The sequence below is a fragment of the Anabrus simplex genome, chromosome 1, assembly GCF_040414725.1.
Source record: "Anabrus simplex isolate iqAnaSimp1 chromosome 1, ASM4041472v1, whole genome shotgun sequence".
Taxonomy (NCBI): domain Eukaryota; kingdom Metazoa; phylum Arthropoda; class Insecta; order Orthoptera; family Tettigoniidae; genus Anabrus; species Anabrus simplex.
Genome location: NC_090265.1, coordinates 1,728,359,129 through 1,728,431,217, shown reverse-complemented (window position 1 = coordinate 1,728,431,217; position 72,089 = coordinate 1,728,359,129). Strand labels below are relative to the sequence as shown.

The 72,089-nt window shown below is 39.9% G+C and overlaps 2 long non-coding RNA genes across 2 annotated transcripts; both read left to right on the top strand.

The window, feature by feature from the left end:
- The first annotated feature begins 16,215 nt into the window (after positions 1–16,215).
- Positions 16,216–32,129, top strand: LOC137502678 (uncharacterized). The gene is made up of 3 exons (XR_011018825.1): positions 16,216–16,339; positions 18,252–18,358; positions 31,864–32,129. It is a non-coding gene; the product is annotated as an uncharacterized lncRNA (long non-coding RNA).
- A 17,661-nt stretch (positions 32,130–49,790) lies between these two features.
- On the top strand, positions 49,791–62,875 carry LOC137502676 (uncharacterized). The gene is made up of 3 exons (XR_011018824.1): positions 49,791–49,918; positions 51,776–51,882; positions 62,610–62,875. It is a non-coding gene; the product is annotated as an uncharacterized lncRNA (long non-coding RNA).
- The last annotated feature ends 9,214 nt before the right edge of the window (positions 62,876–72,089 follow it).

Here is a 72,089-nt window from a genome sequence, read left to right as displayed (position 1 = left end):
TAATCCCAAAGATGGGAAAGCCCGAGAGGTTGCTTACGGATCATGGATCCCAGTTCACCTCTGCCGTATTTAAGCGGGAGTTGGAACAGATGAATATACAACAAATCATGAGTTCCATAAGGCATCTTGAATCCAATACTTCAGAAAGGATGATGCGGGAAATAGGAAAGTTTTGTCGAATTTATTGTCCCCGACAACATTGGCGGTGGGTTGATGTCATACCAATCATTATGGAATGCATCAACTCCACAGTCCATGAATCAACCGACCAAATCCCCAGCCTTCTTCACTTTGATGAAAAACCTGATAGACCTTGGAAGGATATTATACCATGCCCTGAAGATCCAAGACCGTCAATGGAATTGCGTGTGAGGACCACATTGGAACACCTTCGAAAACAGGCTGAAAAGAGGTTAAGAAGCCAAAGAAATAGAAGATTTCACCGACCTCTTCGTGTAGGAAAACTAGTTTTAGTGAAGCGTCCCACCGTCTCTATCCTCCACGAAAGTATTATTACAAATTCGCAGAACTATAAATAGGGCCGTATAGGATCATAGAGAGTTTGTATAATATATCCTACAAAGTACAGTCGATGGATCGAACCGTGGAGGCAGACCATAATGCATCTAATTTAAAATTATACCATGTACCAGGGAAACATCCCATCGAAGAACGCGAAGATCCCATTGGTGGAGAACCAAGTGAAGATGAAGAGGCTGAAGAAGAAATTAATTTCATAGCTGATATTGAATATAACGAAGAATTTCCTGAAATTAATTCATTATGGGAAGGAGAACTACGCGACTTTAATGATGATGATATGTGTACGGACGATGATGAGTGCAGTGAATGTGCGGGAAAACGAGACCTCAAAATGCAAAATTATCTACCAATATTTTGCGCTCTAAACCTGGCTTATTGGTGACTTTGCACTGCATGGTATTCGTAAGAGTCTTCGCCAACACCAGAGCTCAAAAACGTCCGCCCGTTTCAGCGTCCATACATAAACAGTAGGAATATAATCACATTGACTTATCTGTACTTGGTAGCCATGCGAATTCCGTCTTTTAATTTCAGGAAAGGAATGTCCACTTTGACTGATTTTTGCTCCCAAGAGGAGAATATCCTCCACCTCAATTGTCGTCATAACTTTGGTCTTTTTAAGATTGAAATAGAGGCCCTTTTTACACTTAAACATTGAGGCGGAAAACTGAAAGCATTAGCCCTTCTGTTTCATACAGCGGGGTTGTGTTATCAGAATATCTCGCATTGTTTATATTTCTTCCTCCAATCTACACACACCGATGTACACTGGAGTATACTGTACTGGAGAAATTCATAACTTTTCGGATGTAACGCAATTGTGCAACATAAATTTATTTTGGCATAGTATATTTGCATCGGCGCTGTTTGAAAAACAAGATGATTCCAAGGCAAAGGCGAGAATATGTCACCAATTCTCCTAACAAGGTTGAAGAGGCCAAGATTATGCGTAAAACAAACAGTAACGAGCAGAGTGATAGGAGTCAACACTGGGGGGGGGGGATAGGACGGGTTTCCGTGGTAGGTACCAGAAAAAGAAAAGGATCATTATTCGACAATTCTGATAATGAAATATTAGACAATTGACTTTGTAATTACATACACAGATTATCATGGGATTTGAAATAAGTCCAAGAGATAACATAGATGAAGTCCAGTAATGCGTTTTTCCACTTTCATTAAAGACCACAGAGTTCGAAGAACCAAAAACACAGGAAGAAACTGCTACCCAAAATCTTCTCACAAACTTTAGAACGATTTACACATGCCATAGACTCATAATATTCCTTTTTAGGATAACAAGGATAAACTTTCCAAAAAGCAACATTTTAGCATGACAACCATAATTATTATTGGCCACAATTTAAAAAAAGAACTAACACCTGCAGGGTGTTTTACAAAACTCTAATAATGCAAGCAAAGGAGGGACGGGAGGGAAAGGAGGAAGATGAAAAATAACAAGGATGAAAGAAAAACAGGAATCCGACTGCGCAATACTTAGAGAGAGTTCTTTCACCGGCTACTGTGCTATTTAAAAGGTTTGAACATATCATGTCGACGGTGGTCACTCTTAATCCAAATTTTAGATTTTCATTTTCATTTTATGTCGTGAAAATTTTAAGTCCAAAGAATATTGAAACAGATTACGCACAAAATAAGGCCTTCAATAAGCAGAATGAATAAACAGACAAGTGCCTGAAAGGGCGAATTTAGTTCTTGCAAAATTAGTAGTGAAGTGTTTGCTCACCCAGTGTCCCTACGATACGATGTTTCCAGGTGGACGGAAAAGACTTGCGCTTGAATACAGCAAGCCGCACAAATACAGTGGCCACCTCCACACACACACACACACACACACACACACACACACACACACACACTGTATACAATTCGATGCCAGGCTGTTGAGACGAGCACGGCAGTGCATTATATATACGCCAAGAAAGGAAGCCCAGTAACTTCGAGAAGTTTTGGGTGACGTAGCAAATGACGTAGACCGTAGAATGTAAACACAGAATGGCAGTCAGTATGTAGTGAGACACGGGAAGGAAGAGACGGGCGAGCACCAAATATGATTAAACCATTAATACATAGATAATAATAACAGTAGAAAGCATATAGACCAGTAGAAATGTAGATATTGCAGAGTATATGGAGACGTAGATGCGACGATGTTTCGAGAAGCTTGTAGAACGTAGATCGAAGGTTATGGAAGGAGTACGTTACACGGATGTCATTCATGATTTCCGTAAAGCAGGCATGAGAGGCACCAGATGTAGGTATAGTTAGTGACTTGATAGACACTTGCCACCGTTTACCGAAACTGCTAAGTCAAAAGTGTAGCGGAATCGTCGTTACATTTATGTAACGTTCTGATAAAGATCAATTCTTGCGAAACGAAACCTTTCCTTGCGACATAAAATGGTCTTGGCAGGGGAGACACTGAGTAGCCTACATCAATAAACGTTTGGTGTCGGACCGACGAGGACTTTTAGCGCAAGCAAGGCACCAAAGGAGAGGATTATGAATTCTCGTGGGTGAGAAAGTGAACGATACGAATGAGGAGAAGCAACGTTCTGAGTTCTATAACAATTAGTGTTGCCCAAGATGAGATCTAGAAAGGTAATAAACCGGTAGTTGACCAGGTGAATTTTATAATTTGCTTTACGTCGCACCGACACAGATGGGATAGTGAAGGGCTAGGAGTTGGTAGGAAGCGGTCGTGGCCTGAATTAAGGTGCAGTCCCAATATCTTCCTGGTGTGAAAATGGAGAACCGTCATCGTGGTTACCAAGAGAGGTGTTCGAACCCACTATCTCCCGAACGCATAGCTCACAGCTGCATGACCCCAACCTCACGTCCAACTCACTCCGTGTCTAGCTAACTGTAACGTTAGTGTTTCTTACGCCTAAACTAGATGTAATCAAAGAAAATACATACAGGGCAGTAGACGTAATTTTGAGCCGTAAATCTCTTATTACAAGAAAGCAACGTCACCTCTGTACAGGCTACGAAGGCCCTTGGAGGAGTGGAAGGTAAAGGCTTCCACCATTGTTAACCTCGGCACGTGAGGAGGGTAGAGTGGTTAGCTCTACGCCCGACTGCCTTTGCCCCCAGGAATTAACCTGGTACTGATTTTTGGTGTAGGCTGAGTGAACCTCAGGGCCATATGACCTCCGGAAGTTTAAATCTCGTTGTTTAAATTTTACGACTTCCTGACGGGGATTATTACAAGAAAGAATAGGTCAATAGTGGTATTAGAATATTGATTATCTCTATATTTAAAACACAATACGCCAACAACTTCCACTGGATCGAATTTTTATGAAATATGATGTAGATGAAAGCAACGTACAGGTGTATGTGCCAGAACTATGTTTTTATTCTTTATTTTAACTATTATCAGTACTTTTTTTTTGCTTGTGGCTTTACGTGGTACCGACACAGATAGGTCATATAAAGACGATGGGATAGGAAAGTCCTAGGAGTTGGAAGGAAGCGGCCGTGGCCTTAATTAAGGCACAGCCCCAGCATTTGCCTGGTGTGAAAATGGGAAACCACTGAAAACAATCTTCAGGGATTCGAACACGCTATCTCCCAGATGCAACCTCACAGCCGCACGGTATTATTAGTACTACTACTACTGAATAGGGAGGTGGGCCTCCTATACTTTGACGCCGTCTTCCAGGCCAGGAGATTTGTATCGGACAAGGAGATATGTGGAAAAGGTGAGAGGTTTGGTGGCCGTGACCTATACTAGGAAGTGTCCTGGCATTCGCCTTAGTGCAGCAGAACTGAAAACAACAGAAAGCCATTCTCAGGACAGCCAACGGTGGGGAAGAACACTTCGTTTGCTGGGTTGGTCGGAGTGCAGAGCTGTCGGAGCAGCCATGGCCGAGACACACTCCACATCCATCTTATTATTATTCGTACTACTACTACTACTACTACTACGAGTACTACTAGAACGTTTTAATTCCGTCCCTGGTGGGGACGTTGGGCCTCCTAGATAGTAACGCCACCTCTCAGGCCAGGGAGATGTGATACCGTGAAGGTGACGGTGGGAACGTTGTGGCGTGACCTGTGTATACTAGGAACTGTCCTGACATTCGCCTTAGTGCGCGAGAACGAAAAACCACGGAAGACCATGCTCAGGACAGTCGACCAGCCTCTCTCCGTCTCCCGAATACAGAGGCGTAGAGCCACGGCATAACTACAGCCACCTTTCTTCTGCTCGGTTGGTCGGTTGGAATGCAGAGATGACAACACCACGGTTCTTTTTCTGGCTAACAACAGATGTCACTACTACAGTTATATTCTATCATGGTCTAGAATAACATGGAGAAGGGTAGGCGCTGTCTGACTGAAGGTAATTGAACGAACGTCCACTATGTTTTCAGCGGTCATATAAGCAAAAGGGCACGGTTCTTGATTAACGAGAAATGTTGACATACGCATGAAGGAATAAACGGTGCAAAAATAAATACATCCGAAAGATTAGAGAATTTTGAGACTCTAGAGCTGTATTTTCTGACAACTGCATGTGATCCAGTGCAAAGAGACTGGAGTTGTACGGATTATTGTGTCGCTCTAAATTGTAAGCGTCGCTCATCTAAAGGGGGTAGACTATTTAGATTTCCGAGAGATAAGAATAGAATGGCAAAATGGATGCAGAATTGCCGAAGTGATATGACGTAGCCAACAGAACACGAGTCTAACATACACTGCTATCAGAATATCAGAGGAAATGAGACAGAATTCGGGACGAGGCTCCCCATTACGCTCATTCTTCAGTGGGTCTGTTACTTATAATGAACAACAAACCGCCTTAATTGCTGCGGACTTTCGACAGTGCCTGGCAGTACTTCCTCATTGTCTCAAAGCAGCTGTTGTCCAGTCAATTTCGTAATATTCTAATCTGTGGCCCAAAATTAAGATGTAACTTCAGTGAATGGCTTCTAAAACTCGTCAAAGAAGAACTAGGCCAAGTACCATTATCGAGATTCAACACAACCAAATTTCAAACAATATTGTACGAGATTCCGTTAGTTCATCCTTCCACCCAAGTGAAGCTACAATTTTTCTGAAGTAGCAGTATTGTTTGCCCTAGGAAGGAACAATGTAAAGTCATCAACCAACACGTTATCAATTGTTTGATAGGAGGCCAAATAGCGTAAAGCTGATTTGTCCATCGAAAAGAGGTTGATGTACTAAGGTAAGGGTGTATTCTGCCCAACCTCTGCAGAGGTGTGCCTGAGCTGTAGTTTACGAACGATAGGGTGGCCAGTTCCTTTCCGCTCCTCCATTTCCTTACTCCCCACCAATAGCGCGTGGCAACCCATCCAAATCTTGACCACGCCCAATGTTGCTTAACTTCGGAGATCTCACGGGATCCGATGTTTCTACACGGCTACGGCCGTTTGCATTGATGTACTGAAGCTAGACAAACATATTTCTCGTGCAGAAAAACCGACGGGTTCAGCTTCAGGAAGAAAGTGTTTTATTCTAAGAATAGATTTAGTACTTGTTAATCCGGATAGACCATTCACGGGGTTCATTAGCTCAATGGCTTAGCTGCTAGCTTCCCACCCTGAAGGCTGTTTCGAATCCCGGTTGATCCTCAAAAATCACGTGGCCTCAGGAGTGGTATCTGACGTTAAACTCCACATAAAAACCAAAATGAGCCTAGGTAGCCCCAGCGACCCCAGAAATAGTTGGGACAATCTGGAGCAAGTTATTTACCAGAGCCCGTAGAGAAACGATAAATACGTTCTCTAAGGGAGGTTATTTCCTCTAAATTTAATCCTCTCTGTCACAATGAAGAAGTCAACAGCACAAACTTTAATGTTGGGATAAATGTCTCCATTTCGGTGATTTCTACTCTACGAGAGAATCGAATCACAGTAATAATCAACCAATTGTTCGCCTCCGCAGTGTAACGGTTAGTGGTATTAGCTGCCGTCCTCGAAGGCCCGGGTTGGATTCCCGGCACTGCCAGAGATTTAAATACCCTGTGGGTGGGGGCGATGAATTACACCCACGGTATCCCCTGCCTATCGTAAGAGGCGACTAATAGGGGCCCCAGGGTTCTGAACTATGGAGCGTGGGTTGGCGACCACGCGGCCCTTAGCTACTGTAAGTCCTGGCATTCCTTCCACTTACTTGTGTCAAGCTCCTCACTTTCATCTCCCCTATCCGACCTCCCTTGGTCAACTCTTGTTCTTTTCTGACCCCGACGCTATTAGGTTTTCGAGGGCTAGGGAGTCTTTCATTTTCACGCCCTTCGTGGCCCTTGTCTTCCTTTGGTCGATACCTTCATTTTTCGAAGTGTCGGACCCCTTCCACTTTTCTTCATCTCTGATTAGTGTTATATAGAATATGGTTGCCCAGTTGTACTTCCTCTTTAAGGAATAATCACCACCATCACCACCACCACCAGAGATTTAAGAATTCAGGAGCGCAGGGACGTGATCAAAAGTGGTACAAGCAGCTCACTTCCTCTGGAGCTGACAAGAGCTGCACCAACTCGGGACGAGGACATGATTTTTGTCCGGCTCCATGCCTGGTCTTTGGTCCTGAGATATCGGGTTAGAATCCCGACCGGGTTACAGATTTTAACCTTCATTGGTTAATTCTGATGGCTTGACGGCTGAGAGAGAGAGTGTGTGTGTGTGTGTGTGTGTGTGTGCATTATAATTCATCACTAGACTCAACTTTCCAGTCCCGTACAACTCTGGCCGGACACGCAGGATGCGTAGCAGCAACAGTTTCGAAAATGCGGCATTGACAGTTTCACCTTGTTACGATCTTTGCACTTGATAGTGTCTTTGCTTACTATCAACTTGCTGGAAATAGCGTTGTAATTGGGATTTGCTTTTAAGAAAGTGCCCTTGATCGGGACACTAGACAACAAGATATCAAAGTGCTCAGAACTGACAGTACACAAACGCGCAGAGTGCCGAGAAGCGTGCAACATGAGAACGTAACAGTTCAATACATCGTGTCCACATTACCGTAAACAGTGCAATTTAGAGCTCCATACATGTGCATAAACAGGTTAAAGGGCCGCTACCCAAGAGAATTGCCGTGGTAGGTACCAGTGAAAACAAGGGAAAGGAACTCGTGAAAGAGAATTTTAGGCAAACAAGTTTGAAAATAACAAATGTATTATACCAATCTCAAAGGGGTAACATTATATTTACATCAAAACAAATAGTACGAACCAGCATATGTCGTAATAAAAGCGTTAAGTTTGATTTTAAGACACGTAGGTGATATAAATCTTAATTACATCATCATAATAGAATCCCTAAACACCAATCACTACAATCTTTGGACACATGTTCCGACACTTCAGTTAGGGGAAAAAGAAAAAGAACGGGGGGGGGGCATAAATTCTGAAATCAGTTTTCTTTGCCTTATATTACACAATACGCTAGAAAAGAGGTACATCAAATGAAGTTTTCAGGCTTGTGCCAGTAGAATACAAAGTTGGTAGTGTCATACACTTGCAAGATAAGCTCACAAATTGATACAACGTTTACAATAAGACATTGTTATGTAACCTCATGCCAAACAATTCAAGGGATTCAGAATTTGAAATAAACCAATCTCCAGTTTCAGGGACTGATCGTTTTGGTAGATTAGAAAAAAAAAGAGGAATTCTAACAAATGATCCCAGAAGGGATTAAAACACGCACGCATGCGCAGAAGCGATAATAGAATAGAAGCTAACCGATGAACCTACAAATTAAATTAGCAGACCACATCTTTTGAGCAAGCACCATTTAGACGCAAATTAAACAGATAGACGGGATAAGAAAAGAAATAAAGATGGTAGAAGATAAAGGATAGAAAAAGGGAATAAGAAACAGAGGAATGGGATAGGGTAAGGATCAAGCCGCCAAGTCCCCAGCACTAACAGACGCGATGTAAAAGTTCATCTCAGAAGGTAGGAATGTTTATGGACTAGAATATTAGATCAGCTGTCCAGTACACCATTTTACACCACATTTTGGGAATATAAATGTCCAAAAGGCAGAACATTTGCGCTGCATGAATAGTCAGATGTGTCCTGAAGGGACCAAAGTTCAATTTTCGTTACGACGGCGAAGCCCAAGTACAGCAAGGTAGGGCACGTTAAATGATAGAAAGAAACAGTGTCTGCTCACCCTTGACAGAAGTCCAGCACGAAGTTTACAAGTAAAATGGACACGGCCCAGCCGTGTGGAGAGTTCCAGCTCCCACTGTCTTCAACAAGGTTATACCACAACTGACCTGCCGAATGAACGACACAAGGCCATATATATATATGCCAGCGGGGTAGATCGAGAACATACTATAGGCGTGACGTCAGAGTGGATGCGCCATAGAGGCGAGCAGTGACAGCAGTAGTACAAGCAGCCGGGAAGCCGACAGTTCGTAACAGCAGACGGAGAAAAGAACACCAGTTCGAAGGGGAGAATTTTTTTTTTTTTTTTTTACGTAAGGTAAGCACAAACAGCTCGCAACATATACTCCCACCACACGGGAAAAATCCGAAGGATTGGTGCGATGAACGATGAAGAAGGACGTCGAGCAAACGATGGATGGTGGAGCCAGCACAGATGAAAATGGTGAAGATGCAGCGAGGATCCCACGATGAACAGATGAAAGCAGCAACAGATGAAGGCAGATGAAACGTAGAGACGGAGATCCGACGAAGTCCGGACATGGCGCCATCTCCGGGGCCCGGCAGGATGCAACAGCAAAGGGAAAGAAAAAGAACGAAAGAATGAGTAACAAGAAAGAAGAAACAAGAAAAAGAGGAAATAAGGGGGGGGGGAAGGAGGAGGACAAAGGAAGATCCGGAATGTATCATAACAATAATACAATGATAAGTGGTCTGCAATCAAAATATTTACAATAAAAGACAAACTTGACCAATATATATATATATATAAAGAAAGTAACACAGATAACAAATATAATGAAAGGAGGTCAGGCGTGAAAAGATTAGACAGTGGGAGCTGGAGGGAGGGAGAGCAGAAACCAGAAAGAAAAAAAATGAGGAGAAAAAGGAGGACTGGACAGCAAACGATACCAAGGAAACAAGAAAAAAAGGGGATAGCAGGCCCGATCGCTACCCAACTCCCACCCTAGAAGGAAAAAAAAAGGGTGGGGAGGGGGCCTTAAGAATGGAACGGTTTTAACATAGAAAAATGAGCTTTTTTAATGTCCGTGGGGGTATGAAGAGATTGAAGCTGAGCAGTATTGGGGGATGGAAAGGAAAGAATACGAAAAGGGCCTAATCAAAGTGGGGAAAGTTTAGCAGAAACATTTTGTGAAGCGGAACTAAGAGGATGGTTTTTTAGAAGAACTTGGTCAAACATCTTAAATTTAGGTTGGGAGACCCGAGTTTTACAAGCTTTCCTATGTACTTCCCTCGCCTGAAGGAGCTGGTCATATGCCTTTTGCAATTGGGAATGGCTGAGGCGATGAGAAGGGGTGTCCAAGAGGGAGGGCAAATCCCACGTAAGAGACAAAGGGGTGTTCAATTCACGGCCGAGAAAAAGTTTAGCAGGGGAAAAACCCGTAGAGGAATTGATGGTAGAATTTAAAGCAAGCACAAAAGATGGAAGTTCAGTATCCCATAGCTTTTGATTATTGGAGTGAAAAATGGATAGGAAGGTTTTCAAATTCCTATGGTACCGTTCAACAGTATTGGCTTGAGGATGATATGGAGAAGTACAGATTTTTTGATACCTAATGAAAAACAAAAATTATAAAAGAATTTCGACGTGAAAATGGATGCATTGTCAGAAATAAGAAATTTAGGGAGGCCAGTAATTGGAAAAATATGGTTAGACAAAAGATTTATAACAATTTGAGAGGAAATATTTCGCAAAGGGCGAACAATGAGAAATTTTGAAAAACCATCTAATAAAGTAAAAATATAAGAATTTGATTAAGACGATTTGACAATAGGTCCGACAATGTCAACATAATATTTCTCACAGGTGTAGGTAGCGGGAGAGGCGGCAAAGGTGCCATAAGGAAGATGATTCAATGGCTTATGGCGTTGACAAGAGGCACAAGAACGCACCCATGAAAAAACATCCTTGCGCATTTGGGGCCAATAGAATTGGGAGGCAAGGCGTGCATAAGTCTTAGCTCTCCCAAAATGTCCCCCTACAGGAGAGTCATGAAAGTATTGATAAACCATGGAACGTAAACTGGAAGGAAGAACAAGGCGAGGAGTGGCCTTGGGAGTAGGCTTAAAAATGAGAAGTTGCTGCTGATGACGAAACGGGCCAGAAAAATTAGGGGAAACCAGGTCACGAGAAATTTGTTGGCAGTAAGGATCAAGCTGTTGATGTTGTAAACACGATTGAAAAGAAAGCGGAAAATTAGTTAACGAGGAAACAGAAAAAACAGAATTAACAGGAAGTGAATCAAGCTCAGAGGGTTGGAAATGCGGTTCTTCAAATAAACGAGATAAAGCATCGGCAACGGAGTTGTTATATCCAGAGACGAATTTAAGAGAAAACTTGAATCGTGAGAGGCGGAGTAACCAACGACCCGTACGACCAATTTTTGGGGCATTATGGAGGAGCCAAGAAAGAGCCTGATTGTCGGTACTAACAATGAATGGGCGGTGGTCAAGATAATCAGCAAAGTGTTCAATAGACAGGATGAGGGCAAGAGCCTCTTTTTCGTAGGTAGAATATTTACGTTCGGCAGGGGATAAAAGACGGCTAAAATATGCAATAGGGAGTGTGCAATCATTAATAGTTTGTTGGAGAACGGCGCCTATAGCAATATCAGATGCATCAGTGGACAATTCAAAGGTGACGTTAAAATCAGGAATCTGGAGAAGAGGTGCATGAGATAATTTAGTTTTTAAAAGGTCAAAGGCAATTTGTTGTTGAGAAGACCAAAGGAATTTAACACCTTTACGTTTAAGAGCATTCAAAGGTTCAGAAATAGCAGAAAAATTTGGGATGTATTTGGCATAGAAACCTACCATTCCCAAAAATGATCGTAAATGTTTTAAATTAGAGGGAGGCGGAATTCTAGTAATAGCAGAAACTCGTTCAGGGTCAACAGCAATACCATCAGAACTTAAAATATGACCCAGAAATTTAATGGAGGTTTGAGCGATCAAAACCTTAGACGGATTTACGGTTAAACCGACGTTGCGGAGACGTGTAAGGACTTCGCGAACGTGGGACAGATGAGATTCAAAATCGGGAGAAAAAATCAAAATATCATCAATAAAAGGGAAAAGATATTTGTACTTAATATCAGAGAATAGGGAGTCGACGAAGCGTTGCATAATTTGAGAACCTAAATTCAAACCGAAAGGGACTTTTTAAATTGGTAAAGGCCATTAGGGGTAATAAAAGCCGTATACCGGGAGCTAATGTCATCCAACGGGAGCTGGTTGTAGGCCGAATTAAGATCGAAAATCGAAAAAAATTTTGAACCGGAAAAATGTTGAAATGCAGAGTTTAATTTGGGCATAGGATACGCATCATAGACAATTTTCTCATTTAGCTTACGAAAATCAACAATAAATCTCGCGGAGCCATCAGGCTTATCAACCACAAAGGCGGGAGAGGCGTAATCGGAAGATGATGGAATAATAGTATTATCATTCAACATTTTCTGTATCAGCTGATTTAAAACCTTCATCCGAGGAGGACTAAGGAAATATGGAGAGGAGCGAACAGGGGTGGTATCATTAAGATCAATATGGGCAAAAAAATCCTTGACAGTACCGAGCTTAGGGGTGATGACGTCCGAAAAGTCAGTGAGCAAAGCTTGAACTTGATCGGAATGAATAGAATTAATTATAGGAAGGAGAGAATAGAAACGAGAAGGGTAGTCAAGAGTATGGATTAAGGGAACAGATTTATCAGAAAAGGGAAAAGAAACTTTAGAATGCGCGGAATCAAGAAGAAGACCAGTATAAGCAAAAAAGTCATACCCCAAAATGATAGGGAGAGATAAAGATTCAGCGATAAGGAAGGTAAACGGCCAGGAAAAATGCTGCATTTTAATATGCAAAGAAACGGTACCAATAATATTCAAAGGCTGATTAGAGACAGAAAGACAACGTGTAGAGGTAGGAAGATAATGTAAATGGGGATCTAGTTCGGTTAACAATTTATAGAATTGATAGCTGATAAGAGAAACAGCGGCACCTGAATCGAGAAGGGCGACAGAAGGAGAGTTATTGGCAGTAACTAAGACATGACAAGTGGGAGGTAAAAATGAAGCCAAATTTGAAGTGGATTGGGAAGATGCCGTTAATAAAGGAGTCAGATTTTCCCCATCAAAGCGTCTACTGCCTAGCGACGCGGGTGGAATGCGTTTCCCGAAAATGGAGTAGTACACTGACGCGCAAGGTGTCCGGGCAGTGTGCACCGATAACAAGTGATAGGAGGGCGGACAGCGGGTAGGGAAGGTGCGGGTAAAGCAGAATATGAAGAGGTAGAAGGAATGATCGGAGGAGGAACAGAAGAATAGAACGAACGATCTCCTAAAGAATTTATAGTGTGCTGATGGGCTAAATTATAAAGTTGCAGAAGGGAAACAGGAGGAGCTAAAAAGTTAAATAGCATGCGAAATGAGGGAGCCGCGTAAAACTGTATAATGGAAATTAATTCCTGGGTATTATGTGATATATTCAAAACATCGGTATAAGTTATGATAGAGTCAAGATAATCATGAGCAGGTTCATTAGGTAACTGGTGTCGTCTGATAAATTCATTACTCAATTTATAACGTACTTCCAGGGGTAGAAAATAATTATGAACAGCGTGCCTCAATTCGTACCAGTTGGAGAAGTTGGACATATTATCAAGCCAAAATGTGGAGAAAAAACCCGTGATTTTCGTGGAGAGAAGACCAATCAGTTGAGGGAAGGAAGCTACTTTAATATTTAAAAATTTACGGGCTGAAAATAACCAAATCGTAAGACTACGAGGATCTGTTGCCGATAACTGGGGGACTTGAAGTAAAGATTGTTTAATAATCTGAATATTGAGAGAACTATCCACCGAAGTGGTAGGAAGAACAGGGGAGGGAGGGTATGGAGGGGAGGGAGGGGACATACGGTATCGGAAGGGAAGAGGTTTACTCTCATCAGATGTTACATCAGGCGCATAATCAGTAGAAGACGGAGAGACTGAGGAAGAAGAAGAAAACGAAAGTAAATTGGGAACAGAAGGATTTGGAAGTGACAAATTTTGAGGAATTGGTGAAGATAGTAGAGAAAGGTCATCCCCTAAAGGGAAATTATCTGAAAAACAAGCCATGATACACAGAATAATAAAAGAAAAAGACTAAAGTAAAGGGTAATCTGCTACCATATGTTACGATCTTTGCACTTGATAGTGTATTTGCTTACTATCAACTTGCTGGAAATAGCGTTGTAATTGGGATTTGCTTTTAAGAAAGTGCCCTTGATCGGGACACTAGACAACAAGATATCAAAGTGCTCAGAACTGACAGTACACAAACGCGCAGAGTGCCGAGAAGCGTGCAACATGAGAACATAACAGTTCAATACATCGTGTCCACATTACCGTAAACAGTGCAATTTAGAGCTCCATACATGTGCATAAACAGGTTAAAGGGCCGCTACCCAAGAGAATTGCCGTGGTAGGTACCAGTGAAAACAAGGGAAAGGAACTCGTGAAAGAGAATTTTAGGCAAACAAGTTGGAAAATAACAAATGTATTATACCAATCTCAAAGGGGTAACATTATATTTACATCAAAACAAATAGTACGAACCAGCATATGTCGTAATAAAAGCGTTAAGTTTGATTTTAAGACACGTAGGTGATATAAATCTTAATTACATCATCATAATAGAATCCCTAAACACCAATCACTACAATCTTTGGACACATGTTCCGACACTTCAGTTAGGGGAAAAAGAAAAAGAACGGGGGGGGGGGGCATAAATTCTGAAATCAGTTTTCTTTGCCTTATATTACACAATACGCTAGAAAAGAGGTACATCAAATGAAGTTTTCAGGCTTGTGCCAGTAGAATACAAAGTTGGTAGTGTCATACACTTGCAAGATAAGCTCACAAATTGATACAACGTTTACAATAAGACATTGTTATGTAACCTCATGCCAAACAATTCAAGGGATTCAGAATTTGAAATAAACCAATCTCCAGTTTCAGGGACTGATCGTTTTGGTAGATTAGAAAAAAAAGAGGAATTCTAACAAATGATCCCAGAAGGGATTAAAACACGCACGCATGCGCAGAAGCGATAATAGAATAGAAGCTAACCGATGAACCTACAAATTAAATTAGCAGACCACATCTTTTGAGCAAGCACCATTTAGACGCAAATTAAACAGATAGACGGGATAAGAAAAGAAATAAAGATGGTAGAAGATAAAGGATAGAAAAAGGGAATAAGAAACAGAGGAATGGGATAGGGTAAGGATCAAGCCGCCAAGTCCCCAGCACTAACAGACGCGATGTAAAAGTTCATCTCAGAAGGTAGGAATGTTTATGGACTAGAATATTAGATCAGCTGTCCAGTACACCATTTTACACCACATTTTGGGAATATAAATGTCCAAAAGGCAGAACATTTGCGCTGCATGAATAGTCAGATGTGTCCTGAAGGGACCAAAGTTCAATTTTCGTTACGACGGCGAAGCCCAAGTACAGCAAGGTAGGGCACGTTAAATGATAGAAAGAAACAGTGTCTGCTCACCCTTGACAGAAGTCCAGCACGAAGTTTACAAGTAAAATGGACACGGCCCAGCCGTGTGGAGAGTTCCAGCTCCCACTGTCTTCAACAAGGTTATACCACAACTGACCTGCCGAATGAACGACACAAGGCCATATATATATATGCCAGCGGGGTAGATCGAGAACATACTATAGGCGTGACGTCAGAGTGGATGCGCCATAGAGGCGAGCAGTGACAGCAGTAGTACAAGCAGCCAGGAAGCCGACAGTTCGTAACAGCAGACGGAGAAAAGAACACCAGTTCGAAGGGGAGAATTTTTTTATTTTTTTTACGTAAGGTAAGCACAAACAGCTCGCAACAACCTTCCGGTGCAATTCTTGGTCTATCATGCAACTTCTGTAGGAGAAGGCAATGAAGGGTGCCGTGATCCTGTTCCTTTGCGCATGACTCATTCTGAGAGGTGGGTAACCTGGTGAACACCATGCCTTTATTGATGCTTGTTGTCTGGACCTCGGTCACAGGTGTCAATGAAATCTCCAGTAGTTTTCACCATTGTTTTTGTTTTCAAGCATTGACGAAGACGAAATGAGGGTAAAATAAGCCTGAGAGTATTACTGCTCGAAGATCTGTGGTGCGTTCGTTACCACCCATCAAAATGTGTTGGGCAGATTGAAGGGTGTTTAACCGATCTATCTTCAATAATCCTTTGTTTCAGATTTTGCTAATTTATGAGTAAATAAGCGAGTCATCGGAAATGTGACGTAAACGCCACATTTTTACAATAACTGATTGATTTACCGCTAGTAAAAGTCACCGACGCTATCTTCGTTTGTACGTGTAGCGAATGCCATCAATTTTATGTAACAACAATGGTAACAATATAATCTTATCTTTGTGAAATATAGCGAAATTAACTTATTTATTTTCCAACGCTACAGTGCAGCTATAAATGCAGTAAGAATTTTAAGTTTGACACGTAATACAACGTACGCAGCTTAGCAAGCCATACCTCTCGTCATGAGATACCTCCTTATTCTGCTCCTGCTGCTCATTGCATCGGCGATTGTTCATGTTCATGGGAAACGTAAGTCGTCACCGGCAATAAGGTTTCGTGGTAATTTCATTAGCGCTGAATGGAGTAGGGTTAGGCATATGTAACCGTTTTACGCCACACGAGGCATCAAAAGTACGCCGTTGATTTATACATCTATTACCACCTTCCTGTGAATCGTGTTGACAAAATTATTAGTAATATAAATCTAGATATATGAAGACTACATCAATATACACTATGTGATAATTTCTTAAATGAAAACAAATACTTAGCTATTTTTCTAGGATATCGAATAAATTTATCAAATCTTTACAACAATGACATTCCTCCAGTAATTGTAAACAGTTCTGTATTCAAGTATCAGGAATGTATTAAGAATTTTAGGTATTCTAATGGATAACACACTGTCCTGGACATTTCATGCCAAGCATTTGGTCAAGAAAGTGTCTGTTACATTGCATCAGTTTCGACGAAACTTGAGTTATTCTCCTTTTTCGTTAAGAAAGATGTTGATCCAAACTATGGGTTATCCTATTTTAGATTACGGCGCTGTAATTTACAGCGATATCTCAGAGAAATGTAATGCCAAACTCCGGCATATTCAGAATGCCTGTGTGCGATTTGTCTTCAATATTCGTGAAGACTGTCACATAACATCTTACTACAAAGGCGCAGACTGGTTAGAAACTTGGAGATAGACGACCATACTCAACTGATTGCTTACTGCTGAGAACTTTAAAATCGAATGCTCCCTCATATTTGACCAAGTCCTTTGTTCAAATGAGTCAAGTGCATGATCGGCACAATAGGTTTACAATAACAGCCTTCATGTTCCACAGCATCGTACTGTCAAGTGCAGTAAGTCGTTCATAATTATTTAATGATCTTTATATGAAATACAGCAAAGTAGTGTCGGAACTCAGAAAAAATGTGTTAAATACCGCTACCTTTCCACTCATTAAGCCATGAAAGTGAATTTTCACCAAATTAATTAAATAGTACGAAATATCATAATCTCCTAAATACATTTTAGATTCTCAGTTTTATTCTTAATTCATCCTCGGTATTAAAATTCTTAGCTTTCTCTTATTCCTCTCTTTCCTTGTTAGTATAGGTTATGTTTATGAAATGGTAAAAGTAATATTGTAATCTCTTAGCTGTTTAGTTTTTAATCTTCTTATATCCTGAGTAGGAAAATGTATCTTAGTTTTTGTGTATTAACTTTATTAGATTGTGTATATTAATTGATATATTTAAGTTTGATTGGCGTGAGTTACATTCAAAGGGACCTCTGGTCCTACTTGTAATTAACTTTAAATAAATACATTTCTATATCCCTATTTGTATAATCTGCTTGCTGTCATTTCTTGATGGATACAGTACTTTTGCCTCCATCTTTTGGCACAGGCCTGAGTAAAGTGTAGCTTCCACCGAAGTCCCAGTCAACATCCATGGCTGTGACAATATGGAAGTTGCTGGGGTATGGATGGTGCTGAGTAATGACATTCAGAGCACGACTAGTGCATCTGAGTGTTATGAACGGTGCTGCCCATAGTATCAGTCGATCTGCAATAGTAATTTCTGACCCAGTGAGGAAAGCAGTGGCAAACTACACCACTCCTCATCTTGCCTAGTACGCCTCATTTTGGTGCTGCCATTGGTTTTTGGGGTTTCCTTATAACCGCATAAACTTTGGTGGTGCTGTTTGAGGATCCAACCAGCCTTTGGGCTGATGACCTAACAGACAGACAGACAGACAGACAGACAGACAGACAGACAGACAGACAGACAGACAGACAGACAGACAGACAGACAGACAGACAGACAGACAGACAGACAGACATCTGTATAATATCTATTATACTACATAGATATATAGTATATCGTTACGTGTCTATATTTTGTAAATATTAACATGACACTTTGTTTTTACACCGAACAGGAGGAAGGAGACGCTACCGCATCTCCTCATAGTGACATCACAGAACAACTACGGGCTTTAATGGAACAAATACACTCTATGAAGGAAGGACATGAGGAACGATAAAGGTAACTAAATTTATGTCACGAGAAGCTAGATGGTAATGCCGATTCCTTGGCTAGGCAAAGCAAAACTTAATCAAAAGAAAGTAAATTTAAAACCAAATTCCAGTGATTGAATCTTAGGAGTATTCCTGGAGTATGTTGATGTCATCCGTTCAGTCGAATAATCCGACCATCGGCAATTCTATGAATTGGCACTCTCGAAGTAGTCCTGTTCCTCACTGCCTCCTTTAGCTGTTCCAGGGTGATGGTGTTGTTTGTTTTAATGGTGTCTGACCAACGAGTCATCTGGCGATCTGGTCTTCTTGTACCACTAATCATTTCTAGCATGATTACGTCTACCAATGAATCTGATCGCATAACATGCTAGTCTCAGCTTCATAATCATACCAACGAATCAGGCGGGTGTCTTCCGCATCGCGCTCCCAGGCCGTCTTCAGCGTGACATCACGCGGTATGAAGTCAGCACTCGTCCTCCTGCTGCCGAACTTTTCAGTTAGTTCTGCTTTGTGATTTAACCTGGTGTGAACCCGTGCAGTGAAAATTATGAGTGGAAACGTTAAAAGTCGTATTTATTGTGCTGTGGTGCAGTGTCGTAATTACTGATTTAATTGTGGCGGTGTTACGTATCACAGCTTTACAAAAATGACGAGTTAAAGCGTTTGTCGATTTCTCTCTGTAAGCGAACTGATAAATTTAGTCCGGAAAATTCTCGCGCAAATCCTGTTCATTTCCTTCCGAAGGATTACGAGCGATATATGAAAAATAAGCTCTTCGGTTTGCTCATTAAGAAAATTCTACGCCCAGGTGTTGTACCGTCTCAATTTGTTCTCAACTGGAATGGAGGTTTTACTACCAAAGGACCTAGTACAGGTATGCATTCTCTTACTTCCATATATGTCCTCCAATATAATTGTTAAGCTGTTTTGAAAACTTTGGCCTAATAATGTCCAAACACTGTTCTATGTACTGGCACTCCACAGGTCTCCACTGAATGAGATAGACGACATGAAGACAGAAGGCCATGTCTACTCTCACTAAATTATCCCCCAAGAAGAAAGTCGACCAGTCAACTATTACTGACACAGTTGGAAATAATAAGGATGAAGAAATAGAAAAACTTCAAAGACAAGTTGAAGAATTAAAAAGGAAGAATGCTGCTACTTTGGTGACGCTGAACGCTACAAGAAACGAGGTTAAAAATGTAGAGGTCCACAGTATGCCATATCAGTAAAAATACGACCGTTACTACCCAAAGTGGCACAAAATATTATTTCGAAAGAGGTAGAGAAAAGTACTATCAAACTCTTTTACAACAGGACAGATACGATGTCTCGTAACTGCGAACAAAACTGTGAAATGGTCCTCAGAAGACATTTGGAGAACTCTTTTGCAGTGAGGGCACTTTCTAAGAAGGATTATGCTTTCCTCAGAAATAGAAACACTCCTTTACCTGCTAGATCTACATTGCAGAAGTGGATACGAAAACTTAAATGCAGACCTCGTATTTTGAAGGAAGTGCTCCGCTTACTTAAGTATCGCGCAGTAAATTTTCATGGACTGAAAAAGTATGCTGTCTTGGGTTTTGGTGAGATGAATATTGGCCCTCGTATTTGTTCCAATAAGAACGTCCTTGTAGTCATGGTTCGAGGTTTGTTTCTCAATGGAAAAACCTGTGTATTATGACTTTGACAAGACGATGACAGCCGGACTTCTGCAGGACATTATTACAAATATAGAAGCTTGCCAACATTAATGTTGTTGCCGTAACATGCGATGTGGGATAGAAAAACGTTAAAGTTTGGAATGAGTGCATGTAAATATGGCCAACGCTTTCTTTTATAATCCCGTGCACAAATTAATAAAATTTTGGGATTTCTGTAATGTGCCTCACCTTTTAAAGATCTTGAGGAACCATTTCTTAAAGAAAGGTCATGTATTGCCCGACGGAACTGAAGTACATAGTGGTATGATACAATAATTTTTTGCACACCAAAGTCGGGACCTAACCCCAACGTTTTTTTCAATGATGTTCACCTGAACGTAACTGTACGATCTCGTAAAAATTTACGATTTGCTGCACAGTTTTCTCTGGGCGTACTCGTAAGGCAGTTAAATACTTCCTGCACAAAGACCATAAAATTGTGTTCTCCGTGCTGGTTAATGACGTATTCGATGTATTAAATTCTAGAAACTCCAATCACCATAAAACTTCAATCAGAATTGGCTACGGACTTAATTTTCACAGCCAAGAAAGTAACCTGAAATGATTTCTGGGCATTATCTCCAAAGTAAGGGTTGGCAAAAGGAACATTTTACTACCTTTTCAGAAGGTATTTATAATTTCATTTAATTTATTACTGTTCCAGAACCTGAAAAGGCAACGCATTTCTTACATACTAACATCGCGACTAAACCAGAATTTTTCGGAGAAATTTTTCTCTCGTGTGCGTGGGTTGGGAGCTTTTAGTAAAAACCCAACACCCCTTGAAATAAGAAATCGAATTAGTCTGCTCTTATTACTGGGAAATTCAAACTCAGTTCCTTTATCTGGAAGCACTTCGGATGGAGAAGCCTTCAATGGCCCATCAACAAGTCTTGTGGAACCCGAGTCCGAAGAAAATTTAATGGACTTTGTTACAAGCGAGCTGTGCATTTGCATTAATGACGAGTCTGCAGAGGCTTGAAATGTTTTTCGAGGAAGTCAAGGAAAGAGTGTTCATATCAATCGGTAGAAGGAGAGGATGTTACTGAAGATTCCGTAAAATACCTCGCGGATTTTGTTGCTTTCAAGTGTCGCTTGATTGTTGAATCTCTTCGTAGGTACCTCGAAAGAAAACTATTCACAGTAGCGAGAAACCTATTACTGGAGCTCGGTTATTTCAAATGAGTGGTAACAAAACATAGCGCATTTCTAAATTATATTAGGTGTGTTTCACGATCAGACTGCCTCTAGATGCAAAACTGTGCCAATAAGAAGGCCAAGCTTTGGGCTGGTTCATTAACTAATTAAGTCTCCAGACACCTAAGCTTTAATACTTAATCTAATCCCATAAAGATCTCGATATGATTGATTTTTCCTATGCCATTTGATCTAAATTTTTGCTTCATCAGGAAACAAATTAATCGTTTTGCGGTGAGTGGCAAAATTTTATTTCTTATCGTATGTCATGTATTTGATAGTTGACTTTAACCACAAAATATGTGACGATATTTAAAACATTTACACTCATCTTGCTTGTAAATCTATTGGAAGTACTGAAATCTTGAACTAACCGTTCCGTCGTTGGTCGACAGCCACAGCTGCTCCAATAGAGCAATATCGAATTCTTAGACCTTGGGGTCGTGGCGGGTATATTTCGGTCACGATACTGACCAAACGATGGGGTTCAGAAGAGAGCCTAACTACTGTACATTAAATGAGGAGCAAATAAGCGCTTACTAAATTTTATTAAACTGTCAATGCAAAAATATCTTTACAAAAATCATCCATCAAATAGTTTAATTATTTAAAATATTTAAACGCAGTCACATTGCAATGCGTGAATGTTATCTTCTGATTATTGTTTAAGCCTTTCTTCATAGGAAAGTAAAAATACCATAAAATTAGTGGACAGCGAAAACTAGAAAAACGAAAATTTAAAAACCTGAAAATCGGGCACCTTTTGATCCAAACGATAACTGACAATTAATCCACACGATCTGTAGAAAATCTGACCTTCAAGAAGTAGAATTTCAGATTTACATTTAATTATGGTTATCCACCAGTCTGATACCCTGCCGGATATGGGAACATCCGCTGAATGGACCCTTAATCTAAGCAAATTGACTATCAGTTGCTTTGGATAGGTTGCGAAATATTATTGGAAAGCATGGTGTTCACTACAAGTTAACAGCAAAGGTCATAATTAAAAATAAAATTCCACCATATATTGTCATCTCGTGACACCCATAAGTTACGGAATAATCCCGATGCTGAAACATGCATCTCCCGAACAGCTGCTCAGAAGGAACCAACAACAACTCGATCCGAGAGGATCTTACGTTACGTTGTTCCGAAGGAACAAAACTGCGTAATGCAGGAAACACTTATTCATTATGCATTTAGAAGAAATGCTAAGCAGTGAAGTTAATGAAAAGCGGTAAGTCACTTGAAAATATCCTTATAGAACCAACTTTCACGTTATAAACCTTTATGTTAAGTTTAATAGATTTACAAGTCCACACGATAAGATAAGTCAAAGGAAATCTTTCCATTCCCAAAATGTACTACTACCACTACAAATCTGTCTACATATGTTTGTCCCAATGAACTAAACTACAAGTTATTGGTAGACCAATATCTCACCTAATATAAAGTGAAAGAACGTTTCTTGGAAATGAAATACATCAAGAGCTGACGAATCGAAACCGCATTCGTAGCGCAAGTCCTAAATAAATCAGCTAAGTGTCAACGCACGGCACTATCAAGGTATATCGGACATCTGAACGATAAAATAATTAAGTCGAGAAATAAAATAAGAAACCAAAGTTCATTTTGAACCAGAACGTGCGTGGCAAACAGCAGTAATCAAACTCCGTTAGCTAAGTATCCACGCTGGACAACTCTCACATTCATGCCACTAGTGGTTCCATGCTATTACGTAAACACCTTCTGGCTAGTAAGGATTATGCCGAAACATGGCCTCAATAATACTTTGCTAACACTCTTCGCATTCACATTCACTACTGCAGACACTAACATCGTTCAAGTCAACTCGCAAAACACCTAACCTAGGACTTGACTATATACACACGACACCCTAATCCTGTCGTCGAGCCTACGTAGAGACTACACACCCTAACAATAAATTCTATAATACACGCAGCATCCTAAATCTATCGTTGAGCGGAAACTGGGATGTCCACTCATCCGTACATTCATATGATACGCGCAACATCCTAAATCTAACGTTGGATGTCTACACATCCTCTGCAATGTCAGGCGAAATCGTAACTTCAAACACAATCGCTGATATTTAACTTTCAACGTTGTCGGAACTCTGGCACAATGAAATGAAACTTGCCACAGAATGAACTCAAGTCTGAAAATATAACTAAGTCCATTCCTTCCAATAAAACGTGAAACACCGGGCGAGTTGGCCGTGCGTGTAGAGGCGCGCGGCTGTGAGCTTGCATCCGGGAGACATTAGGTTCGAATCCCACTATCGGCAGCCCTGAAAATGGTTTTCCGTGGTTTCCCATTTTCACACCAGGCAAATGCTGGGGCTGTACCTTAATTAAGGCTACGGCCGCTTCCTTCCAACTCCTAGGCCTTTCCTATCCCATCGTCGCCATAAGACCTATCTGTGTCGGTGCGGCGTAAAGCCCCTAGCAAAAAAAAAAAAAAAAAGACGCGAAACTGAAATTAACAACACGCGGCTACTTCAATCCATGACTGAAACACAACCTGAACACACGCAGTGAAGTTCGGAAAATAAAGTATAAATTCAACGCTCGTCTAACTTTACGTAAATATTGCCTAAACATTAATCACCACCATTACGGCATTCAGTGTAATCCAGGCATGATATATCCTAACGGCCTACCATTGTCAACATTCCAAACATTTCTTTCCACGAACGGTTCAGTGAAGCCAATTTTCCATCAATCTACGCAGCCACACTAAAATTTTAATAACGTCCAATATTCCATCCCACAATGATTCAATTAAGTGATAATTTCGTTTCGTAATAAAAAATATACTGATTTGAATTTTTTTACAATAATTAAATAACACCACAACCGTGTTTCAGAATGCCTTTTGTGCGTGAGGTCACTGATCATAAAATGCACTATGCTGGTTTTACATAGAATCGTCATTTGAACTTAACTGCCAAGAGCTACAATCTTCTACAGAAATTGTTTATCATGAGAAATTCTCGACTTGAAATCATAATAGGAGTTACAACGCGCTATCTTAGAATCTGACCACCCTTAAATCAGTCGGCTGTTCCGGATTGCTAACAGGACATCGTACACAGCCTGTCTCAGAAATATCGCCATCAACGAATGTAGCCTGTCTCAAAATCCTTCCCCATGGCCTATCATCACGGCTGCATCCATACTCATAAAATACAGGCTTTCTATGCCTTCAACGTCTTCATAACTATTCTCATAACATTTCATTTCCAACACAATAAATTTCTTCCTGTCCAACACTTTCAAATACGAATATTCCCATGACGAACAACGTTACGAGAACCTTTTAACTTACTTCATTCCATCCTTCCGGCCTCAAGAACAAAGATAACATACCGTGATTTTCCGTTTCACAAAATACACGGTGTTACAAATGTTTAAACTATCCAAAAAATAAATATAACATCAGTTATCAGACTTCACTGTATTTCGGTAAATACGCAAATCTCATTCGACACTACTGTTAAATACATGTTTTAACATAGAAAAATTTATACTGATGTATTTGTTATTATTATTATTATTATTATTATTATTATTATTATTATTATTATTATTATTATTATTATTACTATTATTATTCTGAACTCATATGATATTTGAATTTATCATCTTCACCACGACTTCCTAACTTTTATCAGCTTGAACAATATTTCTTCGATTTTTAGCACGATATTTAAATTTAGCATTTCTTAATTTTCTGAACGTGATTTTTACGGCACTGAAAAGTTTCGCACGCCGACAAGAACCGTTGCTTACGCTATAATACAAGGCCTTGAAATGCACTAATGAAAACGGGTGCCACCTTAGTTTACCGCTTAGCCACTAGGTTCGCGCTGTTGCCCCCTTGTGTTCGCATGGCCGTGTATGTCTATAAGTAAATTTTATCCTAAATAAAGAGAGCTGAATGTTGTAGGTGTCTACAGTGAATCTCGTGAATCTTTTCTCTTTCTCTGGATGCATTTGAATGTTCTTGATATATGACAGGAAATCATTTATTAACCAACTGAGGCGTTCATCTTCAATGCTGAAAAATGCCAGTTTGTTCTCATTCCTGGAATATGTCCCATACGAGGTGTTGCAGACATCATGGGCATCGAACCACTTCATAAAATGCTCCATGAAAGAAATTGTTTCTTTTAAACTGTTCCTGTCTTTAATGTTCTCGGGACAAACCACCTCCATACCCTTCAAACCAGCGATTGTTTCAGGGGAAAATACAATTTTGGCTCTTGCTACATTCATTTTCTCCAAATTTGTAGGGTAAACTACTTTTCTGGTTAGTTTTCTCACCGGCTTCATAATTGAAGATTTCTGGAGTTTGAAAAGAACTCTCAAATGATCGCCGGTCACGATAGTATTGTTTACAAAAAAAGTCTCGTGACAAATGTTGGGATCGCACGTTTTATATGACGTGACTGGGATCGAACCTTAGGAACAGAGGCCTAGTTTTATCAGCTGGATGTTGTATCTCATGCGTAATGCTTCCTCCACATAATGTTTCGAACATCGAAACATGTACCTGAGAATTGTCGGTCACAATTCTGATCACTCTGAAACCACACTCTTCAACAGCATTTAACGCATCCAAGGTTAATTTTGCAAGTTGTGAGCCCGTAATGGATGAAGTGAAATAGAAAGACACCGGTATTCTGTAATATGTAGAGAGTCCCTTGAACAAAATGCAGAGTAGTTTATTGGCCAACCTATCTTCGATTCCAAGAGCGTCAATGTCAATGTCATTCAGTCCAATAAACATATCTAATTTCCTGTCATACATAAGTTTCGGCTTTATGGACATTTCATCATTATAAGGGAACCAACCTTTTCGTTATCGTTCACTAACGACAGTTTTTCTACCAGTAATCGGGCTTTAGTTAGCGAAGTTATGCCGGTCTCCCCTTTTGAGTATCCAACATACGATTTCAACGTTCTTGGATGAGGAAGATGCAAAATATCGAGTGTTCTGAGAAGCCGATAACCAGTTGGCGACCTTGAAGATAATAGTACACAAATTTTAACTGTAGTCTCCTGGTATTTACATTTCTTTTTTCCAAAGCTCTGAAGTTGTTCTAACAAAAAGTTTGCTTTCATATTACCTCCCTCAGCTTCCTTCTGAATTTTAGAAACTCGACCTGCAAGATTTCCGGGATCCTTCTTTACCTTACTAAGTTCTGCTTCCAAGTCACGAATTTTTACGCGCAACTTCTTAATAATTGTCACGTGCTTTCTATTTCTTCTGATCTCCTTCCTTAATTTCCTGGTAATGTATTTTGGTACTGTTGATTTTAGGACGGGAGAAAACTGTGTACCTACTGTTGTGGTGCCTACATTTATCAGGTCAGACTCTACAGTATTATCAGGCACAGGAGAATCCGATTGTTCCACACATTTTCTCTTATTTCTTATATACTCATTTTCACTGTCCGTTTTTTCAAGCTGTCTTTTCTTAGGAGCTTTCCTACATTTTAAAGTGACTTGTTTGTGTTTGGGGAACTCTGTAAAAACTGAAGGGACTTTATTAGGCAGGAGCGTCTTTTTAGATGTACTTATACTAAAGTCTTCTTCTCTGAAGTGTTTACTGCACACCCTCGATTTTTCTGTAGGAACCCAGAGAGATTCCGGCTTGTCTCCTCTGCGAGATATAGCAACAAGCCACCGTTCTTTTAAAGCACTATTCACTGGAAACTTGCGAAATGAAATTCCACTACCTTTAATTTGTCGTGAATGACAATAAGGAACACAGCAATAAACCATTATTGAACCTGCGAGTGCTTATTATCACAAGAATACACACATTCACAATCAACTCAATACACACGTTTAAAGGCGCGAACCTGGTAAACAGGGGGCAAGGTAACGATCCTAGCGACCCGCCAATGAACTGCAGTGTGACCACTTCTATAGCGTTTTACGGGCTCTATTTCCAGGCCTTGTATTATAGCGTAGGCAACGCAAGAACAATAAACACTTCGCCTGAACATTTTAAAATACTTATTCGACACACGCATTGGAAAATTTTCGTGGGACAAATAAATTACATTTTATCTACAACATTAATACAAATTAGACAGACCTGTTGATGGAGTCATCTCGGAGTCCTGGTTAAATATTAGTCAGCTTGCCTAAGATTCAGTCGCACGTGACTGGAGAATACATTTTCTTCTTATAAACTACTTATTATTACAAAGATTTTACACTATTAATAAAAATACCACAAAGGATGCACTATTCTCGCCCTTTATAACGCGAACGTATCTTCTCTCTGCTGGACGACAGCAAACTGTTTGCGGGAGCTATCTTCTCACCCACCCAGTTAGGCCAGGTGTTCAAGAGATATCAAACTCGACCCTGTCTCTGGCTAGCTCCAAACTTTCTATGATAATATTACCAACACACAATAGAATAAATGAGACCAGCTAGGTATTTTTGTTAAATATCAAATGCCTTCACGGTTGCCGTCGGCGGAAGTTCAGGATTTTTATATCACTTTCAGGTAAATTAAGTCGAGTCATCCTCATGCATGTATAAAGCACGTTATTTTTGGAAACAAAATACCGCACTTTTCTCGGAGACAAGCAACGTGGGTTCCTCCGCTCAAACTTTCCGATCGAGGTGTGAATACTGATAGGGGGCCTATTTATATCTGAGATGACGCTGCCCTGGTCATGAAGTTTTGTGGTGCAATCCTCTAATTTCATAACCGCTGGACCAATCTTCCTGAAATGTATTCCAAAAATTCAAACAAAATTACAATTCACAATTTTGTTGTTTTTATATTTATCTTATTCTTGCAACGGGCGTAATTAATGAATAAATTTCTGACACGTAACTTCGCGCTCTTTCTAAGGATTTGTCCTTCGCACGTGTCGCTACTCTGCCAATACAGACGCTAACTTATCTCCAGGCTTAATTACATTCATTTTCACCCTGTGGTTTCTGTCTTAATTTAATATTTATTACTAATTTCAATTCTTTATTCCTGGATTAACTATGTTGCCAAAATCTCTCGTTGTGAAGTTTTTCTATAGATTGTTAAATTAGTCAGTCCTCGAAATCAGCCGAAGTGTCCCGGCATTTCACGAGCGGGTGGCTCGCTCGCCACGGTGAGTTCTGTCCCACGATCTTGGAGGGTGAGATAATATCGCAATAAAAATGGCTGCACCAAAATTTTTTTGTAGCTGCAATATTTATCTGTAATATTTTATCATCGTAGAATTATGGGTTCAGTACCGGTACTTATCGAATCTGACTGAACCTGATTATTGTTTGATGAAAGATTTGGAAGATGGTTCACAGGCGCGAGAATTGACTGGCTTGTTGTACTGCTACTGTGTAACCTACCCGCTATCGTTCACCCTGTGTGATGTCATTTCGCTCCAGAAAATGGGAGTTTCACCCGGAGTAGCCTACATAGCTTAGAAGTGTCCTTGGTATTCGTGACAATCTTCGCCAACACCCGAGCTCAAATGGGTCGATCTTCCCCTTGTCTGCCTGTTTCAACGTCCACACATCCATACGTGAACAGTAGGAATATAATTGCGTTGACTAATCTGTACTTGGTAGCCAAACTGATACATCTGCTCTTCCTTATCGGGGACATAGCATAACGATTCATTCAAGCGAAATCCGTCTTTTAATATCAGGACCGCAATCTGTACTTTGACTGATTTTGGCTCCCGAGAAGATGAAATCTTCCACACTCTCTGTCTCCTCCCAATTTAGCTTTAGACAAACTGTACCACGCTCATCCGTAGTCATAACATTGTTCTTTCCAATATTGCGATAGAGGCCCATTTTTCAATTTCATCTTTCAGGCGGGAAATTAAAAGCTTTAGATCTTCTTCTGTTTCCGCCAGCAGAGTTGTATCATCAACATATCTCAAATTCTTTATTATTCCTCCATACAATCTTCACACCAAGTACACTGGAGTATGCTGTAGTGTAGAAATTCATAGCTTCCAGGATTTCACTCATGATTCCAGTAAAGCAGGTAGGAGAGGCACCAGATGTAGATATAATGAGCGACTTGATAGACGCTTGCCATCGTTTACCGAAACTGCCAAGTCAAAAATATAGCGGAATCGTCGTCGTTACATTTGTACATTTGTACGACGCTCTTATAACGAGGTCCTTATGGAACATCGTCATGCGAAACGGAACCTTTCCATGCGACATAAAATGGTCTTGGCAAGGGACAGTCGTCCCTGTTGTGTACATCAATGAACGGTTGGTGTCTTCCCGACGAAGGCTTTTAGCGCAATCAAGGCACTGAAGGAGCGAATGATGAATACTCATTGGTGAAAAATGGAACGATATGTATGAGGAACAGCCAAGGTTGGCGTTCAGTAACAATTAATGTACCCTAATATAAGATCTAGAAAAGATATAACGGTAGCTGACTGACTACCTGACTTATAATTTGCTTTACGTTGCACCGACACAGATATGGCTACAGTGGAATAGTGAAGGGCTAGGAGTGGGTAAGAAGCAGCCGTGGCCTGAATTAACGTGCAGCCCCAATATGTTCCTGGTGTTAAAATGGAAATCCGTTATCAGGGCTACCGACAGAGGCGTTTGAACCCAACATATCACGAATACAAAGCTCACAGGTCCATGACCCCAACCTCACGTCCAACTCACTCCGTGCCTAGCTAACTGTAATGTTAGTATTTAACATCAAACCGTTAGAGGACTTACGTTTAAACTAGATTTATTCAAAGAAAATGTATGTCCATCCGACAAGGATACATCGTTGTGCCGTAAGATATTTATGATACTGAGGTATGTAATCATTGCTTCCTACTGTACAGGGTGAACGAAGCTAACGGCACGAGGTGAGTTGGGGCAGAATGTACGGCAGTCGAAAGGAACAGAACGGTACTGAATAGCTGGGTGACCGACCTTCACTCAGACTCTCTGCTGCTAAAATATTACCAAGGGGAAAATTATGATTCCTTACCGCTGTTTATATGATATGTCTCCAGGTTTTAAAGCGGAAACCTACAAAGAATAGTTCAGGTGCCATGAGTCTCAATGTAGATCATCAAAAGCAAATAAGTAATCATCATCAAATGCCGGTAAGCAAATCGATTCGAGGGTTTAGTTTCAGAGATGAAAATTTTTGAAGCAAAATTTGGCTCACAGTTTTTTAAATATAAAACTGAAAGCAACATTGAACAATGTGGGTGACTTTCTGGAAAATCACTGTGAACTGGAATCTCCTTTGCAATTTCTATTTGAACGATATTGTCTCATAATAGAGCGACGAATAATCCCTGAAGGTAAAGTGACACACCTTGTGCTAGGGAGACCTAGGATTCATTTAATAAGAGAATAAGTAGTAATTGGTCTCTAAGACGGGATACAGTTTGTAATTCCTTTTTCTTTGTATTCTCCCTTCGTAATACTTGAGATGCATTATCAGTAGACAACGTTGTCTCAGAAATAATTATGGTATCTCCATGAATAACAAATTCTATCCTGTTCCAACGAGCACGTTGTCTGGCCCTTCTAGAATGTTGAGTGGCATAGCTCATATCGTCTTCTAACTGTAATCATTTGAACTTCATCAATATCTTCCTTCGCATAAGAAATTATTTTTCTCTTACATTTTCAGTGGATGTTTCGAGAACAGTGCGAAACCTGTTTTCAAAGTCAGCTAAGTTACTTGGCAATGTTTCAATTTGCCCTGATTCAAAACATCTCTAACCACTGCCTTTCGTTTATTAAGATTGTTGTCTGGCTCCATCGCTAAATGGTTAGCATGCTGGAATTTGTTCCAAGAGGTCCCGGGTTAGATTCGCGGCCATATCAGGGAATTTATCTTTGATTAGTTAACTCCTATGGCTCGGAGGCATTATAATTCATCTTAGGTAAGGCCCTGTCTCCACAGACGTCAGTTCAAAAGACATCCATCATGTCTCTCCGGAGGCCAGACATCATTGTACTCTGCTACTTCGTATTGGTAATGACACTGAATTCTCTATAGTCTTGCACGATTGTTCGTAGAGGGTTTAAAGAGCCTTTGTGGTTAATTACAAATCGCTGCTCCTTGTGTGATTTTTCACTTGGTAATAACGTGTGGCAGAAATTTGACGTACCTTACTTGCACTGTTGAAGTGCTTGCAACAAGGAGCAAGGGAATTCATTAATGTTATTGTTAATTAATAACTTATTATAAATAATTTCCCAGAGTATAACATTTCCTAATTACTACAAATATCGTAAAACATCTTCCGTTTTATATTTTAACCTTGAAAATCACCATTGTAAATGTATTTCCAATCAGAGTTGTTCCGTAATGTTTCATTTAATTTAGTATTGGCTGATATATATTTATTTTGCTCTGATTACAACTGTACGCATGACTTTTAGATTGATGAATTCCTTCTCCTCTAGCTGACCTGATACTCAGCGCATATTCTGAGAAACTGTTGGCATCTGAAGACGCGCCCAGCAACAGTATCAGTGACACTGTACTTCAATCTATTACGGTCCTCTTAGTCAAAATATGATCATCTTTTAAATACGCGTTTTCATTTTTACAGGAAGTCAGCGAGGAAATATGATGCCATACTAAACGAAAGATGATTCTACGACTACAAGACGTCTTCCAACATGATTTATATTCAGAAAGACTACCCCATGCTGTGGACGGTGCAAACGTTCCAGCAGACATACAACTATGGACATTTGAGAAAAGACGGCATTGTAAATTATATACCTCTTACTACTGATTAAAACTTTTTGATAATTGATCAAAATTTACAACGATCAAATTAAAATGAATAAATAAATTTTTGCGAAAGGTCAACGTTTATATTACTTCTAATTGCAATAAGCGATGGATGCTTCATTTAATTATTTCGAGCGGCTGTACTTCGTATTTTTCTGTGAGATCCTTTCCAGGTAGTGGTTTGAACATAAAAAAATGAAGTGTCTCTGGAACTCTTCTACAAATGAAATGTTTAGTTTTTCCTTATTTATTAAAATATCATTACTGGTACACCATTCCTTCTTCCTGCCTTTTCCCCCAACATTATACTATCAGTACTAATGTTGAATAAGCTTATTTTTACGAGTGGATGTCCTTGTCCTTGCTTTTTGACAACCCAAACTCATAAAGGATTAGAATACTTCGGGCTCGGATAACTAATGCAGGCAGTTTGACAAGAGATTAAGTGTTGTCGAAGAGAGTTCTTGTAAAAAATTGAAATGCAGGGGTACGGTATTCCATTTTGAGATTGGGGAACTTCTATACGATTTTACACGAACATTCCACTTTTCTTGTGCAAAACTCAGGCTGCATAGCACAACAAGCTAAAACTAAGCAAAGTGAGCAATGGCTTCTGCAGAAAATGAAGGAAGCACTTTTTGTACCGGAAGACGAACAAGTGCAATACATTTTACCTTCCGACAGACCGTTCCTACCAACCTGGTAAGAAACTATCCGAAGGGCAGGGAAATGTTATTTATCAGGATGTCATTTTCTATAACTGGCAACGAAATGGCCATGAGATCTTCAAAATAGCAGATAAGAATCCTTAAACTTCTTATTTTCTTTCCACAAAACTCTCAAAATCTTCAGACATTATTTTTTAAACAATTTTATAATTGCTGTGTGGACTGCTGCGTCAGCAGCAAAAAGCCTCCGTTATATAGACGTAATTGTTTAGAAATGAAACTGGACTATGTCAGGGGAGTCTGGTGTTTGTGGTTATGAGTAGACCAAATTGTAAGGAGATAAAGGGATTATACGATAAGAGTGCGACGAAGTTACTGCCATTTGCAGAGGATATTGTGGTCTGGGGAACAATGAGCAGAGACCTTGATCAACACCTCTCATCAGCCTTACATTCAAACTTGTATGTCAACGTCATCGCCGTCCACCAAGGCACACCATTTGGAGTTTGGGAGCCTGTTGTATGGATTGACTGCTGCGAAGCCATCGAGTCGGACCGGCCACTGCAAGCAGACATAGGAGTGAGAGCAGGACGGAACATGCTAGAGGCCATTACATAGGAAAAGTGCTTACGCCTGTTCTCTTGCTCTCGTGCTTGCTGAAATTCTATACTTTCTGCTCCGGTAATATCAGGATTTAGGTCCCGTCTATCCAAGGCTTTCTTGCATTTCTCTTGTTCTTCTCGTTGATCTTGAAGTTCCTGCACATACCTTCTCTTCTCACGATCACGGTACTCATGTTCTCTGTAGCCAGGTCTCTGTACTTGACGATCGCTCAATTTCTCTCGCTGGCCGTAACGCTGATATGGACGACTTCGATTCCTATTTTCATGCCGATTATGATCTCTATTCTATTGTCTTCTTTGGTATGGTCTGGGATAATCATAATTCTGTCGATATTGATGATCCTCATAGAATTCTCGACCATTTCTTCCCTTTCTTTCCTCCTGCCTGCGTCTTGGAATAGCCCCAGAGGCCTGATATTTACTTTCTTGATTGCTAATTGATTTTGTAGCATCTAAGACGAATGCCCTGTGTTCTACGTTTTTCGCTTGCCTAGGCAGACTCAAATTTATTGTATTATCAAGCTGCCTTAAGATTCCCTCAGCTTCTTCCGGATTCTGTACCTTAGCTGTGATCATCATACGCTGAACGTCGGGAGGAAATTGCTTTACTATCGCCTGTACTAGCTCCTGCTGACACGGAGTGTTGTCTAATTCCTTTATTTTAACTAATTGGTGGAGGAAATAATCACTGTAGCGTGTATGCATAGTTGAATAGTATTTCCTTGAATATAATTCAAGTCTCAAATTTTGTTGCGCATCCGTTCCCCAGAAACGATTAAGAAAGGCCGTTTCGAAGTCCTCAAAATTATCGAATAAAATCGGAATCCAATGAACCACGTTTTTGTACTCCCTTCAAGGTATCTTTCTGCAATCCTCAACTTCTTTTCTTCGGGTATTTGCATTTCTTTGAAGTAAGCCCTGAGATCCCACAAGAACATTTTTGGAGTTAATGAACTACTCCCATTGAACTTCCGTGGTTGCTCATGTGTGATTTTGAGTACATTAATAAGACTAGCCGGTGTAACGACTGTTTGTCAGCCTTCAGCAGAGACTGGTTGACTAGCAGATTCTTGATTCATGAATGTTACACGGAAAGGATTAGTATCAGATAATTTAGGTTTCGTCCCGGTTTGATGTATCTGTTTCTTATCTCGGCCTGTTCCTCTGACACAAATTTAACTAATGTTGCCAGATTTTCGCTTTGCACTTGTAGTTTATGCAACTCACTACTCATAGCCTCTTTCACCTCTTTTCGTACGCCTTCCTCACTAAGGACAAGATCTATATCTAATCGTTCCCATTTATTATTCATGTTCGCTTGCCACTATACTATATCTTGTTTTATCCCAGCAAACTGTTATGTAACCGACTCTTGGTCTGCCACACGATTGGCTTCCACAGCTCTCAGTCCTTGGTCTAGCCTTTCCATGGTTTCCTGAACCTTTGTAGTGGCCACACTGAGATTATTGCGCGTCTCAGTCTCAATCACATTTACCCTATCCTCAACAGTAATAATTTTCTGGGACATCTTCTCACACTGTGCCTGTACTTCCTATTGGTTTCCTGTAAGCTATTGGTGAATGATATAGTTACAGCACCTATCTGCTTAATTAACTGCTTGTGCGCGACAGCTAAACTGTGTAATTCCTGCTCAGTCTGTGCCTTTTTACTTTCACAAAGTTTTAACAATTTTTCCTGGTTATCCAAAAATTCTTTCCTCAGTTCGCCCTGACTATGAGAGATTTTATCGTCAGGTGTTTCCAACATAACCCGCGTGTCTTCTAATTTTTCAGAAAATTCGTCTTTCAACGCAGTGCGTGTGTTTTCCAACTGTTCTGTTAAGTTTTCGGTTAAGTTCCTAGTGAGTTCGTCTTTGAGCACGGTCTGAGTGTTCTCTAATTTTTCCGAAAGATTTCCAGTTAAGTTTTTAGTGAGTTCCTCTCTGAGCACGGCCTGAGTATTTTCTAATTTTTCCGAAAGATTTTCAGTTAATTCTGCCTTAAGCACTGCTTGAGCGTTTTTCTAATCTATCCTGACCTTCCTTCACTTCACTCTGTACAGTTTTCAGTTTGGTATTTAGCAAGTAAATACCTGCCACCAATTGTTCCCATTGTTCTGGCGTCGCAACCATAGTATTCATAAAAAAGAGCTGCTCCTAAGACTAAGTGAACTTAGCTGCTAACATGCAACAACAACAACAACAACAACCCATTTTATCCGTAAAAAGAATAAATACAACTAACATTTATTTTATATAATATATAACACATACAGTGAAATTCTACCTTTTACACAGTGTTTATCTTTACCATATAATTGTGAAGGTTCTGAGTATCAGTCTGGTCATTCTAATTATCCTACACAGACTTACCATTCTAGTAACCTATATACGACATTCTGGCCCCACGTTGGGCGCCAGAAAAACTTTTATTTATATTACCTATGCACCCTTCATGAGCTTCTTCGGTGTTGACTAGGTGTCCATTATTGCCACGGCTGCCCCTAAAAATGTACTTGCCGAAGATGTGAGATCTCTGTCCCAGGCGCGATCAGTCCCCGTCGTCGCATAGGGATGCATAGGGATAGTTCATTAAGGATAGTCTACTAACTATATAAATCATGACACAGACTGATTTTTATAAAATTTGTGTATAACATTTTATTAATTAAAATGAAGAAAAATGAAGAAAATAATCAATTAAATATTAATCAATGTGATGTAAATTTTGAACTGATATCTTAGTGTTACATTATTACAATATCCAAAAGGGTAATTTTTTCAAAATAAATGCGTTACCACATCACTGATAAATTTTTGGAATAATTAATTCGATAATTATCAAATTTATATACATGGTTAACTACCAGATTTGTTCCTAAAAATCCATAAATGCCTGTGTAAATGTATACACCAACAGGGTAATAGTGTTCATGTAAAATGTAGTAATAGGTGGACCACAATAATAATAAGAAGAAGAATAAAATAATAATAATAATAATAATAAATTTATCTAAATGAAGTTACAGTGGCTAACTAAAACCAATCGTCAGAAGCACTAATAATCATCCATCAAACTCAATAAAAGACGAAAATAAAGTATTACAGAAGTTACGTAAATAAATAAATAGGTTACTATTTTAATTAATTAAATGGTAATTATATTTATAAAATGCATAATTAATTGCTTTGAAAGATTGATAACATGCCTCCTCATTATATTATTTTGGAAAGTCTTAGTGATGACATATAATAATAATAATAATAATAATAATAATAATAATAATAATAATAACATAATGATCATCGTTCTAACAAAATTAGCACTGGTGTCCACCATAACTCGTTACCACTGTGTATATGCAATCTATAACTCAGAACATTCACTTTGCACTAATTTATACCATTGGTGATTACTCTTTACTCTCATTAACAGAACTTATGGAATTTCTTTGTTTAAAATAATATTTTCCATTACATGTTACAATTCAAAAGAAATAAACTTGCTCACTGTGTAAAGAAAGAGACATCAACTGCCTAAAACTTGTTTTTCCAAAATAATAATAATCATAAAATGTATTATCAAATAGTTACTGAACCCCATGCTCCTTTATAGAATACATAAATGTTAATTAAAAATCTTACAGTTCAGTAACATATAATATTTTTGGGCGTTGTTGTTGTTGTTGCTTTAGAATCTAAAGCGTTTCTTTATATTGTGCGCGAGTCTTACCATACCTTATTCTACATTACACTAAAGAGAATATACTCTCTCACTTAAGAAAATAGCTCCTAAGTTATCCTACTATTTACACCAAACGAAATACACAGCCAAAGATAATAGCCTAACACGTAAACTAGCATTAATTATATACAAAATGTACATTAAAGATCAATATCCACCATAGATTCTTCCAAGAAAATATCATATGATCTCAAGCTAACACCATTATTTCATATAATTGTTGGTCTATTTCAGCGTCCAAATAATATTAATTCGCTGAAATAACCATTAACCACGACCATAACCAATTATTCTCGTGGCTTACTCAAGATAACGCACAATGACAGTATGAAATACAGTTCATGTCGTTATAAGGATCGTAGCACAAACAAAAATAATAATAATCATAATAATAATAATAATCATAATAATAATAATAATGATAATAATAATAATAATAATACGTAGTGTCCCGCAAAAAGCAGTTCCTGAAAGTGAGCAATACCAAGCACTCATAATAAATTTATTGGGTGTGCACCATGCGCCAACACAAAGTTTCAGTGGCAATCAAACGTATTCCATAAATTCTTCGTCAATAATCGATGTTGTGTCACAATTAACCCGTAATAGCGTCATTAGGTCCCTTCAAGTACGTAATATATTTTTGACTGGCTCAACATCATATCTACTTTTCAATATTAAATCACTTCGGCTCCATAATTCCGGCATTCACTACATCTCAGCTGCCTCGCTGATTTCTTTTATTTCCAGTCAACCTGCTAATATATACATATAAATCTCTCATTTTTTCCTTTCAGAATAACGTCATGTATCACATAGTTCGGTTACATATGGACCTTACAAAATCTCAGAATGTTATCGTCACTCAACATCGCAGTTATTTACTCAACAACAAATTAATCTAATGAATATAAGTTATATATTAATGTTAATCACCCAATTATTTATTACGGTACTCGCTAAAAAAATGTAAGAAAAGAAATCACGACCACCAACATCTTTACAGAAATTATGATAGTGACTCCCATAGATTATAATTATAGCATTAGTTACATTATCACCCTCATACCTCAGTATATTGTTCTGTACACAAAATAATATTAATAATAATAATAATAATAATTCAGAGGCGACAATCGTTTAAATATTTTAAAATAAACATGCTTACGACACCACACCAAGCTGAAATTGTGCTTCATACACTCGTAAAGATCATTACCAATAATCTGAAATGTCGACATCTTGATATTAATAATAATAATAATAATAATAATAATAATAATAATAATAATAATAATAATAATAATAATAATATCTAAGCATTGCGACAAAAATATCGTGAATAAATTGACTGTGCCGTCTGGTCTACTAAATCTACAACTCGCGCACCTTACATCTAGATTACATTAAAGAAATGCTTTAGATTCTATAAAATAACATGATAATAGTACTCATATTAGCAACCAATCGTCACCCGTCTGAGGAAGCAGTCATGGGGAATTAGTGATCCATATTACTATAATTTAGTTTCTTCATCTTTCTTGAAGTATCCATATTGCTTACTTGCTACTTACAACTAGCACTAACACACTTCCACACGATTTTTTATGGTATCACTGATACAAAATATTAAAACACTAATCACCTAATATGTACATACCCTACGCCCTGCTCAAATGCGAAAGCTAGTTAATACGGTCTGTCGTCTTAGACGTCCCTTTTAGTTTCCTTCACACGCAGTGAAATACTTGGTGTTGTCAGCTCTCCCCCTGAGTCTTGACAAAAGGAACAGTTAAACGCGAGGGTTCGCTTTCAGCCTTGACACAGAACTGGGTAGTGAAAGTACATTCTTCCCCAGAGAGCCGTCCGCCAGCTGACTGATCTGAACAGAAACAAGAAAAATGTTTCCAAAACTTAAGTAATCTCCTTGCCTGTTAGAACGTCTGATTCCCTTCACTGGTTAACATACTAAACTCGTATCATAAACATTGCAGTTATTAAGTAACTTAAAATCTTATGTCGGTAATATATAAATTTGATTTTATAGAGTATGTTTATCCATTATTTAGTTCGCTTATACTATTACAAAGCACTTTCATATGCAACTGGCGTTTCTAAGACTCAACTTCGCATGAATATATTAGCACATACACTTAGTTCACTGCGAAGATTCACAAGTACGGAGCAGTGCCCGACACGCGTCTTAGCACGACGACTCTCTCGAAGATGACTGAAGGTTGAAGATAGGGGCTTTGAGGTGGTAGAATCACTTCTCGGCGGAAGAACACGTGCTTTTGACACACAAAAATCCCCGGCGGAGCGCGTTTCTTAGTAAAGTGTTGAAGGAATGTAAGGCACTTATTCTATTTATTCCATAAAATGCATGTCAATGTGTTGGTGTAGCGTGATTGCAAAATTGTTCGCAACCTTTTGTATTATACTGATAGCGTAGGTTGGACTACTTCTTCTTACGCGCTGTCAAATCAACTTCATGATGACGGGGATTACACATCTTTGTTGCTACCCAGAGATTCAGAGCGCAATTATTATTTCCCATTTCCATTAATACATTAGTTTGGTCCAAAAATTACCTGCACATTACTAATATCCTGCTGTTGTAATATCCATATTAATTATTAGCCTTGATTGCAGATGAATTTAATGTTCTATCCCGATAACTTTGAAATTATTTTAATAGAGCAACCTGATTGGATCCCATATTTTCGCTGTTCACTTTTATGGACGATTCCATTCCCAATTAAGGGGATTCTGGTAGTAATGTTCGTCATTTTCTATCTCATTCTCCAATGGGATTTTCCACTACTACTGCGTAGTTACAGCTCTGACTCAACAGACCGGGTGTGGATTGTTTACCTTTTAGAGATAGCGTTTTCTTCCAGAAGAGAAAAGAAGCGTGGGCTCATGCTGATTCTTTGTTCATATACACTGGCCTCCTGAGTATTCCATAATTTTATAAATTTAATAATATACATGACTATTTCCATCCAATATTAAATATAATTAATTGATTTCCCCAATCAGGCTCATATGATGGGTGCAGTACAGATATACTGTTATGTATCGTTATGTGTCTATACTTTGTTAATAACCGAGCTCGATAGCTGCAGTCGCTTGCGTGTGGTCAGTATCCACTAATCGGAAGATAGTGGGTTCGAGCCCCACTGTCGGGAGCCCTGGAGATGATTTTCCATGTTTTCATAGTTTCACAACAGGCAAATGCTTTAATTGAGGCCACGGCCGCTTCCTTCCACTTCGTAGGCCTTTCCTATCCCATCGTCGCCATATCTGTGTCGGTGCGACGTAAAGCAAATAGCAAAAAAACAACTTTGTTGATATTAACTGAAATTTGGTTTTACACCGGATAGGAGGAAGCGGACGTTATTACTACTCTTCGTTATGACACCATAGAAGAGCTACAGGCTTTAACAGTGGAAATGTGGCCTATGAAGGAAGAAAAGCTGGAACGATCTAGGTAACTAAATGTATGTCACGCAAATCTAGATGGTAATACTGGTTTCTTGGCTAGGCAAAAAATAATGAACAGCTTAATCAAGGAAAAGTAAAATTAATCAAAAGTCTGGGCTCTGAAAACAGGGGCTATTGAATCGAAGGAGTATTCCTGGAGTATGTCGATGTCATCCGTTCAGTCGAATCCGACCATCGGCGATTCTATGAATTGCTCTCCAAGTTGTCCTGTTCCACACTGCCTCCTTTAGTTGGTGGTGTGTGTTTTAATGGTGTTTAAACAACGAGTCTCTGGCGACCTGGTCTTCGTGTATCGCTGATCATTCCTAGAATGATTGCTTTTTCCAACGAATCTGTTCGCATAACGTGGCCAATGTATGCTAGTCTCAGCCTCATAATCATACCAAGAAATGACATAAGTGGCTTGATGCGCTCTAAAACTGCCTTATTGGTGACTTTGCACTGCCTGGTATACGTAAGAGTCTTTGCCAACATCAGAGCTCAAAAACGTCGATCTTCTCCTTGTCTGCCCGTTTCAGCGTCCATACATAAACAGTAGGAATATAATCACATTGACTTTTCTGTACTTGGTAGTCAAACTGATACCTCTGCTCGTAAAGATCGGAGACATAGTCATCATAGCGATTCGTCCAGGCGAATTCCGTCTTTTAATTTCAGGAGAGCAATGTCCACTTTGACTGATTTTTACTCCCAAGAGGAGGATATCCTTCACCTCAATTGTAGTCATAACTTTGGTCTTTTTAAGATTGAAGTAGAGGACCTTTTTACACTTAAACATTGAGGCGGAAAATTGAAAGCATTAGCTCTTCTGTTTCATTCAGCAGGGTTGTATTATCAGCATATCTCGAATTGTTTATATTTCTTCCTCCAATCTACACACCGATGTACACTGGAGTATACTGTAGTGGAGAAATTCACAACTTTTCGGATGTAACGCAATTGTGCAACATAAAATTATTTTGGCATAGTATATTAGCATCGGTCCGCCTCTGTGGTGTAGTGGTTAGCGTGATTAGCTGCCACCCCCGGAGGCCTGGGTTCGAATCCCGGCTCTGCCACGAAATTTGAAAAGTGGTACGAGGGCTGGAACGGGGTCCACTCAGCCTCGGGAGGTCAACTGAGTAGAGCTGCGTTCGATTCCCTCCTCAGCCATCCTGGAAGTGGTTTTCAGTGGTTTCCCACTTCTCCTCCAGGCGAATGCCGGGATGGCACCTAACTTAAGCCACGGCCGTTTCCTTCCCTCTTCCTTGCCTATCCCTTCCAATCTTCCCAACCCTCCGCAAGGCCCCTGTTCAGCATAGCAGGTGAGGCCGCCCGGGCGACGTACGGGTCATACTCCCCAGTTGTATCCCCCGACCCGAAGTCTGAAGCTCCAGGACATTGGCGTTGGGGCGGTAGAGGTGGGATCCCTCGCTAAGTCCGAGGGAAAAACCGAATCTGGAGGGTAAACAGATGATGATGATGATGATGATATTAGCATCGGCGCTGTTTGAAAAACAAGATGATTCCAAGGCAAAGGCGAGAATATGTCACCAATTCTCCCAACAAGGTTGAAGAGGCCAAGATTCTGCGTAAAGCAAACAGTAACGAGCAGAGTGGTAGGAAGCAACACTGGGGAGGGGGTGGGGTTAATGGGAGGTTTCCGTGATAGGTACCAGAAATGAAAAAAGGACCATCAGTCGACAATTCGAATAATGGAATATATCAGACAGTTCACTTTGTAATTACATACAAACATTATCATGGGATTTGAAAAATGTCCAAGAGACAACATAGATGAAGTCCAGTAATACGCATTCCCACTCTCATTAAAGACCACAGAGTTCGAACAACCAAAACAAAGGAAGAAACTGCTACCCAAAATCTTCTCACAAACCTTAGAACGATTTACACATACCGTAGACTCAAAACATTCCTTTTTGGGATAACAAGGATAAACTTTTCAAAAAGCAACATTTTAGCATGACAACCATAATTATTATTGGCCACGATTTAAAAAAAAACTAACACTTCCAGGGTGTTACACAAAACTCTAATAACGCAAGCAAAGGAGGGACGTGGGGGAAAGGAGGAAGATGAAAAATAACAAGGATGAAAGAAAAACAGGAATCCGACTGCGCAATATTTAGAGAGAGTTCTTTCACCGGCTACTGTGCTATTTAAAGGTTTGAACATATCATGTCGACGATGGTCACTCTTAGTCCAAATTTTAGATTTTCATCTTCATTTCATGTCGTGAAAATTTCAAGTCCATAGAACATCGAAACAGATTAGGCACAAAATAAGGCTTCAATAATCAGAATGAATAAACAGACAAGTGCCTGAAAGGGCGAATTTAGTTCTTGCAAAATTAGAAGTGAAGTGTTTGCTCACCCAGTGTCCCGACGATACGATGTTTCCAGGTGGACGGAAAAGACTTCCGCTTGAATACAGCAAGCCGCACAAAGACTGTGGCCTCCACACACACACACACACACACACACACACACACACACACACACACACTCTCTCTCTCTCTCTCTCTCTCTCTCTGTATACAATTCGATGCCAGGCTAGTGAGACGAGCACGGCAGTGCATTATATATACGCCTAGAAAGGAAGCCCAGTAATTTCGAGAAGTTTTGGGTGACGTAGCAGATGACGTAGACCGTAGAATGTAAACACGGAATGGCAGTCAGTATGTAGTGAGACACGGGAAGGAAGAGACGGGTGAACACCAAATATTATTAAACCATTACGGTAATACATGGATAATAATAACAGTAGAAAACATATAATCCAGTAGACATGTAGATATTGCAGAGTATATGGAGACGTAGATGCGACGATATTTCGAGAAGCTTGTAGAACGTAGATCGAAGGGTTATGGCAGGAGTACGTTACACGGATTTCATTCATGATTTCCGTAAAGCAGGTAGGAGAGGCACCAGATGTAGATATAGTTAGTGACTTGATAGACACTTGCCACCGTTTACCGAAACTGCTGTCAAAAATGTGGCGGAATCGCCGTTGCATTTGTGCAACGTCCTGATAAAGATCAATTTATGGAACATCGTCTTGCGAATCGAAACCTTTCCTTGCGACATAAAATAGTCTTGGCAGGGGAGACACCTAGTAGCCTACATCAATAAACGTTTGGTGTCGGCCCGGCGAGGACTTTAGCGCAAGCAAGGCAACAAAGGAGAGAAAGATGAATTCTCGTGGGTGAGAAAGGGAACGATACGAATGAGTAGAAGCAACGTTCTGAGTTCTATAACAATTAGTGTTGCCTAAGATGAGATCTAGAAAGGCAATAAACCGGTAGCTGACCAGGTGACTTTTATAATTTGCTTTACGTCGCACCGACACTGATAGGTCTTGTGGCTACAATGGGATAGTGAAGGGCTAGGAGTTGGTAGGAAGCGGTCGTGGCCTGAATTAAGGTGGAGTACCAATATCTTCTTGGTGTGAAAATGGGAAACCGTCATCGTGGTTACCGAGAGAGGTGTTCGAACCCACTATCTCTCGAACGCAAAGCTCACAGCTGCTCGACCCCAACCTCACGTCCAACTCACTCCGTGTCTAGCTAACTGTAACGTCAGTGTTTCTTACGCTTAAACCAGATTTAATCAAAGAAAATACATACAGGGCAGTAGACGTAATTTGGAGCCGAAAAATCTCTTACTACAAGATAGCAAAGTCACCTCCGTACAGGCTATGAAGGCCCTTGGAGGAGTGGAAGGTAAAGGATTCCACCATTGTTAACCTCGGCACGTGATGGGGTAGACTGGTTAGCTCTACGCCCGACCACCTTTGCCCCAGGAATTAATCTGGTACTCATTTTTGGTGAAAGCTGAGTGAACCTCAGGGCCATATGCATCTCCGGAAGTGGAAATCTCGTTGTTTAAATTTTACCACTTCCTGACGGGGATTATCACAAGAAAGAATAGGTTAATAGTGGTATTAGAATATTGATTATCTCTATATTTAAAACACAATCAGCCAACAACTTCCACTGGATCGAACTTTTATGAAATATGATGTAGATGAAAGCAACGTACATGTGTATGTGCCAGAACTATGTTTTTATTCTTTATTTTAACTATTATTAGTACTTTTTTTTTGCTTGTGGCTTTACGTCGCACCGACACAGATAGGTTTATGGCGACGATGGGATAGGCAAGTCCTAGGAGTTGGAAGGAAGCGCCCGTGGCCTTAATTAAGGCACAGCCCCAGCATTTGCCTGGTGTGAAAGTGGGAAACCATGGAAAACAAACTTCAGGGATTCGAACCCAAACCCACTATCTCCCAGATGCAACCTCACAGCCGCACGGTATTATTAGTACTACTACTACTACTGAATAGGGAGGTGGGCCTCCTATACTTTGACGCCGTCTTCCAGGCCAGGAGATTTGTATCGGACAAGGAGATGTGTGGAAAAGGTGAGAGGTTTGGTGGCCGTGGCCTATACTAGGAAGTGCCCTGGCATTCGCCTTAGTGCAGGAGAACGGAAAACAACTGAAAGCCATTCTCAGGACAGCCGACGGTGGGGAAGAACACTTCGTTTGCTGGGTTGGTCGGAGTGCAGAGCTGTCGGAGCAGCCATGGCCGAGACCCACTCCACATCCATCTTATTATTATTCGTACTACTACTACTAATACTACGAGTACTACTAGAACGATTTAATTCCGTCCCTGGTGGGGACGTTGGGCCTCCTAGATAGTAACGCCACCCCTCAGGCCAGGGAGATGTGCTACCGTGAAGGTGACGGTGGGAAGGTTGTGGCGTGACCAGTGTATACCAGGAACTGTCCCGACATTCGCCTTAGTGCGCGAGAACGAAAAACCACGGAAGACCATGCTCAGGACAGTCGACCAGCCTCTCTCCGTCTCCCGAATACAGAGGCGTAGAGCCACGGCAGAACTGCAGCCACCTTCCCTCTGCTCGGTTGGTCGGCTGGAATGCAGAGATGACAACACCACGGTTCTTTTTCTGGCTAACAACAGATGTCACAACTACAGTTATATTCTATCATGGTCTAGAATAACATGGAGAAGGGCAGGCGCTGTCTTGCTGTAGGTAATTGAACGAACGTCCACTATGTTTTCAGTGGTCATATAAGCAAGATTAACGAGAAATGTTCACATACGCATTATAGAATAAACGGTGCAAAAATAAATACATCCGATAGATTAGAGAATTTTGAGACTCTAGAGCTGTATTTTCTGACACCTGCATGTTATCCAGTGCAAAGAGACTGAAGTTGTTAGGATTATTGTGTCGCTCTAAATTGTAAGCGTCGCTCATCTAAAGGGGGTAGACTATTTAGATTTCCGAGAGATAAGAATAGAATGGCAAAATGGATGCAGAATTGCCGAAGTGATATGACGTAGCCAACAGAAAATTCACAGATACGAGTCTAACGTACACTACTATCAGAATATCAGAGGAAATGAGACAGACTTCGGGAAGAGGCTCCCCATTACGCTCATTCTTCAGTGGGTCTGTTACTTATAGTGAACAACAAACCGCCTTAACTGGTGCGGACTTTCGACAGTGCCTGGCAGCACTTCCTCACTGTCTCAGAGCAGCTGTTGTCCAGTCAATTTCGAAATATTCTGATCTGTGGCCCAAAATTAAGATGTAACTTCAGTGAATGGCTTCTAAAACTCGTCAAAGAAGAACTAGGCCAAGTGCCATTATCGAGATACAACAAAACTAATTTTCAAACAATATTGTACGAGATTCCGTTAGTTCCTCTTTCCACCCAAGTGAAACTACAATATTTCTGAAGTAGCAGTATTGTTTGGCCTAGGAAGGAACAACGTAAAGTCATCAACCAACACGTTGTCAATTGTTTGATAGGAGACCAAATAGCGTAAAGCTGATTTGTCCATCGAAAAGAGGTTGATGTACTAAGGTAAGGGTAAGGGTGTATTCTGCCCAAGGGCAGGTCCGAACCTCTGCTGAGGTGTGCCTGAGCTAGAGTTTACAAACGATAGGGTGGCCAATTCTTTCCCGCTCCTCCATTCCCTTACCCCCCACCAACAGCGCGTGGCAACCCATCGAAATCTTGACCACGCCCAATGTTGTTTACCTTCGGAGATCTCACGGGATCCGGTGTTTCTACACGGCTACGGCCGTTCGCATTGATGTACTGAAGCTAGACAAACATATTTCTTGTGCAGAAAAACCGACGGGTTCAGCTTCAGGAAGAAAGTGTTTTATTCTAAGAATAGATTTAGTACTTGTTAATCCGGATAGACCATTCACGGGGTTCATTAGCTCAATGGCTTAAATGCTAGCTTCCCACCCTGAAGGCTAAGTTTCGAATCCCGGCTGATCCTCAAAATTCACGTGGCTTCAGGAGTGGTATCTGACGTTAAACTCCACATAAAAACCAAAATGAGCCTAGGTAGCCCCAGCGACCCCAGAAATAGCTGGGATAACCTGGAGCAAGTTATTTACCAGAGCCCGTAGAGAAACGATACAATACGTTCTCTAAGGGAGGCTATTTCCTCTAAATCTAATCTTCTCTTTCACAATGAAGAACTCACCAGGACAAACTTTAATTTTGGGATAAATGTCTCCATTTCGGTGTATTCAACTCTACGAGCGAATCGAATCACATTAATAATCACCCAATTGTTCGACTCCGTAGTGTAACTGTTAGTGGTATTAGCTGCCGTCCTCGAAGGCCCGGGATTGATTCCCGGCGCTGCCGGAGATTGAAATACCCTGTGGGTGGGGGCAGTGAATTACACCCACGGTATCCCCTGCCTGTCGTAAGAGGCGACTAATAGGTGCCCCAGGGGTCTGAACTATGGAGCGTGGGTTGGCGACAACGGGGCCCTTAGCTATGTCCTGGCATTCCTTCCACTTACTTGTGCCAAGCTCCTCATTTTCATCTATCCTACCCGACCTCCCTTAGTCAACTCTTGTTCTTTTCCGACCCCGACGCTATTAGTTTTTCGAGGGCTAGGGAGTCTTTCATTTTCACGCCCTTCGTGGCCCTTGTCTTCCTGTGGCCGATATCTTCATTTTTCGAAGTGTCGGGCCCCTTTCATTTTTTCTCTCTGATTAGTGTTATATAGAGGATGGTTGCCCAGTTTTATTTATTTATTTATTTATTCCTGACTTACATTTGTGGCGAAGTTAGGGCTCACGGCCTTCTCTGACACTTAACCACTATAAACAGAATTTAAAAATGTAAACATAAAAGTAAGACATAGAAATTCTAAAATGAAATAATACTACAGACAGATAATTCTAAGACTACCGGTAAGTTAGGCCTACATATCAGTACAGCAATTAATGTGAAATTACTAATAATAATAACAATATTAATAATAATAATAATAATAATAATAATAATAATAATAATAATAATAATAAATGAAGAAAACCCATTCACACAACATACACACAATGACTCACACAACTCAGTTTTATGTTACCAGGAAAAACTTTCTGCTGGCAGATTTGAATTTATGAGAGGAAGTAAGGTGCCGAATGTCCATTGGGAGTGTATTCCAGAGTCTCGATGCGGTAACTAAAAAGGAATGATTGTAGGAATTCGTTCGACTTAGTGGAATTTCAAGTAAGGAACCAGAACGGGTACTAATTTCATGGAATCAGGAAAGGAAACGAAAATTAGAATAGAGGTAAGTAGGAGTGTTCGTCGAGAGCACTTGGTAAACAAGTGTCATTAGGTGATAATTCCTTCGTTCATTTATGCGTAGCCATTCCAATGTTTTGAAATATGGTGTAACATGAGTGTCATGTCGCAGTTGGAAGGCATATCGTATGCATGAGTTTTGTGCTCGCTGAAGTCTCAAAGCTTGTTCAGCATTTAGATTGACTAGTACTGTATCGCAGTAGTCTAAAATTGGGAAGAGTAGTGCTTGGATTAATTTTAAGTTTTTGAGGAAAATAATTTTTGTGACGTTTCAGGGGATATAGAGCTGCATGAACCTTTCTACATACATTTGTCACGTGTTCATTCCAGGTCAGATTCTCATTGATGGAGATTCCAAGATTAGTTACATTTTTAAGGTACGGTACAGCAATGTCATTGATTATGATTGGAGGAGGATTGATATTGCTTACTACATGTAATAATTTAGAGTTTCCTATGATAATACTTTGTGTTTTACGAGGATTTAGGAGTAAGTGGTTGTTTTTAGCATAGGTGGTGAGCCTTTCAATATCCGAATTAATGTGCTGAACTTCCTCTTAAAACAATAATCACCACCGCCACCACCACCAGAGATTTAAGAACGCAGGAGCGCAGGGACGTGATCAAAAATGCCACAAGCAGCTCATCTCCATTGGACGTGCACCTGACAAGAGCTGCACCAACTCGGGACGAGGACATGATTTTGTCCGGCTCCATGCCTGGTCTTTGGTCCGGAGTTCCCGGGTTAGAATCCCGACCGTGTTACAAATTTTAACCTTCATTATTTAATTCTGATGGCTAGAAGGCTGGGTGTGTGTGTGTGTGTGTGTGTGTGTGTGTGTGTGCATTATAATTCATCACTAGACTCACATTTCCAGTCCTGTACAACTCTGACCGGACACGCAGGATGCGTAGCAGCAACAGTTTCGAAAATGCGACGTTGACACTTTCACATTCCCTTGCGAATTCTTGATCTATCACGCAACTTCTATAGGAAAAGGCAATGAAGATTGCCGTGATCCTGTTCCTTTGGGCATGACTCATTCTGGGAAGTGGGGAACCCGGTGAACACCATGCCTTTATTGACGCTTGTTGTCTGGACCTCGGTCACACGTGTCAATGAAATCTCCAGTAGTTTTCACCATTGTTTTTGTTTTCAAGCAGTGACGTAGACGAAATGAGCGTAAAATAAGCCTAGGAGTATTACTGCTCGAAGATCTGTGGTGCGTTCGTTACCACCCAACCAAAATGTGTTCGGCAGATCGAAGGGTATAAGGGTGTTTAACCGATCAATAATCCATTGTTTCAGATTTTACTAATTTATGAGTAAATAGGCGAGTCATCGGAAATGTGACGTAAAGACCACATTTTTACAATAACTGATTGATTTACCGCTAGTAAAAGTCACCGTCGCTATCTTCATTTGTACGTGTAGCGAATGCCATCAATTTTATGTAACAACAATGGTAACAATATAATCTTATCTTTGTGAAATATAGCGATTTTTTTTCCAACGCTACAGTGCAGCTATAAATGCAGTAAGAATTTTAAGTTTGACACGTAATACAACATACGCAGCTTAGCAAGCCATACCTCTCGTCATGAGATACTTCCCCATTCTGCTCCTGCTTCTCATTGCATCGGCGATTGTCCATGTCCATGGGAAAGGTAAGTCGGCACCTGCAATAATGTTTCGTGGTAATTTCATTAGCGCTGAATGGAGAAGAGTTAGGCATAACTAAGCGTTTTACGCATCGTGTTGACGAAATTATTAGTAAAATAAATCTAGATATATGAAGACTTCATCAATATACACTATGTGATAATTTATTCTTAAATGAAAACAAATCCTTAGCTATTTTTTTAGGATATCGAATAAATTTATCAAATCTTTACAACAATGACATTCCTCCAGTAATTGTAAACGGTTCTGTATTCAAGTATCAGGAATATGTTAAGTATTTTAGGTATTCTAATGGATAACACACTGTCCTGGACATTTCATGCCAAGCATTTGGTCAAGAAAGTGTCTGTTACATTGCACCAGTTTCGACGAAACTTGAGGTATCCTCCTTTTTCGGTAAGAAAGATGTTGATCCAAACTATGGAATATCATATTTTAGATTACGGTGCTGTAATTTACAGCGATATCTCAGAGAAATATAATGCCAAACTCCAGCATATTCAGAATGCCTGTGTGCGATTAGTCTTCAATATTCGTGAAGACTGTCACATAACATCTTATTACAAAGGTGCAGAGTGGATAGAAACTCAGAGATAGACGACCATACTCAACTGATTGCTTACTGCTGAGTAATATCAAGTGCTCCCTCATATTTGACCAAGTCCTTTGTTCAGATGAGTCAAGTGTATGATCGGCACAATAGGTTTACAATAACAGCCTTCATGTTCCACAGCATCGTACTGTCAAGTGCAGTAAGTCGTTCATTGCCACTGCCTCATAATTATGTAATGATCTTTATATGAAATACAGCAAAGTAGTGTCTGAACTCAGAAAAAAATGTGTTAAATACCGCTACCTTTCCACTCATTAAGCCATGAAAGTGAATTTTCACCAAATTAATTAAATAGTACGAAATATCATAATCTCCAGAATACATTTTAGAATCTCAGTTTTATTCTTAATTCATCCTCGGTATTAAAATTCTTAGCTTTCTCTTATGCCTCCCTTTCCTTGTTAGTATGGGTAATGTTTATGAAATGGTAAAAGTAATATTGTAATCTCTTAGATGTCTAGTTTTTAATCGTATATCCTCAGTGGGAAAATGTATCTTAGTTTTTGTGTATTAACTTTATTAGATTGTGTATTTTAATTTATATATTTAAGTTTGATTGGCCGTGAGTTACATTCAAAGTGACCTCTGGTCCTACTTTTAATTAACTTTAAATAAATATATTTCTATTTCCATATCTGTATAGTCTGCCTGCGGTCATTTCTTGATGGATACAGTACTTTTGCCTCCAACACTTGGCACAGGCCAGAGGAAAGTGTAGCTTCCACCGAATTCCCAGTCAACATCCATGGCTGTGACAATATGGAAGCTGCTGGGGTATGGGTGTTGCTGAGTAATGACATTCAGAGCAAGACTAGTGCATCTGAGTGTTATGAAAGATGCTGCTCATAGGATCTGTCGAGCTGCAATAGTACTTTCTGACTCAGTGAGGAAAGCAGTGGCAAACTACCTCACTCTTCATCTTGCCTAGTACGCCTCATTTTGGTGGTGCCATTGGTTATTGGGGTTTCCTTATAACCACATAACCTTTGGTGGTGCTATTTGAGGATCCAACCATCCTTTGGGCTGATGACCAGACAGACAGACAGACAGACAGACAGACAGACAGACAGACAGACAGACAGACAGACAGACAGACAGACAGACAGACAGACAGACAGACAGACAGACATCTGTATAATATCTATTATACTATATAGATATACAGTATATCGTTACGTGTCTATATTTTGTAAATATTAACATGACACATTGTTTTTACACCGAACAGGAGGAAGGAGACACCACCGCATCTCCTCATAGTGACATCGCAGAACAACTACAGGGTTTAATGGAACAAATACAGCCTATGAAGGAAGGACATGAGGAACGATAAAGGTAACTAAATTTATGTCACGAGAAGCTAGATGGTAATGCCGATTCCTTGGCTAGGCAAAACAAAACTTAAGTAAATTTAAAATCAAATTTAAAATAAAATTTCAATGCTCTAGAAACCGGGGCTATTGAATCATAGGAGTATTCCTGTAGTATGATAATGTCATCCGTTCAGTCGAATAATCCGACCATCGGCGATTCTATGAATTGGCACTCTCCAAGTAGTCCCGTTCCACACTGCTTCCTTTAGCTGCTCTAGGGTTATGGTGTTGTTTGTTTTAATGGTGTCTCACCAACGAGTCTTCTGGCGATCTGGTCTTCTTGTACCACAGATCATTTCTAGCATGATTACGTCTTCCAATGAATCTGATCGCATAACATGCTAGTCTCAGCTTCATAATCATACCAACCAATCAGGCGGGTGTCTTCTGGCATCGCGCTCAATTGTTTCTCTTCCAGGCCGTCTTCTGCGTGACATCACGCGGTATGAAGTCAGCGCTCGTCCTCCTGCTGACGAAACACGTCAGTTAGTTCTGCTTTGTGATTTAACCTGGTGTGAACCCGTGCAGTGAAAATGATGAGTGGAAATGTTAAAAGTCGTATTTATTGTGCTGTGGTGCAGTGTCGTAATTACTGATTTAATTGTGGCGGTGTTGCGTATCACAGGTTTCCAAAAAAACGAGTTAAAGCGTTTGTCGCTTTCTCTCTGTAAGCGAAATGATAAGTTTAATCCGGACAATTCTCGCGTATATTCTGTTCATTTCCTCCCGAAGGATTACGAGCGATATATGAAAAAGTAAGCTTTTCGGTTTGCTCATCAAGAAAATTCTGCGCCCAGGTGTTGTACCGTCTCAGTTTATTCTCAACTGGAATGGAGGTTTTACTGCCAAAGGACCTAGTAAAATTGAAACTACGTCACAGGTATGCATTTTTTTACTTCCATATATGTCCTCCAATCTAACTGATAAGCTGTTTTGTAAATTTTGACCTAATTATGTCCAAACCACTGTTCTATGCACTGGCACTCCACAGGTCTCCACTGAATGAGATAGACGGCGCGAAGACAGAAGGCCACGTCTACTCTCACTACATTATCCCCTAAGAGAAAAGTCGACCAGTCAACTATTACTGACACAACTTGAGATAATAAGGATGAAGAAATAGAAAAACTTCAAAAATAAGTTGAAGAATTAAAAAGGAAGCATGCTGCTACTTTGGTGACGCTGAAAGCTTCAAGAAACGCGGTTAAAAATGTAGAGGTCTACAGTATCCCATATCAGTAAAAATACGACCGTTACCACCCAAAGTGATACAAAATATTATTTCGAAAGTGGTAGAGAAAAGTGCTGTGAAGCTCTTTTACAACTGTACAGATACGATGTCTTGTAACAGCGAAGAAAACTGTGAAATGGTCCTCAGAAGACATTTGGAGAACTCTTTTGCACTGAGGGCACTTTCTAAGAAGGATTATGCGTACCTCAGAATAAGGAACACTCCTTTACGTGCTAGATCTACATTGCAGAAGTGGATACGAAAACGGAAATGCAGACCTGGTATTTTGAAGAAAGTGATCCGTTTGCTGAAGTATCGCGCAGTACATTTTCATGGACTGAAAAAGTATGCTGTCTTGGGTTTTGGTGAGATGAATATTGGCCCTCGTATTTGTTCCAACAAGAACGTCCTTGTAGTCATGGTTCGAGGTTTGTTTTTCAATGGAAAAACCTGTGTATTATGACTTTGACAAGACGATGACAGCCGAACTTCTGCAGGACATTATTACAAATATTGAAGCTTGCCAACATTAATGTTGTTGCCGTAATATGCGATATGGAAGAGAAAAACGTGAAAGTTTGGAAAGAACTGAATGTAAATATGGCCAACGCTTTCTTTTATAATCCCGTGCACAAATTAATAAAATTGTGGGTTTTCTGTAATGTGCCTCTTCTTTTAAAGATCTTGAGGAACCATTTCTTAAAGAAAGGTCATGTGTTGCCCGACGGAACTGAAGTACATAGTGCTATGATACAATAATTTTTTGCACACCAATGTGGGGAACTAACCCCAACGTATCTTTTCAATGACGTTCACCTGAACGTAACTGTACGATCTCGTGAAAATGTACGATTTGCTGCACAGCTTTCTCTGGACGTACTCGTAAGGCAGTTAAATACTTCCTGCACAAAGACCATAAAATTGTGTTCTTCGAGCTGGTTAGTGACGTATTGGATGTATTAAATTCTAGAAACTCCAATCACCATAAAACTTCAATCAGAAGTGGCTACGGACTTTATCTTCACAGCCAAGAAAGTATTTAACGTTAAGAATTTCATATTTAGGTTCCGTATTGAAACAAGATTTACATCAAAGAAAGGACAATAAGTTCCACCTTTTCAATACAATATAACGTGTGAAAGTTTTACATTACAGTTAAAACATCACAACTTTTGTACATTCGGTACCGGTTTCGACAGATTACCTGTCATCATCAGCCGAGAATAATTAAACAAAGACCAGTATAGATCACGATTCTTATGGTGTGATTACAATGGTGGATTAAAAATATACATTATATGATTAAAATATAGTATATATATATACAAATTAAAGGTAAGTAAAATGGGAATGGTCATTATTCTATGAGGCGTACACCTTAATATTTCTAATTAAAAGGTTTATTTGTTAAAATAAATTTTGTTCTTGTAATATATAATTAGGGCCTATAGTGAAATTTGATTGTAGGCTTAATTTTAACTTTTTGACCAGTCAATTCATTGAAGTTATGTAGCCATGTTTGACACATTAAAAAGGTAAACAAACATTTAGTCGAATGGTGTTCCACATAAAATATGTACAAGTTAGCTAAGTATCCACGCTGGACATCTCTTACATTCATTCCATTAGTGGTTCCGTGCTGTTATGTAAACACCTTCCGGCTAGTAAGGATTATGCCGAAATATGGCCTCAATAATACTCTGCTAACATTCTTCGCATTTATAATCACTACTGCAGACACTAACATCGTTCATGTCAATTCGCAAAACACCTAACCTACGACTTGACTATATACAGACGGCACCCTAATCCTGTCGTCGAGCCTACGTAGTGACTACACACCCTAACAATAAATTCTATAATATAGCAGTATCATAAATCTATTGTTGAACGGAAACTGGGATGTCTACTAATTCGTATATTCATATGACACGCACAACATCCTAAATCTAACGTTGGATGTCTATACAGTCTTTACAATGTCAGGCGAAATCGTAACTTCAAACACAATCGCTGATATTTAAATTTCAACCTTGTCGAAACTCTAGCACAATGAAATGAAACTTGCTACAGAATGAACTCAAGTCTGAAAACATAACTATGACAATTCCTTCCTATAAAAACGTGAAACTGAAATCAACAACGCGCGGCTACTTTAATCTATGACTCAAACACAACCTCAACACACGCAGTGAAGTTCGGAAAATAAAGAATAAGTTCAACGCTCGTCTAACTTTACGTAAATATTGCCAAAACTGTAATCACCACCATTACGACATTCAGTGTAATCCAGGCATGAGATTTCCTAACGGCCTACCATTCTCAACATTCCAAACATTCCTATCCACGAAATGTTCAGTGAAGCGAATTTTCCATGGATCTACACAGCCAAATTTTAATAACGTCCAATATTCCATCCCACAATGTTTTCAATTAAATGATAATTTCTTTTCGTAATAAAAGAAATATACTGAATGGAATTTTGTTACAATAATTAAATAACACCACAGCCGTGTTTCAGAACGCCCTTTGTTCGTGAGGTCACTTATCATAAAATGCACTATGCTGGTTTTACATAGAATCGTCATTTGAACTTAACTGTCAAGAGCTACATTCTTCTACAGAAATTGTTTATCATGGGAAAATTTCGACTTGAAATCATAATAGGAGTTACAACGCACTCACTTAGAATCTGACCACCATTAAATCAGTCAGAGGTTCCGGACATCGTATCCAGCCTGTCTCAGAGATATCACATTTTTAACATACAGCCTGCCTCAAAAATTCTCCGCCATCTACAAATACAGCCTGTCTCAAAATCCTTCTCCATAGCCTATCATCACGGCTGCATCTATATTCATAAAACACAGGCTTCCTATGCCTTCAGAGTCTTCATAACTATTCTCATAAAATTTCATTTCCAACACAATCAATTTCTTCCTGTCTAACACTTTCAAGTACGAATATTCCCATGACGAACAACGTTACGAGAACCTTTTAACTTACTTCATGCCATCCTTCCGGCCTCAAGAAAAAAGTTAACATACCGTACCGTCATTTTCTGTATCACAAAATACACGGTGTTACAAATATTTAAACTTCCCAAAAAATAAATATAACATTATCAGACTTCACTGGATTTCGGTAAATACGCAAATCTCGTTCGACACTACTGTTAAATACATGTTTTAACATAGAAAAATGTATACTGATGTAATTGTTATTATTATTATTCTGAACTCATATGATATTTGAATTTATCATGTTTACCACGATTATATTACCGTTATCATTATTCCTAACTTTTATCAGCTTTAACAATATTTCTTCCATTTTTAGCACGATATTTATACTTCGCATTTTTAAAGTTTCTTAACGTGATTTTTACCGCACTGAAAAGTTTCGCACGACGACAACAACAATAAACACTTCGCCTGAACATTTTAAAATACTTATTCAACACACGCATAGGAAAATTTTCGTGGGACAAATAAATTACATTTTATCTACAACATTAATACAAAATAGATAGACCTGTTGATGGAGTCATCTTGGAGTCCTGGTTACATATTAGCCAGCTTGCCTCAGATTCAGCCGCACATGACTGGAGAATACATTTTCTTCTTATAACCTACGTCTTATTACCAAGATTTTACACTCTTTATTAATAAAAATACCACAAATGATGCACTATTCTCGCCCTTTATCACGCGAACGTATGTTAAACTGTTTGCGGGAGCTATCTTCTCACCCACAGAGTTAGGCCAAGTGTTCAAGAGATATCAAACTCGACCCTGTCTCTGGCTAGTCTCCAAACTTCCTTTGATAATTTCCAACACACCATGGAATAAATGAAACCAGCTACGTATTTTAGTTAAATATCTATGCCTTCACGGTTTTCGTCGGCGGATGTTCAGGAAATTTTATATCATTTTCAATTAAATTAAGTCGAGTCATCCTCATGAATATACAACACATGTTATTCTGAAGGAAACAAAATACCGCACTTTTCTCGGAGACAAGCAACGTGGGTTCCTCCGCTCAAATTTTCAGACAGAGTGTGTGTATACTGATAGGGGGTCTATTTATAAGATCTGAGATGACGCTGCCCTGGTCATGAAGTCTTGCGGTGCAATCTTCTAATTTCATAACCGCTGGACCAATCTTCCTGAAATTTATTCCAAAAATTCAAACAAAATTACAATTCACAATGGTGTTGTTTTTATATTTATCCCATTCTTGCAACGGGCGTAATTAATGAATTAATATCTGACACGTAACTTCGCGCGCTTTCTAAGGATTTGTCCTTCGCACGCGTCGCTAATCTGCCAACGCATACGCTAAATTCTCTCCAGGCTTAATTACATTCATTTTCACCCTGTGGATTCTGTCTTCATTTAATATTTATTATTATTTTCAATTCTTTATTCCTGGATTAACTATGTTGCCAAAATCCCCCGTTGTGAAGCTTTTCTATAGATTGTTAAATTAGTCAGTACTCGAAATTAGCCGAAGTGTCCCAGCATATCACGAGAGGGTGGCTCGCTCGCCACGGTGAGTTCTGTCGAACGGTCTTGGGAGGATGAGATAATCTCACAATAAAAAACATGACTGCACCAAAAGATTTTTGTAGCTGCAATATTTATCTATAATGTTTTACCATCGTAGAATTATGGGTTCAGTACCGGTACTTATCGAAACTTACTGAACCAGATTACTATTTGATGAAAAATTTCGAAGATGGTTCACAGGTGCGAGAATTGACTGGCTTGTTGTACTGCGAATGCGTACCCTACCTGCTATCGTTCATACAGCGTGACGTCATAGCGCTCCTGCCAATGAGAGTTTCAACCGCAGGAGTAGCCTACCTAGCCTAGAAGTGTAGTTACCTTTCCAACCAATGACATCCTGATCTTTATTCGCTCTAAAACTGCCTAATTGGTGATTTTTGCTGTCCATTGTATTCGTGAGGGTCTTCGAAAACACCCGAGCTCAAGTGCGTCGATCTTCCTTTTGTCTGCCAGTTTCAGCGTCCACACATCCCTACATGAACAGTAGGAATATACACTGACTGACAGAGCAAATGCAACACCAAGAAGGAGTGGTTCGAAAGGGATGAATGTTGAGGAAAAAACAGAGACGGCACGGACGAATAATTTATGTTTATTTCAACCCGATATGCAGGTTACACAATGCGCACGGCATCGACTCAGTAGGATGTAGGACCACCGCGAGCTTCGATGCACGCAGAAACACGTCGAGGTACAGAGTCAATAAGAGTGCGGATGGTGTCCTGAGGGATGGTTCTACATTCTCTGTCAACCATTTGCCACAGTTGGTTGTCCGTACGAGGCTGGGGCAGAGTTTGCAAACGGCGTCCAATGAGATCCCACACGTGTTCGATTGGTGAGAGATCCGGAGAGTACGCTGGCCACGGAAGCATCTGTACACCTCGTAGAGCCTGTTGGGAGATGCGAGCAGTGTGTGGGCGGGCATTATCCTGCTGAAACAGAGCATTGGGCAGCCCCTGAAGGTACGGGAGTGCCACCGGCCGCAGCACATGCTGCACGTAGCGGTGGGCATTTAACGTGCCTTGAATACGCACTAGAGGTGACGTGGAATCATACGCAATAGCGCTCCAAACCATGATGCCGCGTTGTCTAGCGGTAGGGCGCTCCACAGTTACTGCCGGATTTGACCTTTCTCCACGCCGACGCCACACTCGTCTGCGGTGAATATCACTGACAGAACAGAAGCGTGACTCATCGGAGAACACGACGTTCCGCCATTCCCTCATCCAAGTCGCTCTAGCCCGGCACCATGCCGGGAGTGCACGTCTATGCTGTGGAGTCAATGGTAGTCTTCTGAGCGGACGCCGGGAGTGCAGGCCTCCTTCAACCAATCGACGGGAAATTGTTCTGGTCGATATTGGAACAGCCAGGGTGTCTTGCACATGCTGAAGAATGGCGGTTGACGTGGCGTGCGGGGCTGCCACCGCTTGGCGGCGGATGCGCCGATCCTCGCGTGCTGACGTCACTCGGGCTGCGCCTGGACCCCTCCGCACGTGCCACATGTTCCTGCGCCAACCATCTTCGCCACAGTCGCTGCACCGTGGACACATCCCTATGGGTATCGGCTGCGATTTGACGAAGCGACCAACCTGCCCTTCTCAGCCCGATCACCATACCCCTCGTAAAGTCGTCTGTCTGCTGGAAACGCCTCCGTTGACGGCGGCCTGGCATTCTTAGCTATACACGTGTCCTGTGGCACACGACAACACGTTCTACAATGACTGTCGGCTGAGAAATCACGGTACGAAGTGGGTCATTCGCCAACGCCGTGTCCCATTTATCGTTCGCTACGTGCGCAGCACAGCGGCGCATTTCACATCATGAGCATACCTCAGTGACGTCAGTCTACCCTGCAATTGGCATAAAGTTCTGACCACTCCTTCTTGGTGTTGCATTTGCTCTGTCAGTCAGTGTAATTGCGTTAACTAATATGTACTTGGTAGTCAAACCGATACATCTGCTCTTCCTTATCGGGGACAAAGTCATCATTGCTATTCATTCAAGCGAAATCCGTCTTTTAATATAAGGACCGCAATCTCTACTTTGACTGACTTTGGCTCCCAAGAATACGAAATCCTCCACACTCTCTGTCTCCTCCCAATTCAGCTTTACACAAACTCTACCACGCTCACCCGTAGTCATAACATTGTTCTTTTAAATATTGAGATAGATGCCCATTTTTTCACTTTCATCTTTCATGCGGGAATTTAAAAGCTTTAGATCTTCTTCTGTTTCCACCAGCAAAGTTGTATCATCAGCATATCTCGAATTCTTTATTAGTCTCTCCTACAATCTTCACACCAATGTACACTGGAGTATACTGTAGTGTAGAAATTCATAGCTTCCAGGATTTCACTCATGATTTCAGTAAAGCAAGTAGGAGAGGCACCAGATGTACATATAATGAGCGACTTGATAGACGCTTGCCATCGTTTACCGAAACTGCCAAGTCAAAGAGGTAGCGGGATCGTCGTTACGTTTGTGCGACGCTCTAATAAAGAGCTCCTTATGGAACATCGTCCTGCGAAACGGAACCTTTCCATGAGACATAAAATGGTCTTGGCAAGGGACAGTCGTCACTGTTGTGTACATCAATGAACGTCTGGTGTCTTCCCGACAAAGGCTTTTAGCGCAAGCAAAGCACCGAAGGAGCGAATGATGAATTCTCATTGGAGAGAAATGGAACGATAAGTATGAGGAAAAGTAACGTTCTGAGTTCTATAACAATTAATGTTGCCTAAGGCAAGATGTAGAAAAATTATAAAACGGTGGCTGACTGACTACCTGACTTATAACCTGCTTTACGTTGCACCGACACAGATAAGGCTACAATGGGATAGTGAAGGGCTAGGAGTGGATAGGAAGCGGCCGTGGCCTGAATTAAGGTGCAGACCCAAATATTTCCTGGTGTGAAAAAGGGAAACCGTTATCAGGGCTACGACAGAGGTGTTTGAATCCAACATCTTCCGAACAGAAAGCTCACAGGTGCATGACCACAACCTCACGTCCAACTCACTCCGTGCCTAGCAAACTGTAACGTTAGTATTTAACATCAAAACGTTAGAGGACTTAATTTTAAACTAGATTTAATCAAAGAAAATTTATATCCATGCGACAAGGATACATCGTTGTGCCGTAGGTTATTTATGATACTGAGGTAGGTAATCATTGCTTCCTACTGTACAGGGTGAACGAAGTAAACGGCTCGAGGTGAGTTGGGGCAGAATGTATGGCAGTCGAAAGGAAAAGAACGGTACTGAATAGTTGGGTGACCGACCTTCACTCACACTCTCTGCTGCTAAAATATTACCAAGGGGAAAATTATGATTCCTTACCGCTGTTTATATGATATCTCTCCAGGTTTTAAAGCGGAAACCTACAAAGAATTGTTCAGGTGCCATGAGTCTCAATGTAGATCATCGAAAGCAAATAAGTCATCATCATCAAATGCAGCTAAGCAAATCGATTCGAGGGTTTAGTTTTAAAGATGGCCATGCTTTGAAGCCAAATTTCGCTCACAGTTCTTTAAATATAAAACTGAAAGCAACATTGATCAATGTTGGTGTATTTCTGACAATTCATAGTCAACTGGAATCTTCTTTGCAATTTCTATTTGAACGATATTGTCTCATAATAGAGCGACGATTAATCCCTGAAGGTAAAGTGACACACCTTGTGCTAGGGAGACCTAGGATTCATTTAATAAGAGAATAAGTAGTAATTGGTCTCTAAAACAGGATACAGTTTGTAATTCCTTTTCCTTTGTATTCTCCCTTCGTAATACTTGAGATGCATTATCAGTAGACATCATTGTCTCAGAAATAATTTTGGTATCTCCATGAATAACAAATTCTATCCTGTTCCAACGAGCACGTTGTCTGGCCCTTCTAGAAAGCTGAGTGGCATTGCTCATATCGTCTTTTTAACTGTAATCATTTGAACTTTGTCAATATCTTCCTTCGCATAAGAAATTATTTTTCTCTTACATTTTCATTGGATGTTTCGAAAACAGTGCGAAACCTGTTTTCAAAGTCAGCTAAGTTACTTAGACAATGTTTCAATTTGCCCTGATTCAAAATATCTCTAACCACTGCCTTTCGTTTATTAAGATTGTTGTCTGGCTCCATGGCTAAATGGTTAGCATGCTAGAATTTAGTCCAAGAGGTCCCGGGTTAGATTCGCGGCCATATCATGGATTTTATCTTTCATTAGTTAATTCCTATGGCTCGGAGGCATTATAATTCATCTTAGGTAACGCCCTTTCTCCACAGAAGTCAATTCAAAAGACATGCATCATGCCTCTCCGGAGGCCAGACGTCATTGTACTCTGCTACTTCGTATTCGTAATGACACTGAATTCTGTATATTCTTGCACGATTGTTCGCTGCTCTTTGTGTGATTTTTCACTTGGTAATAACGTGTGGCAGAAATTTGACGTACCTTACATGCACTGTTGAAGTGCTTGCAACAAGAAGCAAGGGAATTCATTAATGTTATTATTAATTAATAACTTATTATAAATAATTTCCCAGAGTATAACATTTCCTAATTACTACAAATATCGTAAAACATCTTCCGTTTTATATTTTAACCTTGAAAATCACCATTGTAAATGTATATCCAATCAGAGTTGTTCCGTAATGTTTCATTTAATTTAGTATTGGCTGATATATATTTATTTTGCTCTGATTACAACTGTACGCATGTCTTTTAGATTGATGAATTCTTTCTCCTCTAGCTGACCTGAAACTCAGGGCATATTCTGAGAAACTCTTGGCATCTGAAGACGCGCCCAGTAACACTATCTGTGACACTGTACTTTAATGTATTACGGTCCTGTTAGTCAAAATGTGATCATCTTTTAAATACGCGTTTTCATTTTTACAGGATGTCAGCGAGGAAATATGACGCCATACTAAACGAAAGATGATTATTCGACTACAAACCTTCTTCCCACATGATTTATATTCAGCAAAACTACCCGATGCTGTGGACGGTGCAAACGTTCCAGCAGACATATAACATTGGACATTTGAGAAAAGACAGCATTGTAACTTATAAATCTCTTACTACTGATTAAATCTTTTTGATAATTGATCAAAATTTACAACGATCGAGTTAAAACGAATAAATAAATTTATGTGAAGAGTCAACGTTTCAATTACTTATAATTGCGAAAAGCGATGGATGCTTCATTTAACTAATTCGAGCGTCTGTTCTTCGTATTTTTCTGTGATATCCTTTCCAGGTAGTGGCTGTAACATAAAAACAATGAAGTGTCTCTGGAACTCTTCCACAAATGAAATGTTTAGTTTTTCGTTAATTATTGAAAGATCGTTACTGGAACACCACTCCTTCCTGCCTTTTCCCCCAACATTACACTATCAGCACTAATGTTGAATAAGCTTAGTTTTACGAGTGGATGTCCTTGTCCTTGTTTTTTGACAATCCATACTCACAAAGGATTAGAATACTTCGGGCTCAGAAAACTAATGCAGGGAGTTTGACAAGAGATTAAGCGTTGTCGAAGAGTGTTCTTGTAAAAAATATGATATGCAGGGTACGGTATTCCACTTTGAGATTGGGGACCTTCTATACGATTTTACACGAACATTCCACTTTTCTTGTGTAAAACCCAGGCTGCACAGCACAACAAGCTAAAACTAAGCAAAGAGAGCAATGGCTGCAACAGAAAATGAAGGAAGCACTTTTTGTACCTGAAGACGAAGAAGTGCAATACGTTTTTCCCACCGACAGACCGTTCCTACCAATCTGGTAAGAAACTGTCTGAAGGGGAGGGAAATGTTATTTATCAGGATATTATTTTCTATAACTGGCAACGAAATGGCCATTAGAGATCTTCTAAATAGCAGATAAGAATCCTTAAACTTTCTTTCCACAAAACACAAAAACTTCAGGCATTATTTTTTAAACAATTTTATAATTGCAATCTGGACTGCTGCGTCATTAGCAAAAAGCCTCCGTTTATAAAGACGTAATTGTTTAGAAATGAACCTGGACTATGACGTGGGAGTCCGGTGTTTGTGGTTATGAGAAGACCAAACTGTAAAGGAGATAAAGGGGATTATACGATAAGAGTGCGACGAAGTTACTGCTAATTGCAGAGGATATTGTGGTCTGGGGAACAATGAGCAGAGACCTTGATCAACACCTCTCATCAGCCTTACATTCAAACTTGTATGTCAACGTCATCGCCGTCCACCAAGGCACACCATTTGGAGTTTGCGAGCCTGTTGTATGGATTGACCGCTGCGAAGCCATCGAGTCAGACCGGCCACTGCAAGCAGACATAGTTGTGAGAGCAGGGCGGAACATGCTAGGAAGCCATTACCTAGGAAATGTGCTTACGCCTGTTATCCTGATCTCGTGCTTGCTGGAATTCTATACTTTCTGCTCCGGTAATACCAGGATTTAGGTCACGTCTATCCAAGGCTTGCTTCCATTTCTCTTGTTCTTCTCGTTGATCTCGAAGTTCCTGCACATACCTTCTCTTCTCACGATCACGGTACTCATGTTCTCTGTAGCCAGGTCTCTGTACTTGACGATCGCTCAATTTCTCTCGCTGGCCGTAACGCTGATATGGTCGACTTCTATTCCTATTTTCTTACCGATTGCGATCTCTATTCCATTGTCTTCTTGGGTATGGTCTGGGTTAATCATACTTCTGTCGATATTGACGATCCCCATAGAATTCTCGACCATTTCTTCCCTTTCTTTCCTCCTGCCTGCGTCTTGGAATAGCCCCAGAGTCCTGACTTTTACTCTTTTGATTGCCATTGGATTTTACAGCATCTACGGCGAATGCCCTGTGTTCTACGTTTTCCGCTTGCCTAGGCAGACTCAAATTTATTGTATTATCAAGCTGCCTTAAGATTCCCTCAGCTTCTTCCGGGCTCTATACCTTAGCTGTGATAATCATACGCTGAACGTCGGGAGGAAATTCCTTTATTATCGCCTGTACTAGCTCCTGCTGACACGGAGTGTTGTCCAATTCCTTCATTTTAACTAATTGGTGGAGGAAATAATCACTGTAGCGTGTATGCATAGTTGAATAGTATTTCCTTGAATATAATTCAAGTCTCAAATTTTGTTGCGCATCCGTTCCCCAGAAACGATTAAGAAAGGCCTTTTCGAAGTCCTCAAAATTATCGAAAAAAATCGGAATCCAATGAACCACGTTTTTGGACTCCCCTCAAGGCATCTTTCTTCAATCCTCAACTTCTTTTCTTCGGGTATTTGCATTTCTTTGAAGTAAGCCCTGAGATCCCGCAAGAACATTTTTGGAGTTAATGAACTACTCCCATTGAACTTCCGTGGTTGCTCATGTGTGATTTTGGGTACATTAATAAGACTAGCCATTGTAACGACTGTTTGTCGACCTTCAGCAGAGACTGGGTGACTAGCAGATTCTTGATTCATGAATGTTACACGGAAAGGATTAGTATCAGATAAGTTAGGTGTTGTCCCGGTTTGATGTATCTGTTTCTTTATCTCGGCCTGTTCCTCTGACACAAATTTAACTAATGTTGCCAGATTTTCGCTTTGCACTTGTAGTTTATGCAACTCATTATACATAGCCTCTTTCATCTCTTTTCGTACGCCTTCCTCACTAAGGACAAGATCTATATCTAATCATTCCCATTTATTATTCATGTCCGCTTGCCACTCTAATAATAACAGTAATGTTATTTGCTTTACGTCCCACTAACTACTTTTTAAGGTCTTCGGAGACGTCGAGGTGCCGGAATTTAGTCCCGCAGGAGTTGTTTTACGCGCCAGTAAATCTACCGACATGGGGCTGTCGTACTTGAGCACCTGCAAATACCACCGGACTGAGCCGGGATGGAACCTGCCAAGTTGGGGTTAGAAGGCCAGCGCCTTAACTGTCTGAGCCACTCAGCCCGGCACTTGCCACTCTACTATATCTTGTAGTTCATTAAGGATAGTCTACTAACTACACTAACTGACAGAGCAGATGCAACACCAAGAAGGAGTTTTCAGAACTTTATGCCAATTGCAGGGTAGACTGACGTCACTGAGGTATGCCCATGATGTGAAATGCGCCGCTGTGCTGCGCACGTAGCAAACGATAAATGGGACACGGCGTTGGCGAATGGCCCACTTCGCACCGTGATTTCTCAGCCGACAGTCATTGTAGAACGTGTTGTCGTGTGCCACAGGACACGTGTATAGCTAAGAATGCTAGGCCGCCGTCAACGGAGGCATTTCCAGCAGACAGACGACTTTACGAGGGGTATGGTGATCGGGCTGAGAAGGGCAGGTTGGTCGCTTCGTCAAATCGCAGCCGATACCCATAGGGATGTGTCCACGGTGCAACGCCTGTGGCGAAGATGGTTGGCGCAGGGACATGTGGCACGTGCGAGGGGTCCAGGCGCAGCCCGAGTGACGTCAGCACGCGAGGATCGGCGCATCCGCTGCCAAGCGGTGGCAGCCCCACACGCCACGTCAACCGCCATTCTTCAGCATGTGCAAGACACCCTGGCTGTTCCAATATCGACCAGAACAATTTCCAGTCGATTGGTTGAAGGAGGCCTGCACTCCCGGCGTCCGCTCAGAAGACTACCATTCACTCCACGGCATAGACGTGCACGCCTGGCATGGTGCCGGGCTAGAGCGACTTGGATGAGGGAATGGCGGAACGTCGTGTTCTCCGATGAGTCACGCTTCTGTTCTGTCAGTGATAGTCACCGCAGACGAGTGTGGCGTCGGCGTGGAGAAAGGTCAAATCCGGCAGTAACTGTGGAGCGCCCTACCGCTAGACAACGCGGCATCATGGTTTGGGGCGCTATTGCGTATGATTCCACGTCACCTCTAGTGCGTATTCAAGGCACGTTAAGTGCCCACCACTACGTGCAGCATGTGCTGCGGCCGGTGGCACTCCCGTACCTTCAGGGGCTGCCCAATGCTCTGTTTCAGCAGGATAATTCCCGCCCACACACTGCTCGCATCTCCCAACAGGCTCAACGAGGTGTACAGATGCTTCCGTGGCCAGCGTACTCTCCGGATCTCTCACCAATCGAACACGTGTGGGATCTCATTGGACGCCGTTTGCAAACTCTGCCCCAGCCTCGTACGGACGACCAACTGTGGCAAATGGTTGACAGAGAATGGAGAACCATCCCTCAGGACACCATCCGCACTCTTATTGACTCTGTACCTCGACGTGTTTCTGCGTGCATCGCCGCTCGCGGTGGTCCTACATCCTACTGAGTCGATGCCGTGCGCATTGTGTAACCTGCATATCGGTTTGAATTAAACATAAATTATTCGTCCGTGCCGTCTCTGTTTTCCCCCAACTTTCATCCCTTTCGAACCACTCCTTCTTGGTGTTGCATTTGCTCTGTCAGTCAGTGTATATAAATCATGACACAGACTGATTTGTATAAAATTCGTGTATAAAATTTTATTATTCCAAATTAAGAAAAATAAGAACGTAATCAATTAAGTATTAATCAATGTGATATAAATTTGAAATTGATATCATGGTGTTACATTATTACAATATCCAAAAATGTAATTTTTCATTATAAAATGCGTTACCATATCACTGATTAAGTTTTGGAATAATTAATTCGATAATTATCAAATTTATATATATGGTTAACTACCAGATTTGTTCCTAAAAATCCATAAATGCCTGTGTAAATGTATACAGAGCAATAGTGTTCATGTAAAATGTAGTAATAGGCGGACCATTATAATAATAATAATAATAATAATAATAATAATAATAATAATAATAATAATAATAATAATAATAATAATAATAATAATAATAATAATAATAATAATAATAATAATTGTACCGGGCGTTACACCTCCACGCCGCTAATTCAAACATTGCGCCAGTTGAAACTCCTCTACTGGAGGAAGCCTGAATTTTAACAACTACGTTAATTCTAAGATTTCTCAGAAAATGTCCCTACTGTAAATTTTGAAGTGTTCTGAACTATGTCAGTTTCGACTCGTTTTTGTTTTCTCTGTAGCAAGAAGTGTGATTATTCTCTTCTAGTTGGCACCAATTAAGAACTACAATTGTGCACCCTAGAGCGAAGTGAAGTAACCTTTTTTTTTTTTTTTTTTTTGAAGAAATTTTGTAGTCATAAGTTTGTTCTTTGTTAAATTTCTTTCTGTCATTGTTTGAGTTGGCAATGTTAATCCGTTCGTTCCGCCAGTTTTGAAATTATCCAATCCCGAATTTCTTAAATTCATTTTCGACCAATCGGGGCTTTCTTCCCCAACCTGCTCTGTAACTGTGTTCGGTAACCAATAAAATTTTGTGGGAGGGTTGTAATCATTCATGAAACGTCTCGAATCTTCCACGAGGATATATAAACTGCTGATTTTCTGGTCTCGGGGCCACTTCAGTAACATCTTTCCTAGTGTGATTATATAGCAGGGGGCGGAAAGCGCCCCTTTCTTCAGGCGGCAGTTCATCCATCAGGTAAATGGCCTTTTAATAACTTCTTTGTTTGCTAGCTCAGCAGTTTAACCCTCGGGGCAGGTTCGAAACTTTTATCATGTAACCTTCCTTTAAAATGTAAAAGACACTTGGTATAAAGTTCTGTCTCTTTAACTACAAATTGGGATAGATTGTGCCTTACCCTCTCGAGCTCCCACTCATATTGTTTTGAGGTGACTACATTTTTATAACAGTTTCCCATATCTTCGTAATGTAATAAAGTTTTATTTCGTGTCACCTCCGTAGTATGGGATTAGCCCTTGCCTAAGCGGCCTAGGGCCAAATTAGGTTTTAATAAAGTATATTAGGAGTGCTGAGTACGCCTCCACTCAAGTTGGTATTTTGGGGCCATGTCATTGTCCTGTTTCTTTACTGAATAGGCCTCAGTAGGTTGGGTATTTTTACCCCTGTTTTTATGTGTCCGGAAGACCGCTTGAACGTGGAGTTTGGTGTGGCCGTTGATGGGCTTGAACTTTGAGAGCGGGTTGCTCTTTCTTAAATTTGGGTTCTGTGTGCCTCGAGGAGGCTTTACTGGGTAATTGGGAGCTAGTGCTCCTTGGTATGATTGGGGTTTTCTGCCCCTTTGTTGAACCTTATACATAAGTAAAGTTGGGCTAATTGCTCAAGAATTGTGAATCTGGGGCTCGAAGCCCAAAATCCATTAATAAACTGTAATTGTACTTTCTTAACTTGTTGATATACAACTGAGTTCCTGTTATACTTGTTCTTTCTTGACCTTGGAAAGAAAATATAACCTTTGTTAAATTTTAAATTAACTTTAATTTTGTAAGTTGAGACCTGATCATCCCAGCACCTTCTTTCACCTCTAACTACCACGGAAAACTCCGTAATAATAATAATAATAATAATAATAATAATAATAATAATAATAATAATAATAATAATAATAATAAATTTATCTAAATGAAGTTACAGTGGCTAACTAAAGCCAATCGTCAGAAGCACTAATAATCATCCATCGAACTCAATAAAAGACGAAAATAAAATATTACAGAAGTTACGAAAATAAATAAATAAGTTACTATTTTAATTAATTAAATGGTAGTTATATTTATAAAATGCATAATTAATTGCTTTGAAAGATTGATAACATGCCTCCTCATTATATCAGGTTTACATATTATTTTGGAAAGTCTTAGTGATGACATATAATAATAATAATAATAACAATAATAATAACAATAATAATAATAATAATAATAATAATAATAAATAATAATAATAAAATAATAATGGCCTCAGCTACCGTTTGCAGACATTTCGATTTGACGCCATCTGGCTGTCTGCTCGTCAATTTCGACGTTCCGGTTTACTCTGTCTGCCATCTAGCGGACCTAGAGTAAACCGGATCTCTCTTGGGCGTCTATGGCTCAGATTTAATTAATAATAATAATAATAATAATAATAATAATAATAATAATAATAATACTGATAATAATAATAATCATCATCATCATCATCATCATCATTCTAACAAGATTAGCACTGGTGTCCACCATAACTTGTTACCATTGTGTATATGCAATCTATAACTCAGAACATTCACTTTGCACTAATTTATACCATTGGTGATTACTCTTTACTCTCATTAACAGAACTTATGGAATTTCTTTGTTTAAAATATTATTTTCCATTACATATTACAATTCAAAATAAATAAACTTGCTCACTGTGTAAAGAAAGAGACATCAACTGCCTAAAACATGTTTTTCCAAAATAATAATAATAATAAAATTTATTATCAAATAGTTACTGAACTTTCCAAATATAATTCGTGTTCCATGACATGCTCCTTTATAGAATACATAAATGTTTTGGGTGTTGTTGTTGTTGCTTTAGAATCTAAAACGTTTCGTTATATTTTGCGCGAGTCTTACCCTACCTTATTCTACATTACACCAAAGAGAATATACTCTCTCACTTAAGAAAATAGCTCCTAATTTATCCTACTATTTACACCAAACGAAATACACAGCCAAAGATAATAGCCTAACACGTAAACTAGCATTAATTATATACAAAATGTACATTAAAGATCAATATCCACCATAGATTCCTCCAAGAAAACATCATATGATCTCAAGCTAACACCATTATTTCATGTAATTGTTGGCTTAATTCAGCGTCCAAATAATATTAATTCGCTGAAATGACCATTAACCACGACCATAATCAATTATTCTCGTGGCTTACTCAAGATTACGCACAATGACAGTATGAAATACAGTTCATGTCGTTATAAGGATCGTAACGCAAACAAAAAATAATATTAATAATAACAATAATAAGAATAAGAATAAGAATAAGAATAAGAATAAGAATAAGAAAAAGAACAAGAACAAGAACGAGAACAAGAATAAGAATAAGAATAGGAATAAGAATAATACGTAGTGTACCGCAAAAAGTAGTTCCTGGAGGTGAGCACTACCAAGCACTCATAATAAATTTATTGGGTGTGCACCATGCGCCAACACAAAATTTCAGTGGCAATCAAACGTATTCCATAAATTCTTCGTCAATAATCGATGTTGTGTCACAATTAACCCGTAAAAACGTCATTAGGTCCCTTCAAGTACGTAATATATTTTTTGACTGGCTCATCATCATATCTACTTTTCAATATTAAATAACTTCGGCTCCATAATGCCGGCATTCACTACATCTCAGCTGCCTCGCTGATTTCTTCTATTTCCAGTCAACCTGCTAATATATACATATACTACATCTCTCATTTTTCTTTTCAGAATAACGTCATGTATCACATTGTTCGGTTACATATGGACCTTACAAAATCTCAGAATGTTATCGTCACTCAACATCGCAGTTATTTACTCAACAACAAATTAATCTAATGAATATAAGTTATATATTAATGTTAATCACCCAATTATTTATTACGGTACTCGCTAAAAAAATGTAAGGAGAGAAATCACGATCACCAACATCTTTACAGAAATTATGATAGTGACTCCCATGGATTATAATTATAGCATTAGTTACATTATCACCCTCATACCTCAGTATATTGGTCTGTACACAAAATAATAATAATAATAATAATAATAATAATAATAATAATAATAATAATAATAATAATAATAATAATAATAATAATAATAATAATAATAGAAATTCACAGACGACAATCCTTTGAATATCTTAAAATAAACATGCTTACGACACCACACTAAGCTGAAATTGTGCTTTATGTACTCGTAAAGATCATTACCAATAATCTTAAATGTCGACATATTAATAATAATAATAATAATAATAATAATAATAATAATAATAATATCTAAGCACAGCGACAAAAATATCGTGAATAAATTGACTGTGCCGTCTGGTCTACTAAATCTACAACTCGCGCACCTTACATCTAGATTACATTAAAGAAATGCTTTAGATTCTATAAAATAACATGAGAATAGTACTCATATTAGCAACCAATCGTCACCAGTCTGAGGAAGCAGTCATGGGGAATTAGTGATCCATATTACTATAATTTAGTTTCTTCATCTTTCTTGACGTATCCATATTGCTTACTTGCTACTTACAACTAGCACTAACACACTTCCACACGATTTTTTATGGTATCACTGATACAAAATATTAAAACACTAATCACCTAATATGTACATACCCTACGCCCTGCTCAAATGCGAAAGCTAGTTAATACGATCTGTCGTCTTAGACGTCCCTTTTAGTTTACTTCACACGCAGTGAAATACTTGGTGTTGTCAGCTCTCCCCCTGAGTCTTGACAAAAGGAACAGTTAAACGCGAGGGTTCGCTTTCAGCCTTGACACAGAACTGGGTAGTGAAAGTACATTCTTCCCCAGA